Raw genomic sequence first — 55000 nt, 5'->3', positions numbered from 1 at the left:
ACTGTACATGCTTCATTGAGGCTTCAGCTTGACCTCTTTTTAGCTTCTCTATTTCTTCTCTGAGCTGCTTGATGACTACCTCCTGCTCATGGTGGGTCTGCATGAGGAAGTTTCTGTCAGCATCATGTTTTTGATTTATAGAATGCATGTGCTGCTCTTTTCTTTTGATGGTTTTATGCAGATTGGAAATCGTCTTTTCACTGGCCTCCTGCTTTCTTTGGTAAAACGCCATCAGGAACTTTTGGCCCTCTGTGCTGTTTTCTTCCATGCCTACTGTTTTGTCTTTGCTAATGAAGCGCTGATGGAGACCGATGAATGCTTCTTTCAACATGTTTGGCTGATCCAAATGATGCATGCACAAATGTATGTTCACCAGGATGCTCTCGTGTATGGCCTCCACTTTGCGCTTCTCCTCCGTGAGCCGATCCATTTCTGGCTTTATGGTTCTCTCTCTAGATTGCAGGTTTTTAACTTGCTCTCGCAGCTTAATGTTGTCTTTAACTGCTTTTATTTTCTCCTGAATATTTTGTTCGAGATCGGCCTTCATCTGTTCGTTGTCTTCCTCTAGCTGCTCTTTATCTTTGACAGCAGCGTTATATTGGTGTTGTAATACACTGTGCTGTTTTGTTTTATTTGACAGATTGACCTCACACTCTTCTAGTTCACTTTTACGTTCTGTGACATCTTCTTTGAGGATTTTAATTGTGGTATTTCTGTCTGCCACTACTTTGTTTAAAACGTTCACCTTCTCAGACTTTTTTTTTTCCTCGGCCAGTTTCTTTTCCATCTCTTTAATCTTTGTCTCAGCTTTTAGTAGTTCCATCTGACATTTGTCGTTTTTCACAGATACCTTTGCTTTTCTGTCATTTGTCTCTTTCTCTTGTATGACCTGATTCAATCTCTGCACTTCCTTTTTGTGGTTTTTACGCTGTTTCTCAAGCCGCTCCTCACGCTCTTTTTCTATTTTCTTTATCTTCAACTCATCTGCGTTCCGCTTCTGTTTGTATTCAGCGAGTCTTCTCATCGTCTCCTTTTCCAACTTTTTGTCATTCTCGTCCAGTTTGACTATTAATTCTTTTTTATGCTTCTTCTTAAGTTCAATTAACTCTTTCTTTCGCTGAGCTTCAGCTTCCTCGGATTTAGTGAACTGCAACAACTTTAATCTTTCATCTTCCTTCTCTCGTTCCTCATTCTCACGTTGAAACACCTCCTGAATATTTGCCAACTTCTCTGCCATGTCGTTACAGGTCTTCTCGCTGATTTTCAATTCTTTCTTCAGCTCCGTTTTCTCCCTCATCAGGGTGGTGATGATTTCCTGGGTTTTCTTATTTTCCTCCTCCAGGTGAGAAATGCGTACGTTTAGTTGTACATTATCTTCTTCCAGGATCTCTCTTTCCTTATCTTTGTTATAGATTAAAGTCTGGAAAGTCCTCTCACTATAGATTCTCGGCTGTTGGGAATCCATTTTTAGGGTGGTTGCCTGAAAGCGTTAACAATCTGTCGATCCTTTCCGTGTACGGGTGAATCAAATTAAGCCGCAGGCCCTATATAAATGAAAGGGCTTTAGTCTCTGACGTCACGTCTGACGTCACGTCCTTCAACCTTGGATATGAAATTAAAACAACAACAGTTTGTGACGTTGCATAGTGACGCGTCACGTTCTGTTACGTAAAGTGCATCTCATTCACCGATGGAAAAAAAAAGAAAGCTGTCGTAATTGTGAGAGCCCGATCTTCTCATTGTGAGATAAACATCAGCTGATGTTTCAGCACCACGGACAGCGCTGGATCCTGTGCGTTAAGGCGGGATAGGTGTGTGCGGGTCTTTTTCAAACCGTCCACTTCACCCTAGCCCCGCCCACGACCCCTCCGTTTGCGCGTCCACGCGGAGGGCCCGCCATATTAAGTCCGTCTCAAACCACTTAGAGGGGAGTGATAGTGGGCCATAAAACCCTCCAGCGAGTCTGCACCGAGGCCCACTCGATGATCACGTGTAACGCCTATTGTGTCCGGTCGTCACTGAAGGAGTGACCTGTACTAAAGTCAGTTCAGTGTGTTCGTGTTTGAACAAACTAAAACACTGCTCCAACTAAGACGGACATTTAATATGATCATACAGACGTGAACAACTTCACCTGTTTATTGTTTTAAAGGATCAAATAAAAGCCTCCTCTTCCTCTCTTCCTTCTGTTCACCTGTTTATTTCATTGTATATTTAAAGGGACTGTTACAAAAACTAAAGAATATTAAATCATGTTACAGACAACTTCTCACTGTTATTTATTTATCATTGTTTTACTGTTGATTTCTTTGTAAAGCTTAATATCTGCTGTGATGTTCATTTATAGTCTCCTTGTCTGCTTTCATTGAAGACAACCTGTTCTTTGATATTATAATAAATTAAACATTATAAATTACAATAAAGAATGTGGGCTCCATCTGATCGTTTTACTATAAGTCTACGCTAATATAAATTTACTCGATAAAAATAATCTACATAAAGACTTTTACAGGATGTATTACGTACATTAATAATAAGCCGTTCCCCCAGCATGCTGCTGAGTAACCATGGTAACACACACTTCCTGTTTCCACCTGAGAGAGTGAAGTTTGTCCCAAAGCCTGCTGCTGTATTTCTACCCTCCACCTGGATGGAGGGGCCTTCATCCCGCTGTGAGTGTGACGTCACAGAGGGGGGGGGGTGTAGGGGTTGGTTTGAAAAAGGCCCCGCTTGTGTAGCCGAGTAAATATTTTTGTTTTAAAATATTTTCCTATTTAATGTTTGTGAACTTTCCCAAAACATGTTTAGAACTGCACAATCACTTTTCCTGTGCGTTTTTTATTTACATGGAGAGTACTGTTGTAGGTTAATTGGTTCCGCATTACCTGTTGTAGCGGGGGGGGGTTATTTTATGGGACACAAGAACGCACATGCGCGTTGAAGCTGCGCGTTCCCGCCATAAGAGGGACGGCTTTTGTACCGGTAAGACGTGTGAGATGCTCTCTTCCATTGTTTAAGCTAGCGAGTATAAAAAAGCTGTTTATTCTGTTTTAAACTGCACAAAGATGTAGCGTGAACTTATCGTAAGTTTGTTTATGACTTTTGAAGTTAGTTTTGTCCGATGGAAGTGACGCTAAACTATGATAAAAACGTCGGACATTTTGCCTCATTTGCATATTTTCGCTCGCTGCAGGGAGAGAGACCTTACTGCTGTCCGTGTGTACGTGTGACATGTGCCCTCTTGCTACGTTACAGAAAATAAACGTGTTGATCCTGATGCCTGCCTGAGTGTTCGCCTTCATGAATGCCAGCGTCCATCTTAAGTCTGCTACAAGTTCATCCAGTTTTTGGTTTTTGTTTTCTGGAGAGGAAGACCCGCCCACATCCATCAATTCAAATCTCAGCTTTTTAACAAATACACAAATAAATGATTTCAAAATAAATGTTACGAGAATTTTTAAAAGCAAAGAACATAAATATAAAAATATCCTGTTGTTCGACCAGGAAGGAGAGCACACCAGCCAGGAGGGAGTAATGTCCAGTGTGTTCCTGACAGTGAGCTCACACGAAAACAGCATGAAGATGGGGAGCTAGCTTACTGATGCGGTTTGTCATCGCACCCAGTTTGGTGGACGGCTCAAAGACACCCGGTGAGTCCCGTGAATACTCGAGTGAGTGAATAAGATGCCCCCCAAAAGAACGAATATGGAGGAAGAGCTTGAGGTCATTAAGAAGTCACTAAATAAAGTACTGGAGCAAACGGACATGATCGCAAAACAACAAACATCTATACTGGAGCTAATGGAAGAAATCAAAGCTTTAAGGACTATAAACGAGGAAAAGGACAGAAGGATTCTAACTCCAGAAAGTCGTCTTGCAGATCTTGAACAGTACACAAGAATGAACAACGTAATAATCACGGGTTTGAATCTAAAGCCTCAATCATATGCAAGATCAGTCACAGCAGGAGAAGAACACTCGGAGATGGTCCAGGATTCAGTGGAGCAACAGGTTGTGTCCTTTCTCAACACAAAAGGCATCAGTGTTGACAAGGAGGACATTGAGGCTTGTCACCCGCTATCCAGGAAGAACCAACGCCCAAGTGTTGCTATTGTCCGGTTTGTAAACAAAAAAAAAGACTGAGGTACTCAAACAGGGTCAAAAACTCAAAGGGACAAATGTGTGTCTAAATGAACATTTGACTAAGATTAATGCAGACATTGCAAAGGAAGCATGTTTGTTGAAGAATGAAAGGAACATTCAGGGTACATGGACAGCAAACTAAAATATTCATAAAACTAAAACTATCTTATGGATAAAAGATGTGCATGACTTGGAAAAATACAAAAGAGGTAATTTGCCATGACATCCTGTAAACCACCTGTTATGACTGACAGCACCAACACAGAATCAATCATCATCGGAAAATGAGTTAAATAGAAGCACTTCTGAAAATGGAGACTGTGAATTAGATACACCAATCTTTGATGAACAAAACATAAACCAAACAACTGATGATATTGATCCTGACACTAACTTTTACAATAATATATACAACAAGTGCAAATACTATAAGGACTGTGAAATACAATTAACCAGAAAGAAACCTTATCTATGATACACCTAAACAGCCGGAGTCTGTATGCAAACTTTGAGAACATAAGGGAATACTTGGACAGATTCAGCACCCCCTTTGATATCATAGCAATTTCAGAAACCTGGCTAAATGATAACAAACCTAATAACTTCAATTTAAAGGGATATGACATGTTTAAAGTAAACAGAATTCAAAAAAATAGGGGGCGGGGTTGCGATATATGTTAATAATGCCATGCAGAAGAAAATTGTTGAAAGTATGACTGTAGCCATAGATGGTCTTATGGAATGTCTTACAGTGGAACTATGTTTTGAAAAAAGGAAAAACATATTAAAAAGCTGCATCTACAGAACACCTGGATCCAAAATTCAATCAATCAATCAATCTTTATTTATATGGCGTCAATTCATAACAGGCGTTATCTCGAGACACTTTACAAAAGCAGGTGAAGGACCTTACTGTTTGTCTGTTAACGTTAACCCTAACCCTAAGGCCATCCTTGGGGGGGGGGGGGGGGGGTTGTTTGGGCAGGCCATCCTCACCAACAGTCCCAAGGAACCTAAGAGAGCTCAGGAGCTCTCAAAAAAAGGAGAGGTTAGAATATAGATATAGTGACAAGCAGTAATAAGATATGAATAAGATACTTTCTTCAAGTCTAAGAGATAAGATAAGAGATGAGAGATCCTGGTGCCAGTTCCCCCGGTAGTCTAGGCCTATAGCAGCATAACTATGAGCTGGTCCTAAGCCAGCCCTAACTATAAGATGTATCAAAAAGAAAAGTTTCTATTCTTAAAAGTACCTAGTGTGTCTGCCTCCCGGACCCCGACTGGTAGACGATTCCAAAGGAGCGGTGCCTGATAACTAAAGGCTCTACCTCCCATAGTACTTTTAGAGACTATAGGCACCACAAGCAGGCCTGCATTCTGGGAACGTAATGTTCTTGTCGGATAGTACGGTACAATTAACTCTTTAAGATAGGATGGTGCCTGACCGTTTAGAGCTTTGTAGGTGAGCAGAAGGATTTTAAATTCTATTCTAGATTTTATAGGGAGCCAATGGAGAGAAGCCAATACAGGAGTCATGTGGTCCCTTTTCCTCGTTCTAGTAAGAACACGAGCTGCAGTGTTTTGGACGAGTTGGAGGGTCTTTAGAGATTTACCATAGCACCCTGCTAAAATAGAATTACAGTAATCCAACCTGGAGGTAACAAATGCATGAACTAATTTTTCAGCATGATTTTGTGACAGGATCTGTCTGATCTTAGAGATATTACCAAGGTGAAAATAAGCTGTCCTTGAAATTTGTTTAATGTATGAATCAAAGGACATATCCTGATCAAACAGAACTCCTAGGTTCCTAACAGTGGTACTAGAGGCTGCGCTAATACTACTAAGGGCCGTCATATCCGCAGAGAAAAACTCTCTAAGGTTCTTAGGTCCAATCACTTGGACTTCAGTCTTGTCTGAGTTGAGCAGTAAGAAGTTTCTGGTCATCCAGGTCCTGATGTCCTTGAGGCTTCTAGTTTACGAAGTTGGTTGGTGTCTTCTGGCTTCATTGCTATGTAGAGCTGAATATCGTCTGCATAGCAATGAAAGTTTATGGAGTGTTTTCTCATAATACTACCTAGAGGAAGCATCTATAATGTAAATAGAATCGGACCAAGCCCTGATCCTTGAGGCACTCCATGGCTAACTTTGGTGTACATAGAGGACTCATCATGAACAAACTGAGACCTGTCTGATAAATAGGATCTAAACCAACTTAAAGCAGTCCCTGTAACTCCAAGTCATTGTCCTAGTCTCTGTAACAGAATCTGATGGTCAATTGTATCAAAAGCAGCACTAAGATCTAACAGGACAAGCACAGATAGAAGTCCCCTGTCTGAGGCTAACAGAAGATCATGTGTTACTCTAACTAGTCTAGTTCTATGGTAAGCTCTAAATCCCGACTGGAACTCCTCAAACAAGCTGTTGTTGTGGAGAAAATCACACAACTGATTAGCTACCACTCTCTCTAAGATCTTGGAGATAAAAGGAAGGTTAGATATAGGTCTATAGTTAGCTAGAGTTCCTGAATCAAGAGTAGGCTTTTTAAGGAGCGGTTTAATTACAGCTACTTTAAATGACTGGGGTACATAACCTGCTGCTAAAGATATATTGATCATATCTAGTATGGAGCTGCTAACTAGAGGAAAGACTTCCTTAAACAACTTGGTTGGGATTGGATCTAAAAGACAGGTTGACGGTTTAGACGCAGAAATAATCGAATTTAGTTCTGAGAGGTTAAATGGAGAGAAACAGTCGAGGTTAGTGTCAGAAATTGGAGCCGTTTCTGCTGTATCTGAATTATAGGAGGAATCTGCACTAAGTAAAGGTGGTAGGTTGCTAATTTTGTCTCTAATGTTTAGAATTGTATCATTAAAAAAGCTGCTGAAATCATTCCTGCTAAGGGCTAAAGGAATAGATGAATGAACTATGACTCTCTGTCAGCCTGGCTACAGTGCTGAAGAGGTATCTAGGGTTGTTTTTATTTTCTTCGATAAGAGACGAGTAATAGGCCGTGCGGGCCTGCCGTGGAGCTTTCATATATCTATTATGACTATCTTGCCAAATTAAACGAGATTCTATCGTTTTGGCGGAGCGCCAAATTCTTTCAAATTTACGTGACGTTAGTTTTAGAGTACGGGTTTCTAAATTGTACCATGGAGCTGATCTCTGTCGTTTGATTGGCTTCTGTTTTAGGGGGGCGATTGAATCCAGAGTAACTCTCAGTGAATCCACCGCACTATCTACAAACTGATCTAACTGAGAGGGACTAAAGTGATTATAGGAGTTTTCAACTAGGTTAGAGGATGGTACTGAAACAAAGGCAGCTGAAATAGCTTCCTTAAATTTAGCTACAGCATTATCATTTAAATTTCTAGAGAGCACTTTTTTATTAAGAGGAGTTAAGGTTGGTAAAAAGAAATCAAAAGTTACTAGGAAATGGTCTGAAAGAGAATTTTCCAGAAAAACCGACAAGCTGTTAATTTCAATACCATAAACTAGAACAAGATCCAGGGTTAAATGGATGAGTAGGTTTGTTTACACCCTGGGTGAAGCCAATAGAGTCCAATAGTGACATGAAAGCCGTGCTAAGACTGTCATTAACAACATCCACATGGATATTGAAATCACCTACAACAATTATTCTATCACTGCTAAGAACTATGTGTGATAGAAACTCTGAATATGGGCCAGGAGGGCGGTAAACTATAACAATTAGAACTAGCTGAAAAGTTCTAGAGACTGGATGTGAAAGACTGAGTGCAAGACTTTCAAAAGAGGTATAATTCAGCTTTGGTCGAGGATTAATTATAAGAGCAGAATTAAAAATAGCTGCTACTCCACCACCTCGACCAGTGTCTCCAGCTATATGAGCATTCAAATGACTGGGAGGGGTGGATTCATTTAAACTAACATATTCATCCTGGGAAAGGTTTCAGTTAAACAAAGTAGATCAATATGATTCTCTGATATTAGATCATTTACCAGGAGGGATTTAGATGCTAGGGATCTAATGTTTAGTAAGCCGCATTTAATTGTTAGATTTTTTTGCCAAATTGTATTTGTAGTTTTGATTTTGACTAAATTGTTATGATTTACGCCTCTTTTATTGAGGCTGAATTGCCTATGACAGGTGTGGGGCGGAGAACAGACACAGTATCTATAGTATAAGTAGGGTTACAGCTATAAGAAGATCTAACTGAGTTACAGTTAGATTTACAGTCACATGGACAGCTATAGTGGCAGGTAAACAGATCTAAAGGAAGCGCAGAGAAGTGTGTAAGACTGCAGCTCTGCATCCTGGTCTGAACTCTGATGAGTTGTCAGGGTTTGGGACTAATAAACTCTGCTACGTTTCTAGATAATAGAGCTGCACCAACCAGAGTAGGATGGATGCCATCTCTAGCTAGCAGACCAGGCTTTCCCCAGAAGGACTGCCAGTTATCTATGAAGCCCACATCGTTTGCTGGACACCACCTCGATAGCCAGCGGTTGAATGAGGACATGCGGCTATACATGTCATCACTGGTCAAATTAGGGAGAGGACCAGAGAAAACTACGGAGTCCGACATCGTCTTAGCAAAACTCCACACCGACTCCACATTAACTTTAGTAATTTCCGACTGGCGAAGTCGGGAGTCATTTGTGCCGACATGAATTACAATTTTATCAAACGTTTAGTCTTTGTCAGCAGCTTTAAGTGAGCCGTGATGTCGCCGCTCTGGCCCCGGGTATACACCTAACTATACCCGCTCTGGCCCCGGGTATACACCTAACTATGCCCGCTCTGGCCCCGGGTATACACCTAACTATGCCTGCTCTGGCCCCGGGTATACACCTAACTATGCCTGCTCTGGCCCCGGGTATACACCTAACTATACCCGCTCTGGCCCCGGGTATACACCTAACTATACCTGCTCTGGCCCCGGGTATACACCTAACTATGCCTGCTCTGGCCCCGGGTATACACCTAACTATACCCGCTCTGGCCCCGGGTATACACCTAACTATACCTGCTCTGGCCCCGGGTATACACCTAACTATGCCTGCTCTGGCCCCGGGTATACACCTAACTATACCCGCTCTGGCCCCGGGTATACACCTAACTATGCCTGCTCTGGCCCCCTCACCTGTGCGCCGACGTGAGTGGCCGCACATTCAGTAGCTCCGTCCCTGTCGTACTTGTCTGATATGTTATTCGTTTGTTGTGGCTCTGTGCCAACTTCTACGTTTATAGTTTTTATAGTACACCTTCAGTGTATAACTTTATGTATCCTATGGATACTTTTTCGTGTTTTCGTGGAAATAGCAGCGGAAAACTTTCCTATTCAAGGGAAACGCTGCTCTCGCTCCGGTCAGCGGGACAAGCCGGCATCGTTCACCCGATACCAGAGGAGCTGAGGCGGCGGTATAGAGGCTGTAGAGCTGGGGCCCTGGTACGGGCTAAGCTCGCGGCTAAGAGATGGAGGTACAAGCCCTCGGTTCCGGTGATAGTTATGGGGAACGTAAACTGTCTAACAAACAAGACAGACGAGCTGGCCGCGCTTGTGAGGAACAATCGGACATTTAGAGAGTGCAGTTTAATGTGCCTCACAGAAACCTGGCTGACTCAAAACACCCCGGACGCTAACGTGGATCTACCGGGCTTTACTACAGTGAGAGCGGACAGAGACACGAAACGCAGCGGCAAACGGAAAGGAGGAGGACTCGCACTGTTTATTAACAACAGATGGTGCCACCATGGACATGTTACTGTGAAGGAGGCAACGTGCAGCAGAGACATCGAGCTGCTGGCGGTAAGTCTCCGTCCTTACTACATGCCGAGGGAATTCTCTCACGCGATCGTGCTCTGTGTCTACGTTCCTCCCCGGGCACACGCCGAAACTGCATGTGACGTCATCCACGCGACCACCTCAAGATTACAAACGCTGCACCCGGATGGTTTCATCGCCATCTCAGGGGACTTTAACCATGTTACTTTGAACTCCACACTACCGGACTTTCACCAGTTTGTAAGCTGTCCCACCAGGAAGAACAGGACAATAGACCTCCTGTATGCAAACGTGAAGGACGCCTACACTGCCACCCCCCTACCACCTCTGGGTAAGTCCGACCACAACCTGGTCCTACTCAAGCCACAGTACAAAACTATGATCCAGAGACAACCGATAACCACACGCACCTTCAGAAAGTGGTCTCCCGAGGCAGAGGAGGCCCTCAGAGACTGTTTTGAGACCACTGACTGGAGTGCCCTACAAGAGACTCATGGTGATGACATTGAGGGGGTCACACACTGCACAACTGACTACATGAACTTCTGCATGGACGTTGTGGTTCCCACTAAAACTGTGCGCTGCTTCCCGAATAACAAGCCCTGGATCACCAGCGATGTCAAGGAGATCCTTAACAGGAAGAAAAGGGCATTCAAGGAGGGAGACCAGGCAGAGCTGAAGCGGGTGCAGGGGGAACTCAAGGTCAGACTCCGAGAGGCAAAGGAGGAGTACAGAAGGAAGGTAGAACAGAAGCTTCAGCAGAATAACATGAGAGAGGTCTGGGAGGGCATGAAGACCATCACAGGCTGCAGGAAGAAAAACAACAACGCAGAAGACGGGGACCCTGAGAGAGCAAACCAGCTCAACTTGTTTTTTAACAGGTTCGACAGCCCCGTCGCTGCAGCCAGTGCCTGTCCCCCCAGCACCCCTCTACACACCCCCTCCCCCCCTCTCACTCCTCCCCCCCCAGCACCCCTCTACACACCCCCTCCCCCCCCCCTCACTCCCCCCAACACCTCCACCAGAACAGATACAACCTCCAGTGACAATCCATCCCCCCTCCCCCCCACCATCACCAGAGACCAGGTGAACAAGGAGCTGAAGAGACTCCGCCCCAGGAAGGCAGCAGGCCCAGACAAGGTGTGTCCCAGGATGCTAAAGGCCTGCTCTGCTGAGCTGGGGGAGCCACTTCAGCACATCTTCAACATGAGCCTGCGGCTCGGGAAGGTTCCTGTGCTCTGGAAGACCTCGTGCCTCACCCCTGTCCCCAAGAAGAAGAACCCCAGTGAGCCAGGCGACTTCAGACCAATCGCTCTGACATCCCATGTTATGAAGACCTTCGAACGGCTGCTGCTCCAACACCTCAGACCCCAGGTACAACACGCACAGGATCCCCTGCAGTTTGCATACCAGGCAAAGGTGGGCGTGGACGATGCCATCCTCTATCTTCTACACAGGGCTTACTCTCATCTGGACAAAGGGAGCAGCGTGATGAGAATCATGTTCTTTGATTTCTCAAGCGCTTTCGACACCATCCATCCCCTCCTACTGAGAGACAAGCTGACCGAGATGAGGGTGGACTCGCACCTGGTGAGGTGGATCACGGACTACCTCACAGAGAGACCACAGTACGTCAGACTGAAGGACTGCACATCTGACACTGTGGTCAGCAGCACCGGAGCACCACAGGGGACTGTGCTCTCCCCCGTCCTGTTCACCCTGTACACCTCGGACTTCCAGTATAACTCTGAGCTATGCCACATGCAGAAATACTCGGACGACACTGCGATAGTTGCTTGTGTCAGGGATGGACAGGAGGAGGAGTACAGGAGCCTGATCGAGGACTTTGTGACGTGGTGCAGTGCCAACCATCTGCAGCTAAACACCTCCAAGACCAAGGAGATGGTGGTGGACTTCCGAAGGAAGAAACCACATCTTGAACCTGTTTCCATCGGCGGGGTCGACGTGGAGGTGGTCAGGACCTACGGGTACCTGGGGCTGCAGCTGGATGACAAGCTGGACTGGTCGCCTAACATGGACACTACCTGCAGGAAGGGACAGAGTCGTCTGTACTTCCTGAGAAGGCTGGGGTCCTTCAACATCTGCAAAAAGCTGCTGCAGATGTTCTACCAGTCTGTGGTGTCCAGCGTCCTCTTCTACGCCGTGGTGTGCTGGGGAGGAAGCTGCAAGAAGAGGGACGCAGCACGCCTGGACAGACTGGTGAGGAGGGCCGGCTCTGTGGTGGGTACAGAGCTGGACTCACTGGTGACAGTGGTAGAGAGGAGGTCTCTGGACAAAATGCTCTCCATCATGGACAACACACACCACCCTCTGCACAGCACCTTCACCGGGCAGAGGAGCATGTTCAGCGACAGACTGCTGTCACAGTCGTGCTCCACGGACAGACTCAAGAACTCTTTTGTCCCCCTATAGGCCATAAGACTGTACAACACTTCACTGTCACGGCAAGGAAGAAGTGCACGGTGACCCCTGGAATCTTTTTTCACTTTTTTCTCACTCCTCACCTGCACTGCTGACCTCAGAGTCAGCCCCAGTTGGACACTGTAATGCATATTGATAGTCACCTTACTGAGCACTGGTCACTTTAAAGATAATCACCCTAATTCATGTCTGGTTTCATCCTACTGTTGTGTTATGCTACATCTGTAATGGTTGACATGATCACCCTAATTAGGTCAAGTTTCACTCTATTGTCTCCAACACTTAATGCTAATCTGCTCCTCAATAGTTGGGTACTTAACGATAATTACCCTAACCACTCCTGGTTTCACCATATTGTCTAGGACACTTAATGCAAATCACTGCTCCTTTAAGTTGGTGAGCCAATTTACATTCCTGCATTGACTGTTTAACGACTGTACTCACACCTCTGGCATAAGCTCAAACACCTCTGTACATGCACATGGAACTAGTTTCTAGAAGGTCAGCACTTTGTTTCTAAGGCTCTTTAACTGTTTACAGGTCTCTTTTAACCAACACATGTTTTTCTCTCCTCACAGGTTATGTACATTATGCTATATATGTTTAAGTCTAACTGCTAATGCTAACTGCACAGGTTTAACATGTAATTATGTTTATTCTTAGTCACATAGGGGCTGCTAAATCTTGTTTGGGGGATTTTGTATACAGAGGGGAGGGGGGAGAGCGGGTGTGTATTGTAACTAATGTCTTGTGTCCTGCCTGTCTGTATACTGCTACTGGATGCCTTGAATTTCCCTCGGGATCAATAAAGTATCTATCTATCTATCTATCTATCTATCTATCTATCTATCTATCTATCTATCTATCTATCTATCTATCTGGTATACACCTAACTATGCCCGCTCTGGCCCCGGGTATACACCTAACTATGCCCGCTCTGGCCCCGGGTATACACCTAACTATGCCCGCTCTGGCCTCGGGTATACACCTAACTATGCCCGCTCTGGCCCCGGGTATACACCTAACTATGCCCGCTCTGGCCCCGGGTATACACCTAACTATACCCGCTCTGGCCCCGGGTATACACCTAACTATGCCCGCTCTGGCCCCGGGTATACACCTAACTATGCCCGCTCTGGCCCCGGGTATACACCTAACTATGCCCGCTCTGGCCCCGGGTATGCACCTAACTATGCCCGCTCTGGCCCTGGGTATACACCTAACTATACCCGCTCTGGCCCCGGGTATACACCTAACTATGCCCGCTCTGGCCCCGGGTATACACCTAACTATACCCGCTTTGGCCCCGGGTATACACCTAACTATACCCGCTCTGGCCCCGGGTATACACCTAACTATACCCGCTTTGGCCCGGGGTATACACCTAACTATACCCGCTCTGGCCCCGGGTATACACCTAACTATACCCGCTCTGGCCCCGGGTATACACCTAACTATGCCCGCTCTGGCCCCGGGTATACACCTAACTATGCCCGCTCTGGCCCCGGGTATACACCTAACTATGCCCGCTCTGGCCCCGGGTATACACCTAACTATGCCCGCTCTGGCCCCGGGTATACACCTAACTATACCCGCTCTGGCCCCGGGTATACACCTAACTATGCCCGCTCTGGCCCCGGGTATACACCTAACTATACCCGCTTTGGCCCCGGGTATACACCTAACTATGCCCGCTCTGGCCCCGGGTATACACCTAACTATACCCGCTCTGGCCCCGGGTATACACCTAACTATGCCCGCTCTGGCCCCGGGTATACACCTAACTATACCCGCTTTGGCCCCGGGTATACACCTAACTATACCCGCTCTGGCCCCGGGTATACACCTAACTATACCCGCTTTGGCCCCGGGTATACACCTAACTATACCCGCTCTGGCCCCGGGTATACACCTAACTATACCCGCTCTGGCCCCGGGTATACACTTAACTATACCCGCTCTGGCCCCGGGTATACACCTAACTATACCCGCTTTGGCCCCGGGTATACACCTAACTATACCCGCTCTGGCCCCGGGTATACACCTAACTATGCCTGCTCTGGCCCCGGGTATACACCTAACTATGCCCGCTGATTTCGCTAAAATTGACACCTTCACAGATTATATGGAGGGATTATTTTGGAAATTGGGTCAAAGGGAAGTGTTTATTTGCGGAGATTTTAACATTGATCTATTTAAAACCAAAGTTCACAGGCCCTCGGAAAATGTCTTAAATACTCTTTACAGCCTGTCCTTGTATCCTAAAAAACTAGACCAACACGAATAACTACATACAGCTGTTCACTAATCGATAATATATTCACAAATGTTCTCAGCAAAGATCTTCCAAGTGGGATTCTAGTAACTGACGTAAGTGATCACTTACCTGTGTTTGTTCTGTATAACCTAAAAAATAGGAAAACCAAAGATGATATAACTCGTGTTACTAAATGTATTAGATTGTCAAGTGTTAACGCGTTGAACGCCTTTAAAGTAAGTTTAGCAGAACAAAACTGGGAGCCTCTCTTGGAAGAAACAAATGTGGAAGCAGCTTATAAGTTTTTCTTAAGAACTTTTATGACCCTCGACGACCTGCACTGTCCAAAATCGAAAGTAAAAAAGGAAATGAGTCCCGGATGACTACGGGTTTAGCAAATGCATGTAAGAAAAAGAATTCACTGAACAAGGTTTTCTTAACAAAAAGAACAAGAGAAACAGAAAATAAGTACAAAAGATACAAAAACAAACTTACTAACATTATAAGAAAAAAAAATACTTCAGTGCACAACTTGAAAAAAACAGGACAAACACTAAAGCTCTCTGGTGTACCATCAATGATGTACTTGGAAGGAACTCAAAAGAAAATGTGCTACCACAGAGCTTTATTTTAAATGATGACAAAATCGAAAATCCAAACAATATTGTGAGCGAATTTAATAAGTACTTCATAAACATTGGACCCCAATTAGCCTCTTCAATAACCCCACCATGCACAAAGTATGGTTGAGGATTCTCGGCAGACTCCTCCCCCTCCTGGATCCTGGGATCTGCTGCATCTCCTCTTTATTTGGTGTTTTCACTGTGTGCTCCAAGAAAGACCAGCCGACACTGGAAACACTTTGCACTCTTTGCACTTTATTAGCTCGTCGTTTTACAAAAACAGGTTTGAGAGAACGCATCGAGCGAGTCCCGCTCACAGCCGGCTCATCGATGACGACACGACCACAAAGGGTGCATCAGGAAAAGGAAAGGACTCATTCAACGGGGAAGATGAACACTGTTTGTAGCTACTCTTCTATTCTGAGTGCGTCCGTACTTTCATGGTTTCTTCACGCAGGACACCACAGGATGTAAAGTCTGTAAAGTCCTCTCAGTATAGATTCTCGGCTGTTGGGATTCCATGTTTGTGGTTTGTAGTAAATAAATGTACAATCAAAATTTTAAATATATGAAAGGTCTACGCTCGCTGGTCTTTAGTCTCTGACGTCACGTCGTTCAACCTTGGATATTAAATAAAAACAACAGTTTGTGACGTTGCATAGTGACGCGTCACGTTCTGTTACGTAAAGCGCATCTCTTTCACCGATGGAAAAAAGAAAAAAAAGAAACCTGTCGTAATTCTGAGACCCCGATCTTCTCATTGTGAGATAAACATTAGTACTCAGTCGCTCTGAGACTTTGTTCACACTGCCACCCAAATCCGATTTGAATCAGATTCAAAGCCACCTCAGTATGTGGTTTGAATCCGATTCAAAGCCACCTCAGTATGTGGTTTGAATCAGATTCAGAGCCACCTCAGTATGTGGTTTGAATCCGATTCAAAGCCACCTCAGTATGTGGTTTGAATCAGATTCAAAGCCACCTCAGTATGTGGTTTGAATCAGATTCAAAGCCACCTCAGTATGTGGTTTGAATCAGATTCAAAGCCACCTCAGTATGTGGTTTGAATCAGATTCAAAGCCACCTCAGTATGTGGTTTGAATCAGATTCAGAGCCACCTCAGTATGTGGTTTGAATCAGATTTGGAAAAAATCTGATCTCGTGGATTTTTGTGTTCAGACTGGCAAAAGAAATCAAACTACAATCGGAGCTAAAAATCAGACTTGGAGGTGAAATGTGAACAAGGCCTCAGAGTTTCCCCTTAAAGGTCAGACGAGACGATGTAAAGATGAAAGTTATTCACAGTGTGTTAACCCCTAAAGAGCTGCTCAGGAGTCAAACTGTGGGGAGGACTCGAGCTGACATGCAAACTAATGTTCTCCAAAGAGTGTTTCTGAACACACACGTTTCTTTACATGTGGTCACCTCCACGGGTTCATCCAATCACTCATTCAGACTCTTCACCTGATGATGTCACGATCAGCTGGTGAAGAAGCTGCAGCATGAGCGGCTGTGTGAGTTCATCTTGCAGATTTCATAAAAACGTCGTACACACTGATGATAATTCAAAGTGTTCATAATGACTCAATGTCTGACCAGATTCTATAATTGACTTTATTTCTCTCTTTTTTTTTTTAACCAAAGAAAATGTGTCATACCTAGCAACAGGGTCACCGCCGCCTCCTCAGTAAGACGTTTCTGTCCATGATCCTGAATCTCTCCTCAGACTCCTCGATAGGCTCGCTGAAGCTCAGCGCTCGGTATTTGACGTTGAGGAAAAGAATGAATCACAGATGAATTAAACAAACAAAACAAAAACATGAAAAATGACTTTATTGAGCTGAAATAACTCGGCTACAGTTTCAGTGAAGGCACTTTATGAGAAGATCACAGAAGAGGCTCCGAGGTCACGGACACGTCGCCATCTTCAGAGCTGCAAGGGAGCGAGTTACATTCAACACGAGATGCAGACGTAGAAATCCTGGTTTCTCTCTCCTCACTGCTCACGTGCGCTCCAGTCTTTGGTTCTAATAAAAATGTGGCTGCTTCGAAGTGAGCAGGAGGAATCTGGACATCTTCTTCAGTTGACGGCGCGGCGGAGCAGCCGCTTCTCTGCTCCGTCGCATTTCTTCTTCTGCAGCTACTTAAAGCAAAGAAACTCACTTTGGAGGGTTCATGTCCTTCGTCACACACCACTCAGCACCTTTATCCGAGTAGCTCTTCACTCCATGGCGTCAGGTCTCGTAGCCACGTAGACAAACAGAACGATGAGCAGCACGACCACGGCCAGCGTGGGCAGGACGATGGTGGCCACCTGCTGCCGGGCTTCCTGCATGGCCGCCTTACGCTCCTTCTTGTCCTTTGACGTTTCCTTTTTGGCTTTTCCTTTCAGCTGCCTCATGATGCACCTGAACACAACACAGTGACACATGCTGTGTGAGTTAAGAGCACCTGAACACATCACAGTAACACATGCAGTGTGAGTCAAGAGTACCTGAACACATCACAGAAACATGCTCGGGAAAGACTGCCCGACTTCACAACGTGAGGTCAGAATCGTCATCACGTGGGGGAGGAGGGGGGGCTGTTACGGAAATGTAAACGTACTGATTCAAGTATTAACAGACACATTTCACCGATGATCTTCTTCGTAACAGCAGCGCCGTTTTTTGTTGTTACGTCATTCAGACCTTCTGAACTAAAACCACGTGACCACACTGAAGCCGAAAGAACAACTTCCCAACTCGGAAACTTGGACCATCCGAGCAACACCTGAACGCAGCAAGGAAGATCACGTTCTAGTGATGCGTTCACGCGCTTCTTGTATGCTCGGAGTTACGGAGTTTGTGTGGAGTTTAAATCCACGTTAAATCTCATCTGGGCACGTGATGACGTCACGGCTAGACTGTGTTTGTAAAGTAATGACATGTAGCGAACTTTAGGACCATCAGGACCCTGCGCGTGACAGGACCAACCCTTCTAATGTATTTCTCACAGTCACACCTGTGGCCTTCACGTGCATCCAGGTGAATGTTGCCCTCCCTCGGTCACTTAAAGCAGGGGAACTTTCTGAAATCTGAGCTGGACTGAAAACTGCTGACGGTTCTTGAAAGCCGACACGAAGTCAAACTTACAGGCAGAGCCGAGCCGGGATCTGTTCTGGAATGTCCTGCAGGTACTGTCCCAGTGTCCTGGATCCGGACCGGTCCTACACAGAACTAAAGCTAGTTCAAACTCAACTGGTCCTCCTCTGGGCTCGACGTGGCAGTCAGTGGACAGACTGAAAGGGGGGGGACTTCGTCAAGTTACACTTAGAGGTTGAATGAAAACAGCAAGACATCCGGCCGGACCTTTCAAAATAAACCGCTCACACAAACCTCTTCAGGACACGTTGACTGAAGTCTGGGAAGTGAAAATACTGTAACATACCAATTAAAAAAGAAAAGAAAAGAAAGAAGACCTTTAAAGCAGTAGTGCTTTTGGACTCTTCTTATAAGTGAAAGTCTTGCACTCAGTGTTTAACATCCAGTCTAGTCTTGTTGTTGTAGTTTACCGCCCTCCTGGCCCACATTCTGAATCAAACATAGTCCTTAGCAGTGATAGAAGAATTGATGTAGGTGGTGTGGATGTTGTTCATGACAGCCTTCATGTCACTATTGGACTCTATTGGCTTCACCCAGGGTGTAAACAAACCTACTCATCCATTTAACCACACCCTGGACCTTGTTCTAGTTTATGGCACTGAAATTAACGTGACAGTTTTTCAAGATCTCAATTTCTCTGATATCAGACGATTTAAGGAAGCTATTTCAGCTGCCTTTGTTTCAGTACCATCCTCTAACCTAGTTGAAACTCCTATAATCACTTTAGTCCCTCTCAGTTAGATCAGTTTGTAGATAGTGCGGTGGATTCACTTAGAGTTACTCTGGATTCAATCGCCCCCCTAAAACAGAAGCCAATCAAACGACAGAGATCAGCTCCATGGTACAATTTAGAAACCCGTACTCTAAAACTAACGTCACGTAAATGTGAAAGAATTTGGCGCTCCGCCAAAACGATAGAATCTCGTTTAATTTGTCCAGATAGTCATAATAGATATATGAAAGCTCTACGGCAGGCCCGCACGGCCTATTACTCGTCTCTTATCGAAGAAAATAAAAACAACCCTAGATACCTCTTCAGCACTGTAGCCAGGCTGACAGAGAGTCATAGTTCATTCATCTATTCCTTTAGCCCTTAGCAGGAATGATTTCATCAGCTTTTTTAATGATACAATTCTAAACATTAGAGACAAAATTAGCAACCTACCACCTTTACTTAGTGCAGATTCCTCCTATAATTCAGATACAGCAGAAACGGCTCCAATTTCTGACACTAACCTCGACTGTTTTTCTCCATTTAACCTCTCAGAACTAAACTCGATTATTTCTGCGTCTAAACCGTCAACCTGTCTTTTAGATCCAATCCCAACCAAGTTGTTTAAGGAAGTCTTTCCTCTAGTTAGCAGCTCCATACTAGATATGATCAATATATCTTTAGCAGCAGGTTATGTACCCCAGTCATTTAAAGTAGCTGTCTCTAAATGTCCTACAGGAGGTAGAGTCTGCAGTTATCAGACCTGCTGGTACCTACAGTCTCTAAACTACAGGAGGTAGAGTCTGCAGTTATCAGACCTGCTGGTACCTCCAGTCTCTAAACTACAGGTGGTAGAGTCTGCAGTTATCAGACCTGCTGGTACCTACAGTCTCTAAACTACAGGAGGTAGAGTCTGCAGTTATCAGACCTGCTGGTACCTACAGTCTCTAAACTACAGGAGGTAGAGTCTGCAGTTATCAGACCTGCTGGTACCTACAGTCTCTAAACTACAGGAGGTAGAGTCTGCAGTTATCAGACCTGCTGGTACCTACAGTCTCTAAACTACAGGAGGTAGAGTCTGCAGTTATCAGACCTGCTGGTACCTACAGTCTCTAAACTACAGGAGGTAGAGTCTGCAGTTGTTTCTTCTATGATGGATTAAGCTGGTAAGTAAGGTAACAATGAGCATGGTCTTATACCTGCTCTTTGTAAAGTCTGTTATACAAATAGCCTCAGTTCTTCTTCTGCTTGTAACGTCACCACAGACCTGTATCAGTATTTATTTACGCTCATCCAATGTTGTTGTTTTAGTTTATTACGGTACTTCAAACTACACGTCGTGACCAGGCTCTCTGAGCAGCTCACGCCGTCACAGGCTGCACGCGCTGACAGTCAGGGAGCTTACTGTGATGTCATCACGCTGCTGTAGCTGATTGGCTGGTCGTGCTGTCTAATCCTATGTGGTGGGATTTTAGACTCTTTTCAGAGAGTGTGTCATTTGGCTCCCTCAGCTCCGAAACGGTTCTGTATTTATTTACAACCACTTTTACATTTTATAATTCACCATTAAATGATTGATTATTTAATATTAAAGAGGACATATTCTCCCACCTTTTCAAAATAGTCCCTCTGTCGTCTAAATGAAACACCTGTGTTTCCATGGGTGGCGATGCAAGGAGAGGGGATTTTAGTGTCAGATCCCACTGTGACGTATTTAAGCGAGATGTTGAAGTCATAAAAATCATTTCAAGGTTAGTCGTGTCGTTATCAGTAACTTTTGTAGTTCTGTGACAAACCAAAACTACAAAAGAGCTGACCAAGATTAGCAGACCTATTTGTTCTTGTAATAAGAATAAGTTATTTTAGTGTGTTAGCTCCATATTTAATGTTGTATTAAAAGCTTTGATCATTTTTAAGAATAAATGTCTCATGTGAGATCCGGTTCGTTGTGGTCAAAAAGGAGTCGGTTCGAAGAGCCGGTCGTCCGGTATCAGCCCTCAGCAAGACACTCAGCACCGAGCAGCTGAGGTTTTGATCACCATGTTGGAGCGACTGTTCGTCGTAGTTACCGTGTGACCAACACTTGGCTCGTGTCGGCGGCTCCACGGAGCACCGAGGGCCGCGAGAGAAGCGCGTCAGCCGGGGGAGCGTCCTCCTCCCTGCACCCGGAGACACGGACGGAGGGCCGGACTGTTGTTCTGATTTGAGGAGAACACGGACGCAGATCAGCTCCAAGCTGTCAGCTGAGCACCGCCGTCTCCTGTCCAGCTCCTGGCAACAGCAGGAGAACTGATCCCGCACTAACAGGATTCACTGTTTAAGCCTCCCTGCAGGTGTTTCCTTTCCGGGGGAGGACACAGACCGAAAACAGGGCTGCTGTAGATGAGGGGTGGAAGTAGTCTCCCCGATTGTCTCTCCCGTGTTGTGGGTCATGCAGGAAGCTCCGTGTGGGTCCGGCTGAGGGCGCACGGCTCGGAGTCTCGGGGTAATAATATGTGAGCGCGGTGGACGGCCGAGGCCTGAGCCTGCTGTTGTTTTGTGGCCTGGCCTGGGAAACACTTCCTCTGCACCGGATCAGCAGCTTTGAACACGGCCCGGAGATTAAAGCGAGGCTCTGTGGACTCGGGTCGGGGGGAGGGTGGGGGGGGGATAGATGCCGTGTGGAGGCCCGGAGCAGAGTGTATGGATGAGTGCACCCTCATGTGACAAATCTGACTGAGGCTCCTCAGGAGGACGGCGGCGCCCCCTCCATCATGACGGACTTCTAGAGCCAAACACAGTTCATTCACTGAGGGGGGGCGCGGGTTGTTTCCTCCTCACTGTCCTGATTCGTCAGGGTTCCTCGATGCTCTGCTTCATGATATGCAGCCTGATGGTGAGCAGGCACTGACATTTATCTAGAGGAAGTGGGTCAGATCCTTGTTGGTATTATGATAAGGAGGGACTCCCTGCTGGCCCATAGGAGCTGTTGTTGGACCGTTTAAAGGCCAGACCTGATTCCTACATGTTCCTGTAGTGGTCGTGTTGCAGCCTGGTAGCCATTATCATCACTTCAGACGCTTTCTGCTTCATTTTATGGCTCTTTGTGGCACATCAGCTGCAAATGTTTCAAAAATGATGGCTGCTTACAACGGTGGCTCCTCAGCAGTGGCTGCCCATCACCCGCATCACCACCACCAGCTGCAGCACCTCCCACCTTCCCACATGCACCACCACCACACAGGCCAGCATCACCTGCAGCATCCGGGTTCTGCCGCCGCCGTGCACTCGGTCCAACAGCACGGCTCTACGGCAGCTGTTGCGGCAGCGGTGATGCTTAACCCCAGCCAGCAGCAGCCGTACTTTCCCTCTCCGGCCCCCGGTCAAGCCCCGGGGCCGGCGGCGGCCGTGGCTCCCGCACAGATTCAAGCCGCTACTGCTGTCAAAGCTCATCAGCACCATCAGCACCAGCAGCAGCAGCACCTCCAGCAGCAGCTCGACATAGAGCCCGACAGACCCATCGGATATGGAGCGTTTGGGGTCGTCTGGTAGGTTCACTGCCCTCCATTCATGTTTCAATTCAAAGGTTACAGGCACTGTGGCAACGTGTGTGACTCTGTGCTGTCCAGACCAGGGTAACTCTGTCCAGTCCAGGGTGACTCTGTGCAGGACAGACCAGGGTAACTCTGTCCAGGACAGACCAGGGTGACTCTGTGCAGTCCAGACCAGCGTGACTCTGTGCAGTCCAGACCAGCGTGACTCTGTGCAGTCCAGACCAGCGTGACTCTGTGCAGTCCAGACCAGGGTAACTCTGTCCAGTCCAGACCAGCGTGACTCTGTGCAGTCCAGACCAGCGTGACTCTGTGCAGGACAGACCAGGGTGACTCTGTCCAGTCCAGACCAGGGTGACTCTGTGCAGTCCAGACCAGGGTGACTCTGTCCAGTCCAGACCAGCGTGACTCTGTGCAGTCCAGACCAGGGTGACTCTGTCCAGTCCAGACCAGCGTGACTCTGTGCAGGACAGACCAGCGTGATTCTGTGCAGTCCAGACCAGGGTAACTCTGTCCAGTCCAGACCAGCGTGACTCTGTGCAGGACAGACCAGCGTGACTCTGTGCAGGACAGACCAGCGTGACTCTGTCCTGTCCAGACCAGGGTGACTCTGTGCAGGACAGACGAGCGTGACTCTGTCCAGTCCAGACCAGCGTGACTCTGTCCAGGACAAACCAGGGTGACTCTGTCCAGGGCAGACGAGCGTGACTCTGTCCAGGGCAGACGAGCGTGACTCTGTCCAGGGCAGACCAGCGTGACTCTGTGCAGGACAGACCAGCGTGACTCTGTCCAGTCCAGACCAGCGTGACTCTGTCCAGTCCAGACCAGCGTGACTCTGTCCAGTCCAGACCAGCGTGACTCTGTGCAGGACAGACCAGCGTGACTCTGTCCAGTCCAGACCAGCGTGACTCTGTGCAGGACAGACCAGCGTGACTCTGTGCAGGACAGACCAGCGTGACTCTGTCCTGTCCAGACCAGCGTGACTCTGTCCAGGACAGATGAGCGTGACTCTGTCCAGGACAGATGAGCGTGACTCTGTTCAGGACAGACGAGCGTGACTCTGTCCAGGACAGACCAGCGTGACTCTGTGCAGTCCAGACCAGCGTGACTCTGTGCAGGACAGACCAGCGTGACTCTGTGCAGGACAGACCAGCGTGACTCTGTCCTGTCCAGACCAGGGTGACTCTGTCCTGTCCAGACCAGCGTGACTCTGTCCAGGACAGACGAGCGTGACTCTGTCCAGGACAGACGAGCGTGACTCTGTGCAGTCCAGACCAGGGTGACTCTGTGCAGTCCAGACCAGCGTGACTCTGTCCAGTCCAGACCAGGGTGACTCTGTCCAGGACAGACCAGGGTAACTCTGTCCAGTCCAGACCAGTGTGACTCTGTCCAGACCAGACCAGCGTGACTCTGTCCAGTTCAGACCAGGGTGACTCTGTCCAGGACAGACCAGCGTGACTCTGTCCAGTTTAGACCAGGGTGACTCTGTCCAGTTCAGACCAGGGTAACTCTGTCCAGGACAGACCAGCGTGACTCTGTGCAGGATAGACCAGCGTGACTCTGTGCAGGACAGACCAGGGTGACTCTGTCCAGTCCAGACCAAGGTGACTCTGTGCAGGACAGACCAGCGTGACTCTGTCCAGTTCAGACCAGGGTGACTCTGTCCAGGACAGACCAGCGTGACTCTGTCCAGTTTAGACCAGGGTGACTCTGTCCAGTTCAGACCAGGGTAACTCTGTCCAGGACAGACCAGCGTGACTCTGTGCAGGATAGACCAGCGTGACTCTGTGCAGGACAGACCAGGGTGACTCTGTCCAGTCCAGACCAGCGTGACTCTGTGCAGGACAGACCAGGGTGACTCTGTCCAGTCCAGACCAAGGTGACTCTGTGCAGGACAGACCAGGGTGACTCTGTCCAGTCCAGACCAAGGTGACTCTGTGCAGGACAGACCAGGGTGACTCTGTCCAGTTCAGTCCAGGGTGACTCTGTCCAGTCCAGACCAGGGTGACTCTGTCCAGGACAGACCAGCGTGACTCTGTGCAGGACAGACCAGTGTGACTCTGTCCAGTCCAGACCAGCGGGACGAACTGGGTCAGGTCTTTTTGTTTTGTACTGTCGGACAGATGGTGGTGCCGCAGTGGTGAAAACAAACTTTCTTATCCGATTATTTGTGTCCATGAAAAGGTGGTGTGGAAATAGTGTGTAACATTTTCACACTGGTGAGTTATTGTGTGTGCTGAGTAGACAGCATTCTCTAGTATCGGACTGTTGGCTTGAAAAAGGTCTTTAAATGTTTCAGGTGACCCAGGTCCCCCTGTACTCTGGAGTGTCTGAAGCTAGTTTAAGTCCTGGTTAAGTCCAGAACCCGTCAAAGCTTCCTTATGTGTCTAAAATCTGAAAAGAAAAGTGTTGCCTTTCCACAGCTCATAGCTTTAAATCATGAACAGACTCCACATCAGTTACTCTCAGTCAGAGAGGATCTCAGATCTGCTCTCCATACATGAACAGACCCTCACCCTATCCATGTATCCATTGTACGTGTCAGAGTAGAACCCCACCTTGGAAAGTGTTCTAACTGTTAAGAGGTAAAAAGCAGACGTGGTTAACCCTAACGTGCCTGATGTTGGAGAGCGTGAGCTTATTAGTCGTGTTTGGAGCGTGGCGTCGTCTTGAAGCTTGGATCTTAGCCTGCTGCCATCTGTTTCCTGCTCTGATCCGATTTAAAGGTTCACTGAAGGTTACATGGGACAGGTCGGGGCTGCTATGTGTGAAGCTGAAGCGTCTTACTTCCACCTGCTGTGTTCCTCACGAGGACCAGATCGTCCTCTCAGCACTAAAAAGATCACCAGTCTCAGTTTGAACCACGTTTCATTGTGTTGTTGATTTGAACTGATCCTTCATGACCTTTGACCTGGTGTCATCAATGGATGGAGTTCTGAGTCAACATTTAAAAGAAACAACCAGGGTTGATTATTACTAGCCGTCCAATGAAATGCTCTAAGATGTTTGTTCACTCGTGACCCTCTCAGACCGGGGGGGGGGGGGGGGTCTGACAAAGTCAGATCATCTGACAAGGTTCTGACTTTGTTGGACAGATCTTAAATGGAGTCCGTTAAAGACTGAATGAGGGGATAGTGATGTCATTGGGATCACGTGAGGAGGGTCATGATGTTGACTGGAGAAAAAGAGCACCGCGTGAGTGGAGGTCCGCTCTTTAACGTGTTTGTTGAAGAAGAAGCTTCAGTTTCGTTAATCACACGTCTCTTCATCGAGCTGTATTTATGTGACGAGCAGCCGAGTGCTGGCTGCATGAAGGCAGTTTGTCGAGCAGAGGCGGTGCTAACGCTGATGACTGGGGGAAGCTTTGAACATCTGTCCTTTCCCTTCATCCGTCCATCCCATCCAGCCGGGCAGAGCCGCCTCTCCATGCTTTGCACACACAGGTTGATACAGAGAAGCTAAACTAGGCGTCTGTCTCTTCCATGATTCGTCTTCTGCGTTTCCTCTTCACCAGGTCTGTGACGGATCCCAGGGACGGGAAGCGAGTCGCCCTCAAAAAGATGCCCAATGTCTTCCAGAACCTCGTTTCCTGTAAGAGAGTTTTCCGGGAGCTGAAGATGCTGTGCTTCTTCAAACACGAAAACGTAAGTACTCAGAAAGGCCTTACTAGCATAAAGCAACGTGGATCAGGGATCTGGATCCAGGAGGTCTGAGACAGATCTTTAGAGAGCGCTCAATGTTTCCCATCATACATTGATCACTGAATGTTATACCATTATTATTTTTGATCCTCTGTGGCGTTAAGCTGCACGTGTCAGCTGTGATGACATCACTGTCTGCTGGCGGCGAGTGAGTGATCAGAGAACATGTACATGTGTGCATATAAAGGTTGTGTGTGATTGAACAGGTGAGCTAATACCTGTTGGTAACTGTCTCCTCAGGTGCTCTCTGCTCTGGACATGCTGCAGCCTCCACACGTCGACTACTTTGAAGAAATGCATCCTTTTGTTGATCAATATTTATTTGTATAGAGTCAATTCAGAACAGCTGTTATCTCTTTACAAACAGCAGGTTGAGGAGCTTCCTGTTTGACTGTTCACATTACAAAGAGCAGGTAACAAGACCATGCTCATTATAAAAAGCAGGTAAAAGACCTTACTTATGGCCCAGCTGAATCCGTCATAGAAGAACAAACTTCCCTTTAACAGGCAGAAATCTTCAACAGACCCGGATCATGATGAACAGCCATCTGCTAAACTGAGCTGAGCTTGAAATGGGATAAGATGCAGAAAGAAGGGTAGGATAGGATAGTAGCAGAACTCTGGACTTCCTGTGAATAGAACAATGATTCTGAAACTCGCTGTCATCCGAAACGGCTCCACCACATCAAGTTTGGGGGCGGCAGTAGCTCAGTCTGTAGGGACTTGGGTTGGGAACTGAAGGGTTGCCGGTTCAAGGCCTGGTGTGGACCAAATCTGGAAATTTGAAAGGTGCCAGACCACGTCCTGAGCACTGCAGGGGCTTCCTTGAGCAAGGCACTGAATCCACCCCCCTACAACCCTGGAGCGCCAGCTCCGTCACTCTGATGTCTCTCCGTCAGTGCACAGGTGTTTCAGCCTAACCTAATTACAATAGATCAATAAAGTACAACAAAATAAAAATGGATTTTTCCTGCCAACTCTGCAACTTTCTGCTTATCAAGACATCAAAATCCTTTCAGAGGAAAAACTTAACGGGGGTCTCTCTGTGCAGAGAGTGAAGACGAGATATTCATCAGCACTTCCTCTTAATCCTAGTAGTTTATTTCTACCCAATCAGCTGCTCAAGTCAAACAACTTCTTCCTATTTGTTGGTTTTGACCCTTAACTCTGTGACCGTCAGCTATGTGGTGACTGAACTGATGCAAAGTGACCTCCATAAGATCATCGTCTCACCGCAGCCTCTGAGCGCAGACCATGCCAAAGTGTTCCTCTACCAGATCCTACGAGGTATGAGTGTCTCCTCCTCACGTGTCAGACTCATGATGATAGATGTGAGACACCTGTAGACCGGATCATGTAACCGTCTGTGGTCTTCCTCCACCAGGGCTGAAATATCTTCACTCTGCCGGCATCCTGCACCGAGACATCAAACCTGGCAACCTCCTGGTCAACAGCAACTGTGTGCTCAAGGTAAGTGCAATGTGAAACACGGCAACAGACCTACACACCAACAGACTAACCTGCAATAGACCAACAGACTAACCTGCAATAGACCAACAGACTAACCTGCAATAGACCAACAGACTAACCTGCAATAGACCAACAGACTAACCTGCAATAGACCAACAGACTAACCTGCAATAGACCAACAGACTAACCTGCAATAGACCAACAGACTAACCTGCAATAGACCAACAGACTAACCTGAAGTAGACCAACAGACTAACCTGCAATAGACCAACAGACTAACCTGCAATAGACCAACAGACTAACCTGAAGTAGACCAACAGACTAACCTGAAGTAGACCAACAGACTAACCTGCAATAGACCAACAGACTAACCTGCAATAGACCAACAGACTAACCTGAAGTAGACCAACAGACTAACCTGAAGTAGACCAACAGACTAACCTGCAATAGACCAACAGACCAACCTGCAATAGACCAACAGACTAACCTGAAGTAGACCAACAGACTAACCTGCAATAGACCAACAGACTAACCTGCAATAGACCAACAGACTAACCTGCAATAGACCAACAGACTAACCTGAAGTAGACCAACAGACTAACCTGCAATAGACCAACAGACCAACCTGCAATAGACCAACAGACTAACCTGAAGTAGACCAACAGACTAACCTGCAATAGACCAACAGACTAACCTGCAATAGACCAACAGACTAACCTGCAATAGACCAACAGACTAACCTGAAGTAGACCAACAGACTAACCTGAAGTAGACCAACAGACTAACCTGAAGTAGACCAACAGACCAACCTGCAATAGACCAACAGACTAACCTGAAGTAGACCAACAGGGTAAGTCTCTTCTGTCAGGATCAGTTTTTTATTTTGTTTAACCTTTATTTATCCAGGAAAAATCCCATTGAGATTAAAAACCTCTTTTTCAAGGGAGTCCTGGCCAAGAGGCAGCAAACATACATACATACACAATCAGACTCACAACATACAGACAATTAACAGAAATTAAAATGATAAAAGACAATGAGTAATAAAACAGTTACAAGTAAAGGAGTGTGTCTCAAGTTCTCTCAGCTTGAATTTAAAAGCATTTAAAGAAATCAGTTCAGTTATTTTCCAGTCTTTTTGTAGCATGTAGAAGGAGCGGAGTGGAAAAAAGCCTTTTTTCCCAGTTCTGTCCGGGCAAATGGAACAGACAGCAACAACTGATCATTGGAACGCAAACTGTAAGAATCAATACTTCTCCGTACAATAAGGTCACAGATGTATGAGGGCAGGAGCCCAAGCATGGCCTTGTAAATAAAAGTGCACCAGTGTCTTAGCCTCCTGGTGGACAAAGAAGGCCATCCCACTCGGGAACACAGTTCACAATGATGAGTCCGGCCTCCACAATTAGCAACAAATCTGAGAGAAGCATGGTATACAGCATCAATCTTGCTGAGACATTTAGCTGAGGCATTCATATATAGCAGGTCTCCATAATCTAAAATGGATAAAAAAGTTGCAGTAACCAGCCGCTGTTTCACCTCAAAAGAGAAACAGAATTTATTTCGGAAGAAGAAACCCAATTTAAGTTTCAGTTTCTTCACAAGTTTCTCAATATGGAGCTTGAAGGAGAGGGTGTCATCAAGCAAGACACCAAGATATTTGTATTTATAAACCAACTCTATGACATTTCCCTCAAGAGTGGACACTGTGGGAACAGCTTGAGGTGCTTCCTTATTGTTTGAGAACAACATTAGTTTAGTCTTATCTGTGTTGAGGACTAGTTTAAGCTGCAGGAGTGTGTGCTGGACCACGTTGAAGGATTTTTGCAGGGATTCAACAGCTTTAGCAGGAGTTGATCCAAAACAGTAAATAATGGTGTCGTCAGCGTAAAGATGCATATTAGCATCCAACATATTTTTTCCCAAATCATTAATGTACATGATGAACAGGAGGGGGCCTAATATTGAGCCCTGTGGCACCCCCTTTTGGACGCTCACAAATTCAGAAAGCAGACCATCATGTTTAATACACTGGGTCCTGTCACTCAAGTAATTTGTGAACCAAGAAACTACATGATCTGACAGACTCAAACAAAGAAGCCTATGCTTTAAAACAGCATGGTCCACAGTGTCAAAAGCTTTTGACAGGTCAATAAAAAGTGAAGCACAGTACTACTTTTTATCAAGAGCAACAAGTACATCAGTGAAGCCAGATCACCCAAAGAGACCCGGTACGTTGACCTCAGTGTTACTGATGAGTAACAGACGGGTGAAAGGGACTTTGTGAATGAAAATGCTCCTCTAACACCTGATCCTCCTCCAGATTTGTGACTTTGGCTTGGCCCGGGTGGAGGAGACAGACGAGTCACGCCACATGACTCAGGAAGTGGTGACACAGTACTATCGTGCTCCTGAGATCCTCATGGGGAGCCGCCACTATTCCAACTCCATCGATATCTGGTCTGTGGGTTGCATCTTCGCTGAGCTGCTGGGCCGACGAATCCTCTTCCAGGCCCAGAGCCCGATCCAGCAGGTAACCTCTGAGGACAGAATGCAATTTAGACTGTGTGCAGGGGTTAACTTCAACTTTTGCAAAACAACAATTGACCAGTTAAAGGTGCCTGAGCCGTCGTTGTGGTTTATGTCAAACAGGAAGTTCGATTTCAGAATTTTATTGTGTGTGTCTGTAGCTGGATTTGATCACAGACCTGTTGGGGACACCGTGTCTGGAGGCGATGAGGACGGCGTGTGAAGGAGCTCGCGCTCACATCCTCAGAGGGCCTCACAAACAGGTGAGCACTGTCTTCAGGTGGTCCGGGGGAGGAGGTGATGGTTGGTCCTGGGGAGGAGATGAGGGAGGAGGTGAGGGTTGGTCCTGGGGAGGAGGTGAGGGAGGAGGTGAGGGTTGGTCCGGGGGAGGAGGTGAGGGAGGAGGTGAGGGTTGGTCAGGGGGAGGAGGTGAGGGTTGGTCAGGGGGAGGAGGTGAGGGAGGAGGTGAGGGTTGGTCCGGGGGAGGAGGTGAGGGAGGAGGTGAGGGTTGGTCAGGGGGAGGAGGTGAGGGAGGAGGTGAGGGTTGGTCCGGGGGAGGAGGTGAGGGTTGGTCAGGGGGAGGAGGTGAGGGTTGGTCAGGGGGAGGAGGTGAGGGAGGAGGTGAGGGTTGGTCAGGGGGAGGAGATGAGGGAGGAGGTGAGGGTTGGTCAGGGGGAGGAGGTGAGGGAGGAGGTGAGGGTTGGTCCGGGGGAGGAGGTGAGGGAGGAGGTGAGGGTTGGTCAGGGGGAGGAGATGAGGGAGGAGGTGAGGGTTGGTCAGGGGGAGGAGGTGAGGGAGGAGGTGAGGGTTGGTCCGGGGGAGGAGGTGAGGGTTGGTCAGGGGGAGTAGGTGAGGGTTGGTCCGGGGGAGGAGGTGAGGGTTGGTCCGGGGGAGGAGGTGAGGGTTGGTCCGGGGGAGGAGGTGAGGGATGGTCCGGGGGAGGAGGTGAGGGGGAGAGATTTGATGTGTATCCTGTCTCGTCTGCAGCCATCACTTCCTGTTCTCTACACTCTGTCGAGCCAGGCGACCCATGAAGCGGTTCACCTCCTCTGCAGGATGCTGGTGTTTGATCCGGTGAGTCCTTCTGCTCTGCATAGACCTGTTTCTGTGTCTGTAATGAAGCTCGCTCGCTCACTCACTCACTCAGTGATGTGAGAAGGCTGCAGGATATAATCAGGAGAATTCACCTGGAGCAACTTGGAGGGGGTGGTGACCTTTATTCACCACCATAGACTGTCTGCACGCCACCTCTACCATCTCCGTGCTTTAATCAACCTGCTGCATTCAGCAGCACTGACTGCTCCTCTCTGAAGATATCTGCACAGTATGAGGTGTAAATCTTGATCTGTGGTGTTTTCATCCAGTTGAAGCGGATTTCAGCGAAAGATGCCCTGGCTCACCCATACCTGGATGAAGGTCGCCTGAGATACCACACCTGCATGTGCAAGTGCTGCTACACCACAGCGTCCGGCCGCGTTTACACCAGTGACTTCGAGCCTGTCACCAACCCCAAGTTTGATGACGGCTTCGAGAAGAACCTGAGCTCTGTGAGACAGGTCAAAGGTCAGTGTTTAACAGGTTCTCTGAGCAGTCACATCAGCACGGAGAGGTCACAGAGAGGTCACATCAGCACAGTGAGGTCACAGGAAAGTCACATCAGCACAGAGAGGTCACAGGGAGGTCACATCAGCACAGAGAGGTCACAGGAAAGTCACATCAGCACAGAGAGGTCACAGAGAGGTCACATCAGCACAGAGAGGTCACAGGGAGGTCACAGGGAGGTCACATTAGCACAGAGAGGTCACATCAGCACAAAGGTCACAGGGAGGTCACATCAGCACAAAGAGGTCGCATCAGCACAGAGAGATCACAGAGGTCACAGGGAGGTCACATCAGCACAGAGAGGTCACATCAGCACAGAGAGGTCACAGGGAGGTCACATCATCACAGAGAGGTCACATCAGCACAGAGAGGTCACAGAGAGGTCACATCAGCAATGGGAGGTCACATCAGCATTGGGAGGTCACAGAGAGGTCACACATACGCACAGAGAGGTCACATCAGCATTGGGAGGTCACAGAGAGGTCACACATACGCACAGAGCGGTCACATCAGCATTGGGAGGTCACAGAGAGGTCACACATACGCACAGAGAGGTCACATCAGCACAGTGAGGTCATAGAGAGGTCACATCAACATAGAGCTCAGGGGATAGACATTACGACCTCCTTCTGGAGACGGGCATGACGTGTTAACAAGGCGTTCATGTTTTATGACTTCACTATAATGTTGGACCTGATGCACTTCACATGGTGGTCTGTGCAGTCCTGCTTAATGGGGTTCTTGTACCCGCTTTCAGTCCGAATAAATCCAATCTAGAATTTCTGATTTAAAACAAGTTGTCACTGGAAACATGAAGTCTCATCTCTTCTGGTTTTAACTGATTGTGATTGAGACCGTTCAGAAGAAGACACTAGTTTCATTAGATTATAGACTCATCTGAACATTGGAATGTTTAATGAGACACTTCTGTGGTTGCTCTATGTTTTTTAACAGAGATCATCCATCAGTTCATTCTGGAGCAGCAGAAGGGGAGTCGAGTGCCTCTCTGCATCAACCCTCAGTCGGCTGCTTTTAAAAGCTTCATCAGGTACTGCTCACCATGCAGCATGCAGCCATGCTCCACACAACACCTCCACCTACACGCTGGGCAGACACCTGCAATTTATGGCCCATTTTTGAGAAGCTCACTGATTTTTGAAGTAGGTCCTAAATTCTGCCTGATCGCGTTGTGCTCATAGAATGAGCGGTTAGGGGGGGGGGGGTCACAGGAACCAATCACAGTCAGACCTGCTGCACCAGACTTGTTCCAAACTCACACATGGAGAGCAGAGCCACAGGGCCAATCCCCTGGTTCATTTTATCTCTTCCTGATTGTTCCTGCAAACAGGAAAACAGATTCTGGAAGCACCAATGTAACAGCAGGCATTCCTGACATACACACACACACACACACACATTTCATTCTGCAGTAGTTTTTAAAGTACTGACTTGACTTAATTATTTATTCATGATAATTTATTTATTGAATACTTAATTTAACAAGCACAGGTTTACAAGGTGAGCACATCATTTGTAAGCTGTGGTTGTGCGGCGTCTTTAATGTCTCACTCATACCTGGTGAGTATTTTCTGAACATGGTTACGTGATAGACTTGTATTTACTCCGCCCCCTTTGATGTCTCCGCCCACAGCTCCACAGTGGCTCAACCATCTGAGATGCCTCCGTCTCCACTGGTGTGGGAATAGCCTCTGCTGTGCGCCATCAGTGTCTCTCCTGACAGGCTGCTAAACTGGAATCTGGTGGCGACTGCGTAGCATTTCACTGGAGAGCAGGACTCACCTGCAGGTCTACTGAGACTCACCTGCAGGTCTACTGACACAACTCCACTCACCTGCAGGTCTACTGAAACAACTCCACTCACCTGCAGGTCTTTGGCAAAGGGGGTGGGGGGGGGGGGGGGGGGGACTTAAACTCTGTAGACCAAATCAGAATGTTTTAAATGAACCCATCTGATCACTTAGAGTTTTTACTGTTAGTGCATCTTAATGAAGTATGTTTCTGTTGATATAGATATATATTAATACAAATTAAAAAAAACATGTTTATTTAAAAATGACCACTTGTTATGATAAGAGATGTTCCAAAGCCAGCCTGGAGCCTGAACGTCTGGGTCAAAGATCAGAAAGAACAAGAGTCTATGCACCAATCAGAAATTATCGTATATTAACACAGACTTTAATCGACCCGCTTCTCGGGAATTCAGTTATCTTGCACACAATGAGCCGCTCTTTGCTGCCTCCATTGGGGTGCCTTTCTGTAACTACAGTTACACCTTTTGAATGGTTTTATTTAAAAAGGACACAGCAGGTCTGAGGGGCTGCAAGCTGAGCTACTGCTGTTGTAGAGGATCTCTAGAAACAGAGAGAGAGAGCGGGCCAGGGACAAAGAGTGAGCGACTGGTCTTCTGCACATGTTTATGAATACTCTCAAAGAGACAATAAATAAAAGTGTGGTACGGTTTCTTTCTAGGTTCAGAGCCGGTTTTTAAGTAAATCTGGTTATTGGAACATCTCTGATCACAAAAATACTCTGTTTTCACGCCCACCCTCACCTAGCATAGGTGAATCAAATCCAAATTCTTCTTCAGACAATCGATTGTAGATGTGTTTAGAGGCTTAAGGCAACTGAGAAATTCCCTCTGATAAGACTTTGCACTTGAGCACATTAAAACTTAATTTATAAAATGAAGTTATTATGTTCACAACCTCCTGTCTATCATCACACGACCTCCTGTGTCCTCGGCCACGACCTCCTGTGTCCTTGCCCACGACCTCTTGTGTCCTTGCCCACGACCTCTTGTGTCCTCGGCCACGACCTCCTGTGTCCTCGGCCACGACCTCTTGTGTCCTAGCCCACGACCTTCCGTGTCCTTGCCCACAACCTACTGTGTCTGATCCCACGACCTCCTGTGAACCGGTGCACATTTGGTCATTGTTTTTACTTGTATAAGAATATTTGCCAAAGAGGAGTATAAACAACACAAACATATTAAGATTTGTTCAAGTAAACTCTTCCTAGAGGTTTCCTTCAACTTTTAAACAGTTCAGTTGTAACCTTGGACCCACGCCCTTCTGGTCAAAATGTTTAAACTTTGCTTCCATTTGTTTTAAATGGTAAGATATCAATTGTTTGAAAAGTACTGAAGCTTTATCTTCACTTATATTTTAGACCCAAAGAGAGAGAGTGTTAGAGCGAGCAACGTTGATAGTACAAAGAGACATTGTTAACTTTTTAGCACTGACATGTTACCAATGTGTTTGTACAATTCAGGCAGTTTGCAGCAGTTTGCCTTCATTAATTAAAAGACCCCGTTTTAGCATCAAGGACTTGGACTAGAGCTTGGAGTGTTTAGGTTTTATAGAACCCCATGAAAGCTGAAGGCTCCCCTATAAGAGTACTCAAGTTAAATGTGTTGTCATATTTTAACCTACGTCGCTCGGCTAACGTGGAAAAGGTGAAGCGTCTCCAGAAAGGACGACAAACTGTTTTAAGTTTGTGACACTGACTAAAGGTTTGGATTCCCACTAACATGAGACACGAAGATGAATTTAATTTGATCTCTGATTCTGTTCAAGCGACAAAAAGAAGAGCTCCTCTCATGCTTCCTGTGAGCGGCCATGATACTTCGAGCTGGGAGCAACATTTTGCTCTGAGGATCTTCCTGCTGTCTGTTGTCATCATTAACATTAATTAGTGTTCACCTGTCAGACTCTAAGGTTCACCTGTCAGACTCTAAGGTTCACCTGTTGGACTCTAAGGTTCACCTGTCAGACTCTAAGGTTCACCTGTTGGACTTTAAGGTTCACCTGTTGGACTCTAAGGTTCACCTGTTGGACTCTAAGGTTCACCTGTTGGACTCTAAGGTTCACCTGTTGGACTCTAAGGTTCACCTGTTGGACTCTAAGGTTCACCTGTTGGACTTTATGGTTCACCTGTTGGACTTTATGGTTCACCTGTTGGACTCTAAGGTTCACCTGTTGGACTCTAAGGTTCACCTGTTGGACTCTAAGGTTTACCTGTTGGACTCTAAGGTTCACCTGTTGGACTCTAAGGTTCACCTGTTGGACTCTAAGGTTCACCTGTTGGACTTTATGGTTCACCTGTTGGACTCTAAGGTTCACCTGTTGGACTTTAAGGTTCACCTGTTGGACTCTAAGGTTCACCTGTTGGACTCTAAGGTTCACCTGTTGGACTCTAAGGTTTACCTGTTGGACTCTAAGGTTCACCTGTTGGACTCTAAGGTTCACCTGTTGGACTTTATGGTTCACCTGTTGGACTCTAAGGTTCACCTGTTGGACTTTAAGGTTCACCTGTTGGACTCTAAGGTTCACCTGTTGGACTTTAAGGTTCACCTGTTGGACTCTAAGGTTCACCTGTTGGACTCTAAGGTTCACCTGTTGGACTCTAAGGTTTACCTGTTGGACTCTAAGGTTCACCTGTTGGACTCTAAGGTTCACCTGTTGGACTTTATGGTTCACCTGTTGGACTCTAAGGTTCACCTGTTGGACTTTAAGGTTCACCTGTTGGACTCTAAGGTTCACCTGTTGGACTTTAAGGTTCACCTGTTGGACTCTAAGGTTCACCTGTTGGACTTTATGGTTCACCTGTTGGACTTTATGGTTCACCTGTTGGACTCTAAGGTTCACCTGTTGGACTCTAAGGTTCACCTGTTGGACTTTATGGTTCACCTGTTGGACTTTATGGTTCACCTGTTGGTCTCTAAGGTTCACCTGTTGGACTTTATGGTTCACGTGTTGGACTTTATGGTTCACCTGTTGGACTTTAAGGTTCACAAATTGGACTTTATGGTTCACCTGTTGGACTCTAAGGTTCACCTGTCGGACTCTAAGGTTCACCTGTCGGACTTTAAGGTTCACCTGTCGGACTCTAAGGTTCACCTGTCGGTCTCTAAAGTTCACCTGTCGGACTTTATGGTTCACCTGTTGGACTTTATGGTTCACCTGTTGGACTCTAAGGTTCACCTGTTGGACTCTAAGGTTCACCTGTTGGACTCTAAGGTTCACCTGTTGGACTCTAAGGTTCACCTGTTGGTCTCTAAGGTTCACCTGTTGGACTCTAAGGTTCACCTGTTGGACTCTAAGGTTCACCTGTCAGACTTTAGGGGTCCTGGTGGCGTTCTCCTCACAGTGTGTATATGTTAGAGAAGCAGAGCTACACCACAGAAACACTGTAAACACTTCTAAGGCTGTGAAGTTCTTTTCTTTTTTTTGTTCAGAAAAAATGTATATACTTTATTACTTGTACCGTCTGTAGAGGGCAGCAGAGCGTGTGCTGAGTCTGCGTAGCGTCAGCACGGTTACAGATCAGTCTGAGCAGCAGGGGTCAGAGGTTATTGTTGTAGGCTGCGATGATGGGATCGCAGGAGCACTGTGTTAATATGTATATAAAGGACTCAGCGTGTTGGTCTCTACCTCCGGAGCTTTGTTTACCCCCTTAGTTTCTCACTACCTATGGGGATCCACTTAAAGAAAGACGAATGTCAATTCATGCTTTTATACTGAAAGGATCCATCATACTTCCTGTACGGAGTCACAGGAGGGACAAAATAAAAACTTGTGTAAGAAGAATGAGAAGATGAATGTGGCTTTGAAAAGACACCAATAAATGAATAGTTATAAAATATTAAAGTAAGGAAGCCTTAGAGGGACAAACATCTGAACGTGGTGATCACCCCGGGACACTGAATTAAAAACAATATGAAATATAAATGATAATATATGTTTGTCCTCTCCAGGCTTCTGTACCTTGTGACTTAGTTTTATATTTTTTTCTTTACATTTAAAAATTCTCGTAACATTTATTTTGAAATCATTTATTTGTGCATTTGTTAAAAAGCTGAGATTTGAATTGATGGATGTGGGCGGGTCTTCCTCTCCAGAAAACAAACTGGATGAAGTGAAAATATTCAATGTGACTTTCTGCCTACAGAACCAAAACCAACAGAATGATTTTCATACCTCTGATATTGATTTTTTTTTTGTCCGTCTCTCTTCTCACAGTTCAGTTCAGTTCAGTTTTTTGGCCCTCCTAGGACTCCCTAGTCTCCCTGCAGCTCTTTCTCTCAGCGGTGTGCAGCGTTTACCTGAGGCTTCGATCAGACGTTTGTATCCTTGTCCTCCGCCAAGTGTTCCCTGACTGTTAGTCTTTGATAACTCACGTGGCGTGGAGGGAGAGTTTCAGCCCTGAACGGCTGTGTTCAAAGATCACATTTTAAAATCTCCTATTTTCTGATCGTGCTGCATTTCATTCTCACACATTCAGATTTGAAATAAATCAACTCAGAATAAAAACTGAACTGACGCCTGCAAGAAACTAATTCTACAAACCGAAAGACAACGCTTGTCTTCAAGTCCTAAAATATAAATTCATAAAAAGTGTGAAAAGAGATCAAAGTTGTTTTTGTTTGTTCCTGACTGGCTGCTCCTTCACCCCCCCCCCCCCCCCCTGCTGATTAGAGGATGGGACCCAGAATCTTGGACCCCTCTTTGGACTTACCCCCTAGTCTTTGCTCAGCCCCTACTTGAATGTTCAATTTCTTGAATTTCCCTCGGGATCAATAAAGTATCCATCTATCTATCTACTGGGTGAATTTGGACCTGCAGCCTCGCTCCTCTCCAGCTCCTCCCCCTTCTCCAAATATGGTCATTTACTCTGAAATCACGAACAGTCATCCCCTCGGATCTTCCTTCAGTCCAATCAGACCCTGAACAAAACATTGATAGTTACCATGGTAGCAAGCTGACAGTGACAGGTCGCCCTTTCCCTAACTCTTTGTAGTCTCTGTTACTCTAATTGGGTCATAATTAAGTTAATGGACATCATGCTGTGTTGAAGAAATCTTGAGACCAGAGAATACAACTTTTTTTTTTTTAATGAATTTAATCAGAGACTTTTGAACAATCAGACTGATTCTGCCCCCTGCTGGACACCAGGAAGAATGCAGGTGACCTTTTAATTAATCTACTCAGACGTACAATGAATGGACTAATAAAAAGAACTTTCAAACAGTTGATTTATTACTTCTTCTATTGGTTTCACATTTCTGTTAAAACATTTAGCTCCTCTTGGGCCGCCGTACCCAGAATGACTTGAATGTGACGTTATATGTCTGTCATGTGACACATGGCAGTCCATCCATTGGGATGAGTAACTGCACAGGGTTAGAAATGAAACTACTTTTCAGCCATTCACAGGTCTCGAACCGAACACGCGCAGGTGGCAGTTTATCGCACCTTTTCTCAGGAATGAACGCAGCCAGCAGCGGCTGAAGCTGTCGCTCTCCCTCCAAGTCGCCCGTTTGAACTCTTTGTAGATAATTTGGGTTTTTTTGATTGTGTTGGGATGACGTTACTTGAATCAAATTATTTAAAGTTATTTTTGTTATTTTCATTATTTTCTGGAGAACTTTCGAGTTCTAATCAAACCTGAGAAACTTTATGAAAGAGGAGCGCCCACGCAGCAACGACTGAACTCGGTCTGCTGTCCTAAACCATGTTTGTATATTTGAAGTTTTCATCAGATGAACTGTAATTTGAATAAAACATATATAAACACAAACCGTACACAGATGCATCTATTAAACGCTGTTTCCATCTCAGGTAAGTCCGGTCACGCTCTTACTGGTCTGCTTCAGTCCGGCTCGCTTCACTTAGCATTTACTGGCATTTCTACAATCAAAAGTTTGGTAGCAAATAACCGATCCATACCGTCCGACTCTTTTGCTCCCCTTCTGTTGGGATGCCAGGTGTCCCGATCCGAACCTGAAGGGCGGAGCCAGACAACAGGCCCCTGATTGGAGTCATTTTAAGGCTGTTTTTGTGTCTGTGACTAACGTCAGTGTGTAGCTCCGCCCCCATAAATGACCTCTGTTGTAATAATAATAATAATAATAATACAGTTTATTTGTAAAGCACTTTACATTCGTGATTCTCAAAATGCTACAAAGTTTAAAAAGAATAAAAGACTAGTTAAAACATTAAACATCTAAAAGTGAAATTAGCAGAAGGCTTTTCTACAAAGATGAAAAGAAAAAGATGTTGCCTTTATTTTACTGTCACGTTCTTCTTCTTCTTCATGGAATTTGTGGCAGGCTACACCGTGGTGCACTGCTGTGATGTCACACTATTACGTTATGAAGCCACTGTCGCTATCCAGCCTACACTCTGCCTACCAAGGGTACAATGGGCTCATGACACAAAGAAAATCAGGGTTCGCAGTACCAAACCGGACTGAACCAAACCGGACTGAACCCAACCGGACTGAACCCAACCGGACTGAACCAAACCGGACTGAACCAAACCGGACTGAACCCAACCGGACTGAACCAAACCGGACTGAACCCAACCGGACTAAATCGGGGCAGCTGTGGCTCAGTGTTTAGTGTCATCTCTCAATCGGAGGACGAGGGTTCGATCCTCAGCTCCGGTGAGCAACGTGTCCGATGTGTCCTCGGGCAAGACACTCAACCCCTCCTCCAACCAGCTCAGGAGCGCCTGCCGGGGGGCCGCTCCCTCACTCGGAGTGTAAACACCTAATTTCCCTTCAGGGATCATTAAAGTAAATCATCTTCAAACCAGACTGAACCAGACTTAACCAATCAGGGCCTGTTGTAGTTCAGGGTCAGGTGAAGTGTGGTCCACCCTGTCCTCAGATTCATAAAAACAGGACGGTGATCTCCTCCTCACTCACGATGTTTCTGCTCCGTCCTGTTCGGATCACAAAAAAGCGTCCGCTGATCTCTGTGACGTCTGAAACACAAAACAAGAGACGCACTCAAGTCTACGAAATGATCAAAGTATTACTGAAGAAGGCCACGCCCACATGCACCCGGTGTAGGCGTCAATGTACCCGCCTTTAATCCGGCGTGCTCATCGGTGAGCAGGCGGGTGTTTTAAATCAAGCGTCTGCACCTCGATCGCCGAGCTAACGTGACACACACACACACACACACACACACACACACACACACACACACACACACACACACGGCGGCAGTAGCTCAGTCGGGTTGGCAACGGGAGGGTTGCCAGTTCAAGTCCCAATGTGGACCAAAATATGGAAGTTCTCGAGCAATACCTGCCCGTGAGCAAGGCACCGAAGCCCCACCAGGTCAGGGGGTGTTTCCTCACGTCCACAGGTCCTGCTTGTGCATGTGTGTGATTCAGGCCTGTGAGTGTCTAACAGGGTGAGGATTGGGTCTGGATGGAGGATAGGATCATACCATGGGATCAAAGTCACACCTGAGGGGGACACCTGAGCTCGGCCCCACACTCTGACCCCCCTCAGGGTCTCTGTGCTCCTCTGCACGGTGACACGCCGGCTGCCGTTTGTCGTCCCAGTCTATAAACTCAGGGTGGAAGAAAAGAGGCGAGACGCCGAGCTGCAGGGACACAGGTCAAGGAGCAGATCAAGTCCTGATCCAGGATCTGTTTGAGTCCTGTCACATCACCTGTTCTCACCTGTCTGAAGAACTCTCTACCAGGTGAAGAGACGCACGTGAGGACCACTTTATCACCGCTCCGTCGGATCTTTCTCACAATGTCCTCATGCTCCGCAGACTCCACAGGTTCCCCGTTCACAGCCAGGAGGAGGTCTCCGTCCTCCATCCCCTCCCCCTCTGCTGGACTCCCAGCATCCACCTCTCTGAGCACATGCACTGGACCAGTACCAGATCACACAGGAAGACACGTTTAGAGGCTTTAAATCAGCTGGTCAGTACGGCTGGAGTCCAAAGTCAACATGTCAACATGTCTGATGGACATCGCGTGTTTCAAAACAAACCTCTGTAAACTTAATAATCCATATTTAACGAAACAAAACACAGACTGAGAGAGAGAGAGAGTCGGAGGTCTTCTGCTTTAAATAGCAGGACTCCACACACTGTGTGTGTGTGTGTGTGTGTGTGTGTGTGTGTGTGTGTGTGTTTCTCACCGATGCGTCGACTTCCTGTCAGCCTCTCTTGCCTCAGCAGGAAGCCGTATCCATCCGGTCCTTTCTGCAGGCTCATGGTTTTGGCGGTGTGAGGGAGGCTGCAGCACTCGGACAGCACCGGCAGGACGGGCACCTTCCTCCTGACATAACAGCTCTCACTCTCACTGTCGATGACCAGCACCGCCACAGAGGCCCCGCCCTTATTCACCTGACAACCAATCACAAGGCAGAGCTCATTCAAAGTGTCAGTCTGACACACGCATGTTCGACTGAGGAGTGTGTGTGCGTACCATTCTGCTCAGAGACGAGTGTGTGAGCAGTGAAGTCTTCAACCCGTTGATCCAGATCAGTCTGTCTCCGGTTCTGACACCTGCTTCCTCTGCGGGGCCGTCACACACGGTGCTGACAGAGAACCGCCCCTTCTGCCCTGAACACACATTACACAACGTTGTGCTTTTTCTGGGAGTTCATCAGAAACATGAGGAGCCCGACGGGTCCAGAGATGGAAACTCAAACCTGCACGTGTTTGATGCGTCCGTAAATCTGAGGCAGGTGAATGATCAGCGTCATCTCAACCTGTTGAGCTGTGAATATGAGGGGAACACATCGCTGGTACCTTGCACTGACGCCACAGACATCCCCAGGCCCAGCTCAGGGTGCCTGCTGATGTGACACAGTCTGGGTCTGGACCAGCCGTCCCTCTTTGAGGCTTTAACCAGCATCTGCATGTCCACACGGAGAGAGCGCGCCTGCAGGACGGAGACAGCGGCACGCTCAGGTCTTTGAAAACAAAGCACGAGATCCCTCTGCTGCTTCACTCTTTAAATCTGATGGGGGTAGGGTTTAGGCTTCACCTGTTCATACTCGTCGCCCCCCAACACCAGGAGGAACAGGTGGAGGCCACATGACTGGATCTTCCTCACCACCTGTCAGGTACACACAGAGAGGCGTGGTGGTAAAGGGCAGGACCAGGTGAACTGCACTTCAGAGTGTTGACCTTTCATTCAACCGCAAATAAAGCAGAGAAGAAGAAAGACTCTGGAGGATCAAGGCCTCGGGCTTTTGGCCCTCCGACCTTTTGACCTTCTGACTGTCTCAGATCAAAACACACGAAATGAAGTGTTCTTCTCTTCTGTAGAATTAGGGGCGTGGCCTTAAATATGACTCAACTGTTAACATTACAGTAAGGCTTAAAGTGATGTGGAAATGGGGGTGTGGCCTCTTTGAGAGACAGGTCTGGACCCAGGGATCTACCTGATTCTGGACCCTCACCCTGCTGAAGTCTCTGTTTTCCACAGATTCCTCGTTCACTTGCAGCAGCCGGTCTCCGTCTCGGAGGCCGCCGTGTTCTGCAGGACTCCAAGGCTGCACATTTCTGACCTCTAAGGCCCCGCCGCTCCGGTCCGTTCTTAGGTAGAAACCGAAGCTCTGCCCGTCGACACGCTTCAGCTGACACAGTCTGGGCACCAGAGTCTGATCGGGCTCTGCAGAACATGTGGAGGTCAAAAACACAGCGACGAGGATTTTAAGAAAGTGAGGTCCACAAGGACCCAGACCTTACCTGGGTCATCAGAGATCACCAGAGCTGGATTATCGATGCCCTCCTTTGGATTGAAGGTAAAGCTGATTAAGGGAGAAACACGTTGGTGAACATATTACACATCTATGCTTTTATTGTGAAATTAAATATTTTAATTACTAAATTTTCAAGAACATGAAATGTGAAGAACAATTTACAATCAGCTGAGTCGTCAAATGTTTAAACTCTAAATAATAATAAACTTTATTTAAATGTTAATCCTGGGGTCAGTCTGACCTCAGCTCTCGGACCCTACAGGTAATCTATATATCAAACATGATGGATCAGAGGACGCTGTTTGAGATCGTCTTACTCCCTACTCTTTTTTTACACCAAAACACAAAACTTCAAAGAAGTTCACAATAAAGCGACTCTGAGTTATTGAACCAGGGAGGCTTCAAGCTGATGTTCACCTGTGGTCACAGGACTCACAGAGGCAACAAGTGCTCAGACTCACCGTGTGACCTCCATGGCGTCACGGACGTTTACGATGAGATGTGGGCAGGTCTGAGGAGAGGAAGAGGTGGAACTGTCAATCCACAAAGACAAGCACAGACGCATTAATGTGACTAATGATCAAATATAATAAAATATTACTAACAGTACATCAGAGGGACATCATCTACCTACAAAGACCTTAGCACCGACTGGGTCTGACTCACTGCAGGAGACAGACTCTAGTGGACACTGGAGGAACTGCAGCTGTAAAGTTGGACATTTTAACATAGAGCTCTATGGAGACTGACTCACTGCAGGAGACAGACTCTAGTGGACACTGGAGGAACTGCAGCTGTAATGTTGGACATTTTAACATAGAGCTCTATGGAGACTGACTCACTGCAGGAGACAGACTCTAGTGGACACTGGGGGAACTGCAGCTGTAAAGTTGGACATTTTAACATTGAGCTCTATGGAGACTGACTCACTGCAGGAGACAGACTCTAGTGGACACTGGAGGAACTGCAGCTGTAAAGTTGGACATTTTAACATAGAGCTCTATGGAGACTGACTCACTGCAGGAGACAGACTCTAGTGGACACTGGGGGAACTGCAGCTGTAAAGTTGGACATTTTAACATAGAGCTCTATGGAGACTGACTCACTGCAGGAGACAGACTCTAGTGGACACTGGAGGAACTGCAGCTGTAAAGTTGGACATTTTAACATAGAGCTCTATGGAGACTGACTCACTGCAGGAGACAGACTCTAGTGGTCACTGGAGGAACTGCAGCTGTAAAGTTGGACATTTTAACATAGAGCTCTATGGAGACTGACTCACTGCAGGAGACAGACTCTAGTGGACACTGGAGGAACTGCAGCTGTAAAGTTGGACATTTTAACATAGAGCTCTATGGAGACTGACTCACTGCAGGAGACAGACTCTAGTGGTCACTGGAGGAACTGCAGCTGTAAAGTTGGACATTTTAACATAGAGCTCTATGGAGACTGACTCACTGCAGGAGACAGACTCTAGTGGTCACTGGAGGAACTGCAGCTGTAAAGTTGGACATTTAAACATAGAGCTCTATGGAGACTGAGTCACTGCAGGAGACAGACTCTAGTGGACACTGGAGGAACGGCAGCTTTGGCTTCATGTTTTAGGATCGGAGCAGAGCAGTGACACAAACATTGAACTCTCCTCAGGAAAGAAGTGTGAAGCTGCACAGACTCACCGTGACGGGTTAAACATGAAGCAGACGATCAAGCAGAAAGACTTTGAGTCCGTAGAGTGACGACTGGAGCTACAAGGATCTGTATTTACATTTAACAGCAGTTTACATTTGAATATTGAAATGATGTGAAGGAGAGAGAGAGAGAGAGAGAGAGAGAGAGAGAGAGAGAGAGAGAGAGAGAGAGAGAGAGAGCGAGCGAGCTTACCTGTTTTGAAACTCTTGGAGTCCTGAGTGTGTGTGTGTGTGTGTGTGTGTTTGTGTGTGTTCCTGCTCACACAGAGACGCTGTGACGGGACAAAGGTTCACTCAGGTAATAAAGAATGTGCAGCAGGTGAGACTCGGCCTGCAGGTGGGTTAAACATTGACTCTGTCACAGAGGAGCTGAACATCACTAACTCTGGAGACAGCCTCGTGTGGACACTGGAGGAACTGCAGCTCTATGTTTTAACCCCCCCGAGCAGCGCCGCCCCTGCCGACACGCAGAACACGCATCGTGTTTAGATCCTCAATGTTTATGTTTGTGTTTATGTTTATGCACCTTATGAGTGCATAAACATGTGACTCATAAGGGCGTTGGTTCTTCCTGGATAGCGGGTGACAAGCCTCAATGTCCTCCTTGTCAACACTGATGCCTTTTGTGTTGAGAAAGGACACAACCTGTTGCTCCACTGAATCCTGGACCATCTCCGAGTGTTCTTCTCCTGCTGTGACTGATCTTGCATATGATTGAGGCTTTAGATTCAAACCCGTGATTATTACGTTGTTCATTCTTGTGTACTGTTCAAGATCTGCAAGACGACTTTCTGGAGTTAGAATCCTTCTGTCCTTTTCCTCGTTTATAGTCCTTAAAGCTTTGATTTCTTCCATTAGCTCCAGTATAGATGTTTGTTGTTTTGCGATCATGTCCGTTTGCTCCAGTACTTTATTTAGTGACTTCTTAATGACCTCAAGCTCTTCCTCCATATTCGTTCTTTTGGGGGGCATCTTATTCACTCACTCGAGTATTCACGGGACTCACCGGGTGTCTTTGAGCCGTCCACCAAACTGGGTGCGATGACAAACCGCATCAGTAAGCTAGCTCCCCATCTTCATGCTGTTTTCGTGTGAGCTCACTGTCAGGAACACACTGGACATTACTCCCTCCTGGCTGGTGTGCTCTCCTTCCTGGTCGAACAACAGGATATTTTTATATTTATGTTCTTTGCTTTTAAAAATTCTCGTAACATTTATTTTGAAATCATTTATTTGTGTATTTGTTAAAAAGCTGAGATTTGAATTGATGGATGTGGGCGGGTCTTCCTCTCCAGAAAACAAAAACCAAAAACTGGATGAACTTGTAGCAGACTTAAGATGGACGCTGGCATTCATGAAGGCGAACACTCAGGCAGGCATCAGGATCAACACGTTTATTTTCTGTAACGTAGCAAGAGGGCACATGTCACACGTACACACGGACAGCAGTAAGGTCTCTCTCCCTGCAGCGAGCGAAAATATGCAAATGAGGCAAAATGTCCGACGTTTTTATCATAGTTTAGCGTCACTTCCATCGGACAAAACGAACTTCAAAAGTCATAAACAAACTTACGATAAGTTCACGCTACATCTTTGTGCAGTTTAAAACAGAATAAACAGCTTTTTTATACTCGCTAGCTTAAACAATGGAAGAGAGCATCTCACACGTCTTACCAGTACAAAAGCCGTCCCTCTTATGGCGGGAACGCGCAGCTTCAACGCGCAGCTTCAACGCGCATGTGCGTTCTTGTGTCCCATAAAATAACCCCCCCCCCCCCCCTAGAACAGGTAATGCGGAACCAATTAACCTATTTACAACAGTACTCTCCATGTAAATAAAAAACGCACAGGAAAAGTGATTGTGCAGTTCTAAACATGTTTTGGGAAAGTTCACAAACATTAAATAGGAAAATATTTTAAAACAAAAATATTTACTCGGCTACACAAGCGGGGCCTTTTTCAAACCAACCCCTACACACCCCCCCTCTGTGACGTCACACTCACAGCGGGATGAAGGCCCCTCCATCCAGGTGGAGGGTAGAAATACAGCAGCAGGCTTTGGGACAAACTTCACTCTCTCAGGTGGAAACAGGAAGTGTGTGTTACCATGGTTACTCAGCAGCATCCTGGGGGAACGGCTTATTATTAATGTACGTAATACATCCTGTAAAAGTCTTTATGTAGATTATTTTTATCGAGTAAATTTATATTAGCGTAGACTTATAGTAAAACGATCAGATGGAGCCAACATTCTTTATTGTAATTTATAATGTTTAATTTATTATAATATCAAAGAACAGGTTGTCTTCAATGAAAGCAGACAAGGAGACTATAAATGAACATCACAGCTGATATTAAGTTTTACAAAGAAATCAACAGTAAAACAATGATAAATAAATAACAGTGAGAAGTTGTCTGTAACATGATTTAATATTCTTTAGTTTTTGTAACAGTCCCTTTAAATATACAATGAAATAAACAGGTGAACAGAAGGAAGAGAGGAAGAGGAGGCTTTTATTTGATCCTTTAAAACAATAAACAGGTGAAGTTGTTCACGTCTGTATGATCATATTAAATGTCCGTCTTAGTTGGAGCAGTGTTTTAGTTTGTTCAAACACGAACACACTGAACTGACTTTAGTACAGGTCACTCCTTCAGTGACGACCGGACACAATAGGCGTTACACGTGATCATCGAGTGGGCCTCGGTGCAGACTCGCTGGAGGGTTTTATGGCCCACTATCACTCCCCGCTAAGTGGTTTGAGACGGACTTAATATGGCGGGCCCTCCGCGTGGACGCGCAAACGGAGGGGTCGTGGGCGGGGCTAGGGTGAAGTGGACGGTTTGAAAAAGACCCGCACACACCTATCCCGCCTTAACGCACAGGATCCAGCGCTGTCCGTGGTGCTGAAACATCAGCTGATGTTTATCTCACAGTGAGAAGATCGGGCTCTCACAATTACGACAGCTTTCTTCTTTTTTCCATCGGTGAATGAGATGCACTTTACGTAACAGAACGTGACGCGTCACTATGCAACGTCACAAACTGTTGTTTTAATTTCATATCCAAGGTTGAAGGACGTGACGTCAGACGTGACGTCAGAGACTAAAGCCCTTTCATTGATTTAGGGCCTGCGGCTTAATTTGATTCACCCGTACACGGAAAGGATCGACAGATTGTTAACGCTTTCAGGCAACCACCCTAAAAATGGATTCCCAACAGCCGAGAATCTATAGTGAGAGGACTTTCCAGACTTTAATCTATAACAAAGATAAGGAAAGAGAGATCCTGGAAGAAGATAATGTACAACTAAACGTACGCATTTCTCACCTGGAGGAGGAAAATAAGAAAACCCAGGAAATCATCACCACCCTGATGAGGGAGAAAACGGAGCTGAAGAAAGAATTGAAAATCAGCGAGAAGACCTGTAACGACATGGCAGAGAAGTTGGCAAATATTCAGGAGGTGTTTCACCGTGAGAATGAGGAACGAGAGAAGGAAGATGAAAGATTAAAGTTGTTGCAGTTCACTAAATCTGAGGAAGCTGAAGCTCAGCGAAAGAAAGAGTTAATTGAACTTAAGAAGAAGCATAAAAAAGAATTAATAGTCAAACTGGACGAGAATGACAAAAAGTTGGAACAGGAGACGATGAGAAGACTCGCTGAATACAAACAGAAGCGGAACGCAGATGAGTTGAAGATAAAGAAAATAGAAAAAGAGTGTGAGGAGCGGCTTGAGAAACAGCGTAAAAACCACAAAAAGGAAGTGCAGAGATTGAATCAGGTCATACAAGAGAAAGAGACAAATGACAGAAAAGCAAAGGTATCTGTGAAAAACGACAAATGTCAGATGGAACTACTAAAAGCTGAGACAAAGATTAAAGAGATGGAAAAGAAACTGGCCGAGGAAAAAAAAAAGTCTGAGAAGGTGAACGTTTTAAACAAAGTAATGGCAGACAGAAATACCACAATTAAAATCCTCAAAGAAGATGTCACAGAACGTAAAAGTGAACTAGAAGAGTGTGAGGTCAATCTGTCAAATAAAACAAAACAGCACAGTGTATTACAACACCAATATAACGCTGCTGTCAAAGATAAAGAGCAGCTAGAGGAAGACAACGAACAGATGAAGGCCGATCTCGAACAAAATATTCAGGAGAAAATAAAAGCAGTTAAAGACAACATTAAGCTGCGAGAGCAAGTTAAAAACCTGCAATCTAGAGAGAGAACCATAAAGCCAGAAATGGATCGGCTCACGGAGGAGAAGCGCAAAGTGGAGGCCATACACAAGAGCATCCTGGTGAACATACATTTGTGCATGCATCATTTGGATCAGCCAAACATGTTGAAAGAAGCATTCATCGGTCTCCATCAGCGCTTCATTAGCAAAGACAAAACAGTAGGCATGGAAGAAAACAGCACAGAGGGCCAAAAGTTCCTGATGGCGTTTTACCAAAGAAAGCAGGAGGCCAGTGAAAAGACGATTTCCAATCTGCATAAAACCATCAAAAGAAAAGAGCAGCACATGCATTCTATAAATCAAAAACATGATGCTGACAGAAACTTCCTCATGCAGACCCACCATGAGCAGGAGGTAGTCATCAAGCAGCTCAGAGAAGAAATAGAGAAGCTAAAAAGAGGTCAAGCTGAAGCCTCAATGAAGCATGTACAGTCAGGAACCAAGAAGTCGATCATTCAGACTGTTGCAGGAAGTGTGACAAAGGTGTTCAAGCGAAACAACAGCGTTCATCCTATTACAGACGCAAAAATTGCCAACATCCAGAAGTTACCAGACTCCAAACAACCCAATTATATGTCATTTATTAATTCTGATAAGTGACATTAACGCCACATCCTGTGATCAACGGGGTCAGATCACTCACATCCACGTGAAGCCCCGTCACCATAAAGATGACGCTCTCCCACCATGGAACGTGTGAACATCCTCCACTCATCGACTTCTTTACCAACCTTGACACTCAGCGCTTACACATCAGGGTTTCCTCCGAGCACTTCGGTTCACCCTGCAACACTGGACACTTTTAATGGTGTTAAAGCAATCAATCAATAAATCAATAATTACATCTATAAATATGAAGCTCAAGTGTATTGTGTTGACCCTGTCCTACATGTGTTAGTCACTGTCACACCAACTTGTTGTTTAGACGGAAAAGCCTCATTTAATACATCCTTCTGCAGCCTTTATAGATTATTATTTAGATAGATAGATACTTTATTGATCCCGAGGGAAATTTAAGGCATCCAGTAGCAATGTTCCCTCTAAGCTGCGCGCTTGTGCAATCGCGCACTGCTCGCACATTCTCAGCGCACAAGAAAATCTATGCAGCGCATAAAATAAAATTCAACATAAACGTATTAATTAATATCTAATATTAGTCCTAATCTTATCTAATCAATTAAAACAATAATAATTTTGTTTTCTGTACCATTTTGCAACGTAACTCAGTGAGTGACAGGTGTCCAGCCAATGATATGATTCGGTTCACTTACGCTACGCAGCCAATCATTGACAGTGCTTGCATATTAACCCTGCCCATTCGCGCCACGCAGGTTAGCTAGCTAACAACAGTGCGGTGGAGTTACGATAAGCAAATGTTAACCCCTTATCATGGCGAAACGAACGGGCAGCGACACATCCACTCACCAAGCCATTGTGAAAAAGAAATGCGGTTCTTTTAAGATGGAATGGCTGTCGGAATATGTTCAAATAGAAGAACAAGCGGTGAAACTGGGTGACAGAAATCGTCTTGAAGTGGCACATTTGGACCAGCTGATGCGCATAAAGTCAAAGCAAGAAGCAGACGAAGCCATCAACCTGGACAAAGTGTACAACCATTGGAGAAGTGAGAAGGACAGACGTGAAAAATAAGATAAAATTTAAGTCAGATTTGTGCATATTCTAGTGACATTTACAAAGATTTTTTACTTATGGATATTAATCATTAAATTATGTTACTACTAGACAATGTATGGGTAGTAGAAATGATAATAAAAAACTGAGTAATTACATATTTTACAGACAGAGTTACAGGAATTTACACTGTATCACAAGCTACAGCACACGTCATTGTGCAAAATGTGAATGTTTTAATGTGAACAAAATGTTATGTCTGAAAGGTGTATATGTATCACTTCTTCCAGAACAGGACCCTCACCCAGGCCACAACTGGACCTCACCCAGGCCAAAGCAAGACTCTTCCCATGGCCAAGCAAGACTCTTCCCATGGCCAAAGCAAGACTCTTCCCATGGCCAAAGCAAGACTCTTCCCATGGCCAAAGCAAGACTCTTCCCATGGCCAAAGCAAGACTCTTCCCATGGCCAAAGCAAGACTCTTCCCATGGCCAAAGCAAGACTCTTCCCATGGCCAAGCAAGACTCTTCCCATGGCCAAGCAAGACTCTTCCCATGGCCAAAGCAAGACTCTTCCCATGGCCAAAGCAAGACTCTTCCCATGGCCAAAGCAAGACTCTTCCCATGGCCAAGCAAGACTCTTCCCATGGCCAAAGCAAGACTCTTCCCATGGCCAAAGCAAGACTCTTCCCATGGCCAAAGCAAGACTCTTCACATGGCCAAGCAAGACTCTTCACATGGCCAAGCAAGACTCTTCCCATGGCCAAGCAAGACTCTTCCCATGGCCAAAGCAAGACTCTTCCCATGGCCAAAGCAAGACTCTTCACATGGCCAAGCAAGACTCTTCACATAAAACATACTACACATCTCATGAACAACAAGATTTTTGTCTTTTTCCTTTAAAGTTTGTCAAATCACTTTAAAAAGTAAACTAGTGAAAATTGCTGCTGTAATTCGATTCTTTTAATAAGCCATGTAACTTGCTTTGATCCAAGGTTTTGGACAGGTATGATACTGGTGTGTGGCCACAGCGTGCACATCTGATGTTGCTCACAGTGGTCCTTAGTGTGCTCAGGGAGCTTGTGTGTATGCCCAGACACATGAAAAATTAGAGGGAACATTGATCCTGACTTTGACTTTTTGTTTCGATCAAACTCCAAAACACTTGATGCAACGATTTCTGTTCATTACACTGTAAGAATAAATGTCTTGTGTGTGTATGAAAGCCTTATTATGAATAACTCTGATCCTTCATCCAATCAAAACTGCTGAGTCATCAAAACATTCCCCCGTACAGTGTGTGTGGATGGAGACACTCCAGGAACTGCAGCCAGCCTCTAGTGGACACTCCAGGAACTGCAGCCAGCCTCTAGTGGACACTGCAGGAACTGCAGCCAGCCTCTAATGGACACTGCAGGAACTGCAGCCAGCCTCTAATGGACACTGCAGGAACTGCAGCCAGCCTCTAGTGGACACTCCAGGAACTGCAGCCAGCCTCAAGTGGACACTCCAGGAACTGCAGCCAGCCTCTAGTGGACACTCCAGGAACTGCAGCCAGCCTCTAATGGACACTGCAGGAACTGCAGCCAGCCTCTAGTGGACACTCCAGGAACTGCAGCCAGCCTCTAATGGACACTGCAGGAACTGCAGCCAGCCTCTAGTGGACACTCCAGGAACTGCAGCCAGCCTCAAGTGGACACTCCAGGAACTGCAGCCAGCCTCTAGTGGACACTCCAGGAACTGCAGCCAGCCTCTAATGGACACTGCAGGAACTGCAGCCAGCCTCTAGTGGACACTCCAGGAACTGCAGCCAGCCTCTAGTGGACACTCCAGGAACTGCAGCCAGCCTCTAGTGGACACTCCAGGAACTGCAGCCAGCCTCAAGTGGACACTCCAGGAACTGCAGCCAGCCTCTAGTGGACACTCCAGGAACTGCAGCCAGCCTCTAATGGACACTGCAGGAACTGCAGCCAGCCTCTAGTGGACACTCCAGGAACTGCAGCCAGCCTCTAGTGGACACTCCAGGAACTGCAGCCAGCCTCTAATGGACACTGCAGGAACTGCAGCCAGCCTCTAGTGCAGTGTTTTTCAACCTTTTCTGAGCCAAGGAACACTTTTTTCATTGAAAAAATCTCAAGGCACTCCACCAGTCGATAATGTTAAAAAAAATGAAACTATGTAGCCCATATTAACAATATAAAGTAATTCTTGTGTTTATTTGGTATCAAATAAACACAAATACAAATATTTCTACTCACTCAGTGTGAAACCTGGGCTTGTTTGGATGAACACAAAGTTGATATCCTGGCAGAAATTGAAGAAAGACACACACGAAGCTCTTCCTCAACAGCTCTCAGTCTCTCTCTGTTTTTAGTTTGTATAGCAGTGAAGCTTGAAAAGCTCACCTCACACAGATATGTCGTGGAAAATGGGAGCAAAGTCAAAATAGCTTTGTTTGCCAGAATAGGGAACTCCTTGGCAGTAGCCAACCAAAAACTGTCCAAAGGTAGATCTGCAAAGCTTAGCTTTAAACCACTGTCTCAGTTCAGTTAGGTCCTCCTGCTCCTGTAAAGTCATGTCCTTTCCAACAACTGATGCTGAGCTATAAGGGTCCCTAACCCAGTCAAGGCATTCAGTGAAGGCTGAAGAGAAATAAAATGACATCTTCTCCTCAAAAGTTTTCAAATGTTTAACTATTATCTCACACAATGCAGCAGTGTTAACATCTTGGTGCGCCCAACCATGGCTGCCGCTCCATCAGTGCAGACACTCGTGCAGTTTTCCCACTTAAGTCCTCCTTTTTCAAGATATTCTGATGTGACCCGAAAATGTTCCTCTCCTGTTGTTCTTTCTGGCAATGCCTTGCAAAAGAAGAAGTTTTCTCTGCTTGCGTCTCCATCCACAAAACGCACATTGGCCAAGAGTTGAGCATGTCCACTAATATCAGTAGACTCATCAAGTTGCAAAGCAAATTTCTTACTGATACGGATCTTTTCCAAAACCACACTTTGGCTGTCTGCAGACATGTCATCAATGCGTCTGGATATTGTGTTATCTGAGAGAGGAACTTTGGCTATTTCTTTTCAGGTCCGAGCATCTCATTTACAATGGCTTTGCAGGCGGGAGGTATTAATGTCTCTGCCACAGTGTGGGACTTTTTTGATTTAGCTACAAGTTCTGCAACGTGGTAGCTCGCTCTCTCATTTACCTTTGTGGTTGTTCTCATGAAAGTTGCCTGTTTCTCCGTGTGTTCACGCAGGCGAACAAAATAGTCCACGTTCTTGTTTTGAAGCGAAGGGTGTTTCGTTTGGAGATGGCGTTTAAGCTTATTTGGGACCATCGCACTTCAAAAAACGTTCCCCTTTACCCCCCCTCATGGTCTCCCCTGGTCTGAGGTGACTCTGCATGGACTCACTGAGGTCCATTACAGGCGTTTGAGTCAGTTCCAGTGTCTCGCTCAGTAAACTCTAACTGCTAACCACATGAGCACACAGGCAGGGTGACACCGATTAGTGACGAGCAGACGGCAGCCTGAAGCGGAGCAGGCCGTCACCGGCCATAGAATCAGAGCACGTAGAGTTTCCCCTGCAGTGCTTTTTAGGAAATGATGGTGAGAAAGGCTAAAGTACAACACAAGGCCTCTCCATATAGACTGAATGGATGCACACACAACGTGATAAACACAGGTCACGTCTGTGTGCGTCTTTGTGTGTTAAAAAACACACACACCTACATTGTTGCTGTCATTGACATGTTTTCATTTCAACACAAGGTTTCAGGTTTCTTATTTTATGAATGCTTAATTGTAATTTTTGAAATAATAATAAAAAAGTCACGCCGCCGTCATATTATTATAATCATTATTATTATTTTCATTATTATCATTATTATTATTATCATTATTATTATTATTATTATGATTATTATCATTATTATCATTATTATTATTAAGATTATGATTAATATCATTA

General features: G+C 46.2%; 3 protein-coding genes and 1 long non-coding RNA gene across 5 annotated transcripts; 2 read left to right on the top strand and 2 right to left on the bottom strand.

Moving 5' to 3' along the window:
• The first annotated feature begins 2906 nt into the window (after window positions 1-2906).
• On the top strand, window positions 2907-3277 carry LOC306830975. The gene is made up of 2 exons (XR_013780046.1): window positions 2907-2982; window positions 3194-3277. It is a non-coding gene; the product is annotated as an uncharacterized lncRNA (long non-coding RNA).
• Window positions 3278-17051: 13774 nt separating this feature from the next.
• smco4 (single-pass membrane protein with coiled-coil domains 4) lies at window positions 17052-18607 on the bottom strand. Of its 2 annotated transcripts, none has more exons than XM_079354225.1 (2): window positions 18371-18587; window positions 17052-17644 (listed from the first exon to the last, which is right to left on the bottom strand). In XM_079354225.1, exon 2 carries the CDS (start codon window positions 17635-17637, stop codon window positions 17458-17460), a length of 180 nt encoding a protein of 59 aa, XP_079210351.1. In that variant the 5' UTR covers window positions 17638-17644; window positions 18371-18587; the 3' UTR covers window positions 17052-17457. The 2 variants fall into 2 exon arrangements, 1 of the variants encoding a protein (XP_079210351.1); XR_013779996.1 differs by lacking the exon at window positions 17052-17644 and adding an exon at window positions 17651-17820 and having other exon boundaries at window positions 18371-18607.
• A 2272-nt stretch (window positions 18608-20879) lies between these two features.
• On the top strand, window positions 20880-34628 carry nlk2 (nemo-like kinase, type 2). The gene is made up of 11 exons (XM_079353739.1): window positions 20880-22618; window positions 26136-26265; window positions 26563-26618; window positions 27503-27609; window positions 27707-27792; window positions 30116-30325; window positions 30483-30584; window positions 31309-31395; window positions 31686-31884; window positions 32878-32971; window positions 33575-34628. Exons 1-11 carry the CDS (start codon window positions 22167-22169, stop codon window positions 33627-33629), a joined length of 1578 nt encoding a protein of 525 aa, XP_079209865.1. The 5' UTR covers window positions 20880-22166; the 3' UTR covers window positions 33630-34628.
• A 6551-nt stretch (window positions 34629-41179) lies between these two features.
• On the bottom strand, window positions 41180-45554 carry LOC306830573 (Na(+)/H(+) exchange regulatory cofactor NHE-RF3-like; the record flags this gene model as incomplete). The annotated part of the gene is made up of 10 exons (XM_079354145.1): window positions 45352-45554; window positions 43932-43981; window positions 43457-43518; window positions 43150-43379; window positions 42750-42821; window positions 42512-42644; window positions 42186-42322; window positions 41896-42103; window positions 41424-41620; window positions 41180-41344 (listed from the first exon to the last, which is right to left on the bottom strand). Exons 2-10 carry the CDS (start codon window positions 43943-43945, stop codon window positions 41180-41182), a joined length of 1218 nt encoding a protein of 405 aa, XP_079210271.1. The 5' UTR covers window positions 43946-43981; window positions 45352-45554.
• Between the last annotated feature and the right edge of the window lie 9446 nt (window positions 45555-55000).

This window comes from Symphodus melops (genome assembly GCF_947650265.1).
Source record: "Symphodus melops genome assembly, chromosome: 10".
Taxonomy (NCBI): domain Eukaryota; kingdom Metazoa; phylum Chordata; class Actinopteri; order Labriformes; family Labridae; genus Symphodus; species Symphodus melops.
Note: the sequence above shows the minus strand (reverse complement) of the source record. Positions and strands in the feature narration are given on the sequence as shown.

Bases quoted from the DNA above. Each gene is read 5' to 3' on its own strand.
- smco4 (XM_079354225.1), bottom strand. From the start codon at position 17,637: ATGAGGCAGCTGAAAGGAAAAGCCAAAAAGGAAACGTCAAAGGACAAG.
- nlk2 (XM_079353739.1), top strand. From the start codon at position 22,167: ATGGCTCTTTGTGGCACATCAGCTGCAAATGTTTCAAAAATGATGGCT. The intron at 27,793-30,115 runs GTAAGTGCAATG...ATCCTCCTCCAG, and splicing joins ACAGCAACTGTGTGCTCAAG to ATTTGTGACTTTGGCTTGGC. The intron at 32,972-33,574 runs GTACTGCTCACC...CTCCGCCCACAG, and splicing joins GCTTTTAAAAGCTTCATCAG to CTCCACAGTGGCTCAACCAT.